The sequence below is a fragment of the Rhipicephalus microplus genome, chromosome 5 (genome assembly GCF_043290135.1).
Source record: "Rhipicephalus microplus isolate Deutch F79 chromosome 5, USDA_Rmic, whole genome shotgun sequence".
Classification (NCBI taxonomy): domain Eukaryota; kingdom Metazoa; phylum Arthropoda; class Arachnida; order Ixodida; family Ixodidae; genus Rhipicephalus; species Rhipicephalus microplus.
In genome coordinates this window covers 20,981,544-21,042,613 of record NC_134704.1, presented here as the reverse complement: position 1 = coordinate 21,042,613, position 61,070 = coordinate 20,981,544, and the positions used below count along the sequence as shown (strand labels likewise).

Genomic DNA, 61,070 nt, shown 5'->3' with positions numbered 1-61,070 from the left:
CACAAGGAGGAGAGACAAGGGAGAGAGAAAAATAAAGGAAAAGGCAGGGAGGTTAACTTGGTAATTGGTTTTCTACACTGCACAGATGTGGGGAAATATGGGTCTGTAAGGAGAGAAAATAAAGAGGGTCACTTAGGAAGAAGCCCTCTGGTATCTTATGAATCTGAGTGTGACTAAATCAAATCTATGTGTGACCCTACAAGAAATAAATGTTGAAGAGAACGTACTTTATGAATGTCCATGCATCTTGATTTGCATATTAACGATAATCAGACTAATTAACAAGGAGGCCCCGCCATCTAGGGGCTTTCATCATTTTCATTCCGAAGAGTGCCAAGCCCCCACTTCAAGTTTAGTGTAACTTAGAAGTGAGGCAGCTTGGGCTAGTTGGTATGGCATGACGATAGTTATAGCGCGAGAACAAAACGACGACACAGAGACAAGAAGGACACGAAAGACACGAGCGCTCGTGTCTTTCGTGTCCTTCTTGCGCTCGTGTCTTTCGTGTCCTTCTTGTCTCTGTGTCGTCGTTTTGTTCTCGCGCTATAACTATCGTCATCGTTAGTGTAGCGTTAGATTGCCGTTTCTCTCAGCATTCCTCAGCTATTTCATTGCTGTCCCGATTTCGCGCCTCATCGCCGTTATCATGAGATGCATGCCTAGGCAGAGTACATAAGCTACTTCATTGTGTAGCCACGCCGCAGTGGTCTAGTGGCTAAGGTACACGGCTGCTGACCCGCAGGTCACGGGATCGAATCCCGGCTGCGGCGACTGCATTGCCGGTGGAGGCGAAAATTTTGTAGGCCCGTGTGCTCAGATTTGGGTGCACGTTAAAGAACCCCAGGTGATCGAACTTTCCGGAGCTCTCCTCTACGGTGTCTCTCATAATCATATGCTGGTCTTGGCACGTTAAACCTCACATATCAATAAATCAACTTAATTGTGTTAAAAAGCGGGCGCACGTTTTGATAACGCGCCAAGCGCATTGCCGCACCACTCGACCGCCTTGGCACAATGGATGCCAATGCTATCTCCGAAAGCGAAACTGCTACTTCTGCTGCAAGCAGGGGGCGCCAGCGGTTTCCTGAGAGATATGGAGGAGCCACCAGTGATGGATGATTACGTATGGGTGGGGTGCAACAGGGCAGCGGGAGAAAGGAAGGGTGGAGGCGTGGGCATGTTGATTAGGCGAGGAGGGAATTGGCAGAGGGAAAATCAGGGCTGTAAGGAGCACTTATGGGTTAGTGGAACGGTGGGGGGGAAAAAGACACGGTTGGGAGTGGCCTATCTGTGGTCAGGGAATGACGCCAGAGAACAAAATAAAGAGTGGGTGGACTGCCTCAGGAAGGACATAAAAAAATTTAAAGAATCTGGCGAGGTGATATTAGTAGGAGATTTAAATGCCCACATTGAGGATCTGGATGGATATACTGACTATAACGGTGCAATGGTTATCGATATGTGTGAAGAACAGCAACTGGTAATAGTTAACCGGGAACATAAATGCGACGGGCAGATAACGTGGCAAAGTGGCAGTAGACAGTCCTGTATAGACTACGGCCTGGTCTCAGAACACACGTACGAGCGGTTGAACCAAATGACGATAGATGAAGAAGGAGAAAACAGTCTGGGCAGCGACCACAGGCGTATAATCCTGAAATTTGACAGTGGGGGGGCTAGGAAGAAAACACAGGAGGTTGGGCTCCCGAAAGTAAGCGAAAAGCAGATAGCAGACATCGTCAATAGCATCGAAAGAGAATTAGAAGCACAGCCAACAAAGGTGTGGGAATATGACGAGGTTGTTAGTTGTATACAAAAGGAAATAAACAAAGTAAGGAAAAAAAACCGCTGGAGGGGTAAACGGAAACCACGAAGCTGGTGGGACAAGGAAATTAAACTGGCTATTGAAGAGCGACGACGGGCCTCTAGACTGCACAGAAAAGCAAAGCAAATGGGATATCAGGATGATGAGGTGCAGTTACGGTGGAGCCGGTACCGGGAAAAGAAATTTGAGGTGCAGAAACTAGTACAAGCGAAGATTAAAGCTGCGAGTGAGAAATGGGTATCAGACATACGTAAGAAGGATAAGAGCGCCCCCAGAAAACTCTGGAACCATTTAAAAGCATTGGGAATGACGACTAAAGAGATGCAGACTCAGATACAGGACGGGGACGGCAACGTTCTCCTGGGGGACAGCGCATTAGAATACCTACATGGAGTCATCGGAAAGACTTTCGGCCAAGCACGCGAGAGGTCGGCTAACTGGACCCAGGTGGAAAATAAAAGAGTGGCAGATGAAAAATTTAACATCGAATTTTTGGACTGGAAAAAGGCAGAACACAGTGTTCCCAAAAGTACGGCAACAGGACCGGATGGAATCCCGATAGAGATTATCAACCATTTGGGACCAGCGGGACAGGCGCACTTGTATGGAGCCATCGAGCGCGCTATAAAATCCAAGAGGATTCCTACGCACTGGCGCGAAAGTAGAATGAGTTTGATCTACAAAGGCAAGGGAGAAAGGGACAAGGCGAGCTCTTACAGGCCGATTACAGTCACGTCAGTGCTCTATAGATTAGCTATACAAGCCATCAAAGCCGAGTTGTTGAAGTGGGTTGAAAGTAACGGTATTTTAGGGGAACTGCAAAATGGATTTAGGCCGGGTCGACGCTTGGAAGACAATCTTTTCGTCATAACCCAGACCATCGAAATTTCGGCAGCACAGGGCAGACCAACATGGCTACTGTTTCTGGACATAAAGGGTGCCTATGACAACGTGGACAGGGGATTGCTGTGGCATATACTGGAAGAGGAGGGGATTGGGTCGGAATTTGTAGGGCTGCTAAGGGAAATATATGAGGGTAACAAGGCACACATTACATGGGAAGGGCGTACATACACAGAGCCCGTGTACATTCGAAGAGGTTTAAAACAGGGGTGCCCTCTTTCGCCATTGCTGTTCACACTGTACATTAGAGGAATGGAAAGACGACTAGAGGAGAGTGGATTGGGCTTTGATTTGTCACACCGAAGCAATGGAGTGTTAGTGGAGCAACGGATTCCGGGATTGATGTACGCAGACGATATAGTGCTGCTGGCGGATAATGCGGAAGAACTTCAAAAACTGGCTGACATTTGTGGTGATGAGGCAACGTACCTAGGCCTACATTTTAACCCACAGAAATCTGGAGTCATGGTGTTCAACGAGGAAGCTCATGTAGCACCAATAAGGATACAACAGGAAGCCATACCATTAGTAAATAAGTACAAATACTTGGGGATCTGGCTTAATGAAGGAAAAGACTACCTGAATGCTCATGAAGAACACCTCAGACTGAAAGGGAGACGGAATGCAGCAGTAATGAAACATAGAGCACTTTGGGGACACAATAAGTACGAGGTAGTACGAGGCATCTGGAAAGGGGTAATGGTGCCGGCGCTCACGTTCTCTAATGCCGTATTATGCTTAAAGTCAGATATCCTGTCGGGGCTGGAGGTTAACCAAAAGGCAGTCGGCAGGTTAGCTCTGGGAGCTCACAGTAAGACTACAAACGAGGCTGTACAAGGCGATATGGGTTGGGCTTCATTTGAGGCGAGGGAAGCACAAAGTAAAATACGGTTTGAGGAGCGACTTAGACATTTAGATGAGAAGAACTGGGCAGCCAGAGTGCACAGATACCTGTACCTGAAAAGTGTGGACACCAAATGGCGGAAGAGGACGCGAAAGCTGGCGACTAAATATAACTTGACCGCGGCAAATAAGCAAAGGGGGCCAGTTAAAAAGCAAGTGAGGGAAACAGAGACGCTCATGTGGAAAGAGAGGATGGAAAAGAAGGGATCGCTGGGAATCTACAAGGCAAGCAAACAAGAGATCCGGAAAGAGAACTTTTATGACAACAATAAAGGTAGTGCGTTGCTCTTTGAGGCGCGGGCTGGCTGCTTGAGAACTCTAACTTACAGGAGCAAATATTCGTCACAGGATGAGACATGTGTTGGATGTGGCATAAATAAAGAAACAATCGACCACATAGTCATGGAATGTCAAAAGATTCAGCCGGATAGAAATGGGGGGAAGGTCACACTTCCTGAGGCGCTGGGCTTCGCGGTTGATGGAAGCATTAACTGGTCAGCAGTAGGTATTACTAAGCAGCGGCTGGAGTATTGGTGGAGGAAAAGCAGAGAAGTCGATAAAATAACATCCCAGCCAAGAGTAGCGGCTGGGCTAAATTAAAAAGACATCCGAGTTGAGGGACAGAATTTAAACTCGAACTATTAAGGTAGGCTAGATGGCGCATGCCGTCACCCCGATTCAAAGGGGAGGCCTTTAATCATCATCATCATCATCATCATCATCATCGTTTGGTTCGTTTTTGATTCGCTTTCGCGCATTGCGATGATGGCTAGCGAAGATGTAGCCGTAAAGCGGGTAGCGTTCTGTTCAGCTGTGTTTGCTGGCTTTGCATACGTCGGTTATTCCATACTGAAGTCCGCATTTTGCTTCAAAGGCTATGGCCGAGACGACAAAGGTGAGTGGATGCCGCGACACCGTTTATGCCGAGCGATCACCCGCCGCTGGTGATCCAGTCGTTCAATTGCCTTTGCCGAGCACAAATCGCGGTCAAGAAAATCGTTTTCCATTAACGAGTGATGCTTTTGTCAAAGCAAAGCCGACTGCCCGCACTGACACCTGAAACTTAAAAGGCCAAGTTAATTTTGTCAGTTATTCTTCCCGGACTGCGCTTGCATGTCATGCCCAATGCGTGGTGCGTGTCTTCCCGTGTTTTGCAGTGTAAATGCCTTAATTTGACATTTTCTCTAGCTTATTCAGCCTATAAATACGCGAAATATTTTTTCGCGGCAGCTTGTACACAGCGAACTAATGCCCTAGTAAACGAGTGACCTTGCTCACACAGATCGATAAAGCGCGCTAGACGTCAATCTCCTAGCTCTAAATGCTTAAGGTGTTTTTTTCGTGACATTTGTGTTATCAGTTTTGCAGGTGCATTCGCAAAGAGATTCATGTTACGAATTACAAAGCAGGGAAAACCGCGTGAGTTGCCTGTAGCCTTGTTTGCTCACTGCCAACATACTTAATAGTCCGTCCATCGATCTGTATACGTGTATTCAATCGAATTCATGCCTTAGAACTCGCAGTGTGGCAGCTTGGGCTAGTTGGTATGGCATGACGATAGTTATAGCGCGAGAACACAAGCTTGTTTTGTCGTGATTCTGTGGAATTATTTGTTTTAAACGTTAGACACTGTTCGAGCCATTGACATTATTTGTATACTGGCCTGCAGGATCCCGAAAATTGGTCAAGTTGAAGAAAAAAAGAAAACTCAAAGAACCAGGTTTGTTGTGGATCTTTCTTTCCATCTTCTCCACTGTTGGCTTCCTCTCATTATCGCAGGATGAACGTTTTGTTTGTTGTTCAGCGCCTTTAGTGAGTGGATGTCTTTGTCAATCTACTCCTGATACAACTAATTCTTTTAGAAATACCTTCAGATTGAGGAAAATGATAGCCTAAATTATACAGTCATGAACTGAAATGCTCATGGGATGTAATTAGCCCATTTTAGGCAATAACAAGGTCGCATATATTCATGATATACACATACACCTGCCTATTTCAGCAGATCTCATAACATACGAAGGTAGTAGAATTGATGGTCATAAAAACCTTTTTTTGCAGTTTAAGGCATGTGTAACACATCTGAAAGATAACAAGCATGTCATGGCCATGAACTCTTTTAAAACAGACATGCAAGCTATTCTCAGTCATCCGATAAGGCAACACACTTCTTGTGCGCATTTGTCTACTGTGCATGCTTGGGTAAAAACATACAACTACCTCTCAGATGTGTTATTTACATTAGAAAACAAATGCTTGCAATCTCTCATTTATTTATCCTGCATGTCCAGCTATTGCAAACACTAATCTACAAGAAACGCACCCCATGCGACTGCGATTTCTCCAAATAAGTTCAACCGCAGGGGCATCTTAATACATGATGTAATGCTAGAGTATTGTTATGTGAGCACATGTCTCTTCTGTCTAATTGGAAGGTGATCAGCAGTATGTGCGCACATGCATACCCTCTCCTTCTCTCTTTTTCGTACATTCATAAAAGCAGTCATGCAGGCTGACAGGCCGCCCTTTAGCAAAGGAACACCCTAACGTACCCTTCTGTTACGCTGAAAAAAACAAAAAAAAAAAGAAAATTGCACAAAGTTTACCGAAAAAAAAAACATTTTGCTGAATTTGTAGATTATTTTTTTTTTCTGATAAAATGGTGTCATTCTTTCAATTGATTGGGGTGTCATTCTTTTACTAATTGCATAAAAAAAGAATAACTTAAAGGTAGCATTACTGCATGGCAATACAATGAAAGATGTAAATAACAATGGCACAACATGGACAAGTGTGGCCATCTAATGCCAAGAAACACAACTCTAATAAGTTTAGTCGCCATTGGTTCCATGTGAGACAAATTTTGTTGATAAGTACAGTCATCAGTCTCTGGTACAAAATCTCATGATGACTATACTTGTCAACGGGAGCGAAAGAGGCATTGGCTACATCTTTCTTGCTTGTGTGACACAGTGTGCCCTTAAATTTGTTATTAACACAACTAATGTTGACCCGCGATGTTCTTTAACCTTGATTTCAGAACGCGATATGAGCCACCGCTCAAGCCAGACAGACCTCAGCGTTCCACCCGAGGAATACATCACGAACTCCCCCGCGGAACTGCACTTCATACCGAAGTCTGTGCGTAACAAAGTGCGCGAACTGAACCTCAAGGCCCGCATGTTTGACGACCAATACTTTGCGCGCATCTTCAAGCCTCGTAGCTTGCAGAACTCACCTTGGGGATCGCCCAAAGCCCTGAGCCCGGTTGCCGACGGCAGCAGTAACAACTGCTACCTGAGCCGCTCGGCCGAAAACGTCCACCTGGGTCCGCCTTCGCCCCTGAAGAGAAGAAACTCTGGGCGCTCGGCAAGGTCGTCCCCTCGTGCATCGCAGCACTGGCAGTGCAATGACTTGAGTGCCAACCACATGTCAGAGAAGTCTCTTTACTGTGCAGTTGTGAAGGAAACCGACGAGCTCCTGCAAGAGGTGCTTCACGGGCTTTACAACAAGGCGAGGGTTATGACCCTGTACGAAGCGAAGTGTCTCGCAACACTGTTGATGTCGGCGAATGAAGACGTCCTTGTAAAGACCCTTACAACTATGTCGAATTGCGCAGCATTCACAATTAATCAGGTTTGTGGTATAGTACCTTACCATTTTCATTTGTCGACGTGGATAGTTGTGATGCCACATTTCCTTTTGTAACTGATAAATCAGTGCAGATCTTTATTAAGCAGACAAGAGGGCTTTGCTACACAATTTGAGTGTATACTTCTGCTGTTTTAGTTAGTGATATGACTGTTCGTACTGAACCCACAACCTTTGAGGGCTGTGCATTCAATCCTCATAGGTGGCAAGTTTGTTTCTTTTCTTTTTTTTCGTCCATTTTTATTTCCCTTTTATCTAATATTACAATGCTGCAATTAAAAAAACACAAGAACCCCTGTGCTTTCTTGGGCTTCATTAGATTCTGCAAACGGTATTTAACGTAATATGTGCTCAGGCATAATACTAGGATTTAACCAAGAAGTGCAGCCCCGCCGCGGTGGTCTAGTGGCTAAGGTACTCGGCTGCTGACCCGCAGGGCGCGGGTTCGAATCCCGGCTGCGGCGGCTGCACTTCCGATGGAGGCGGAAATGTTGTAGGCCCGTGTGCTCAGATTTGGGTGCACGTTAAAGAACCCCAGGTGGTCTAAATTTCCGGAGCCCTCCACTACGGCGTCTCTCATAATCATAGAGTGGTTTTGGGACGTTAAACCCCACATATCAATCAATCAATCAACCAAGAAGTGCAACTGTTATATCACACGATAAACTTAAAGGGGCCCTCTAATGGTTGGAAACATCGGTGCCAACTGCATAACTCGTAGTGGCGCTCGCCAGAACTACCGCGAGCGGAAATGACGCTGGAAGGTTGCCACCATATGATTGGATAAATGTAACGTTAAATGTGATTGGGACATTGCATCATAATAGGGATTACTATTGGATTTATTTTTTCATTAGCCTGATTTTTCACTCAAAGCGACAGAGAATAAAGCTCTCTGACTTTTCCAGCTTGAAAACTGCAAAGCTGGTGAAAGAAGGCGCCGAACGCCATGTGCTCGAGGAAACGCACCGGCGACACTCCGGGCGCTATTATTTGAAGAAACAAAAAGAAAATAATGTGAGAGCATTGATATATATCCATCATTGCAAAAAGAAAGATCAGTGAAGCTACAAAACATAGAAGTGTTCGCGAGCTAGCTCGTTTCACACGTGCCGTTCCCTCTTCAAGTGCCACACTGTTTGTTACCATGGCAACAGCGTCCTGAATACGCTGGACGAAACAGGCAATATGCCATACGAGCTTCCTGTACGGTAGGGCTTTCAATTCATTTCATTAGGCAGCCTTCCAAGGTCAGAGGGCGAGGGAAACACAGTAAGGTGAGGTTGCGAAAATCGAGTTGTGGGTAAGCATCCATTTCATTGTATTTTGATATCTCTACGCTGAATAACTTTGCACTACCTGGCCCTCCCTATCCCTGCTGTTCTTGTGGCACTTATCTCTTAAGCCGTCAGTGTAGGCAACCAGCTAGAAAAACATGTAAATCATAGTAGCCCTAAAAAGTGTTACAGGGCCCCTTTAACTCCTTCCCGTGGTTTCATCTAGTTAAATTAGCAAATTTAGGGGATTTAAATTCAGGGAATTTATTCTCAATATGTATGTCTCACTTTGCAGGACTACCTGTGTGATGTTGGCTGCTTACCACTGCTGAAGGGCCTGTTGGACCATGACTGCATTGCAGTGCAGGTGGCAGCTACACAGGCCATTGCAAATATGGCTGTTAATGAGAGAAACCAAAGGCTCTTGCAGGCAAGCTTCCATTCTCTGCTTTTTGCAACTATACCAGTTAAGGGCACTTCAACTTGATTCCAATATGTCATTCGCGGGTTTAGAGCATCAACATGTTCCATTGGCAGCCTCAGTTGCCGGATCAGGAAACTGAATATTTCCACATTTAGAAACCGATTTCGAGCCTTGATGTGTTGCCTGTCAAGCAGATAGCTTCGTACATCTTTGTTGCATTTTGAGGTGTCACCGTGATAGTGCTGCTATTGCTCTCTCATAATTACCACCATGCCATGTAGTGATCATTACTTGTCATCAGGCCACATATTGGCAGCACTGTAGCACTCTGCATACATGAGCTACAGTGTGCACACACGTCAAAGCTGTAACCTATTGTAGCGCTTACTTAGCATGATAGTACAAAAACTCAAATGAGTGAGGACAGGGGCAAGAAAAAGACGGGACGTGGTATTACATCCCATCTTGTCCTGATCATCTTGTCTGCCCTAGCTACCCTAACTAGTTTTTGCTGGATTGCATTATTCTTGTGTGTTTGTATTAAGTAGCCCTCTACGGCTTCTTAATGTTCATTGAACAAATTACATGAGTGAGAGAATGCCTTGCACCCTCTTGCATAAGCTGATTTCAACAGCAATCCTACCCATTGATGAGGGGGAGAGAACTAGGCATGTGCAAATAGTACATTTTAGGTTTGAAGTGAATAGTGATTTGGTTGAATAATTTTTAATCGAATTCGAATAGTACATATCGCATATTTTACTTGAAAATAAGAGTATTTGTCATGACCCAACTAACCTGCACAATAGTTCTTGAAATTAAAAAAAGGCATATGCAAATGTCATTCTTTTTACAGCGAAAACTGTTATGAGATCACTTTTCGGGTCACGTGCAGTTGTTGTTGTCCGTCGCCGCAGCAGCTGCCGGTGTTTGTAACCACATTGCGCGAAATTGGAAAAAAAAAGACCTTGCACCAATGACACAGTGGGGCTTGAATCTGGGTCCGCTGGGCGCCAGCCCAATATTCTACCATTGAGCTGTGCCGGTGCTTGTAACTTGTCAAACTTGCCTTAGACAGGCATGACCTAGCACCAATGGCACAGTGGGAATCAAACCCGGGTCCTCTGGTTGCCAGCCCAGTATTCTACTACTGAGATACTCCGGTGCATGTGACTTGTTGTCAAACTTGCCTTAGGCAGGCTTGATGTCGGGAAAGCAATCGCGTTAATACGACTTATAAAACGTTTTAAAACGGCAAAAGAACAACCAGTTGTTGCACAATGCGAATAGTGTAATGAGTGGGCCGTCTAATGCTCAAAACAACCACAAAAGCTTATTCTTGTTTCCTTATTAACTGTGGCGCATACTCACTTCAGCCATAATTTCTGATCATCGTAAGCCACTGCATGGACAATTGGCACAAAATTCCTAGCAAGTGTTGAGCAGATACCATGCGTCTCAGAAGACTGGCGAAAAATGGCATAGCGAATGCCGGCTTATTGTTAATGCCCTAGTGGGTACCAAGTAAGTGCGCTTGCAGTAGTTACCCAATGAGTGTTTTGCAAAGGCTCTGAAAGGCCGCTCTTCTATCTTTCGCTGTGACTGTGTTGCGCCTTCTGTGCAGGTCTGGCGTTTTTTGTTTGAAGGGAAGTTGAAGCAACTCTGATTAGTAACAGAGATTATCAAGATTTTATTTTCAGTAGAATGCAATTGATAATCTTTAAAATACGTTACATTTTAAAATGTACTATACGTACAGCTTATGAGCTGGTATGACAAGCTTTGAAATAAAAAAAAAATGAATAGGTAATCGATGTGAGGCGAAAAGTGGACAATGTTCACTTCACCTTGGAGCGGGGCTTTGCAGCAATGCGGATTTCTCTAGGATAAGAGTGTTCGCAGTATATCATCCCTCCACTGCAGTGAAACAACCTTTACAGATGGTTACATGCGATTTTTTTTCAATTCGTTCACTGCAAATACCTTTAAATTCAGAATAATTTAAATTCGTGTGGAAGCTGATTTGAATACTGTAATATTTGCTTGAGTATACAAAGAGCTTCAATATTTGTGCATGCCTAGAGAAAACACATTTACACTCATAAAGCAAATCTTGTAGAGAGCCAGCACTGACACCAGGTTGCTGTTTTAAACTTGAAATACATGTAGTCGTATCATTGTACTTTGACCGATGTGAGAACTGCGTAATTAACATGACATCACTGCTCTAGTGAAGCAGTTCGCCACATTGTATCTCAGTTTTTGACAAAGCAGCTATGAAGGGACACTTAAGAAGCAACGAGGAGCTGATGCAGATGACCCTATGAGAATTAGATGAGACTGGCCCTTTTCAAAGTGCTAGAGCTCTGAAAAGGAGACAAATAAGAACACATTCTAACAGTGCTTTTATTGTGAACTCCTTTGAGAGTCGTCACTGCTTTTTTTTTTTTTTTCACAGCAAGCAAATGCAGGCTAGATGCACATTCGAATGCTCGTGCGTCATTGCTGTCAAAAAAGAACACAGGGCACATGCGGAAACGTACTGGACAGAAGATAGCCTGCCGTGTGTCCTGTGTTCTTCTCGTGCTGCCATGATGCATGGCTACCTATTTTGACATTACAAAAAGTTGTGTGTTTATTTATTTACCAAAGTACCTACAGTGCCTTCATAGGAATTAAAATGGGGGAATTACAAAAACAATCATATGACGCGCGACATGAAATAGAATGCCATATGTTCATGCCTATATGGCACGGAGCGACTGAAGAAACACAGCATTTGAAGCTATATTTGAAATGTCACTTGGTAACCGATTCCCGATTGCATTGTAGAAAAGCTAAACAGATTATAGTACAGTAAAACCTAGTGAATTAGGAGTCCCTGGGACCGCGAGAAAGCTTCGAATTAAGCGGCTTTTTGAATTAACAGAACAATCAAGAAGTGGGATGCAAGGAACTTAGAACTATTCAAAGTAATTCAAAGTAAGTAACAATTCAAAGTAAGTGCTCGTCGTTTGCTGTGCCGGCTAGCTTGCGGCTCCGAAGGTTATGTTTTCCAGCAATACCTAGTCTTTATTTTTCTGCGAACATGGAGGAACGATGGGGCTCGCTGCTGCCACAAAAAAAAAAAAAAAAAAATGCGGTCGTGATTAACTGAAATGTGCGCCTGCAGAAAACAAGACATCTTCACTGCAACACAGTAGTGACATGCGGGCAGCATGTCGCCTGCTCCTCGCTTCGTCAGCACGTCATGATGCGACCATTCGCAGATTCTTTCTATTATAATTATGAATTTAATAATGGCCAGCATAACCAAGCTCACGATGTTTTTTTGCTGAAAAAAAAAAAAGGATCTTTGAAACTTTTGAACTTAGTTTTCGAAGGTGTTGCTGGCAAGAACTCCGCCAGCAGTGCAAAGATGCGACTTGCTGGAGCAACTGGCAATCGGATGTTCGCATACATCGCTATTTGTGCTAAACTGTCCTTTATTAATTTCTTAACAATCCCAGAAAGAATGGGTAAACAAAGACCTGCTGACGTTGTGAGAAACATGCAATAAGCTGCCCGCGTGTCACTGCTGTGCTGCAGTGAAGGATGGCTCGTTTTCCACAGGCGCATGTTTTGGTTGACCTCGAGACCGTTTTTTTTTTCGTTTTTTTAGTGCTGGAAGTAGCCAGGCTGGGGTGTTTCAGCTGTCACTTGTTAGTATCGATACATTGCGTTATAACCGTCGTAATAATCGTCGTTCCGCGGATTCGCTGCGAAATCCAGACCTGGAACTGGCACATGGCACCCAAAGTTTTTTAATTAACTGGACTAGGGCCAGCCGACGCTTCAAATTATCCCCTCAAACTTACATTGCAAAATGCGAGACCGGGGAAATCCTTTGTATTAAGAGGGATTTTGAAATAACCGAGTTCCAATGAACGAGGTTTTGCTGTATCACATAATGTTCCTTTCACTTCAAGTTTGTGATCCACTCTGATAGAAACAAAATCTGGCACATGCAAATACTTTGTGATACAAATATCTGTTCTTGAATGGCAGGTATTATTGAAAAATTCCAGTTTATCTATCAAACTTCATTTTTGTAGAGTGTGCCACCTGTGGTGTCCTTGTTGCCGTGCCAGGGTTCCGCTTGATATCAATCACAAAAGTGAAACAAGTCGCAACTTTTGTTTTTGCAGCCGTGCATTCCTTTGTTGCTGTCAGCTGCCGTGTCGCGGGACGGTGGCTGCTACCTGCAGACAGTGTCGCTGCTCTGCCTGACCAACCTGGCACTTTGCGACGACACACATGAGGCCTTCCGTGGTCGTCTGTATCACCTGTGCATCCTGGTAGAGACGGCAGACGATACTGTCCGGCTCCAGACACTAAAGCTACTGGTCAACTTGTCTTGCAACTCCCGCATGGTGCCCTACTTGCTGGCAGCCAAGGTTGTGAACATGCACTCATTCTTTCTCAGCCTCTTTTGCCCTTGTCTAATTAATACAGTAGAATAATTTTTTTTTACTGAACGTAGTAAATATAGAATCAAATGTTCATTCTTAATGTTGCCTAAATAAGAGCTTCAGGCATGCATAGCTATCCAAGCTAATCCACTGGCTTATCTGATCTGGAATTTCACTGCATTTGCTTATATGATGCAGTTTTTCACAGAACACTTTGTCACGGGTCCCGTTAATTAGGGAGGCGATCGCCGGGCTAATTCCAAGGGCCGAAGTATCGGCCCCCCGAACCGCACCACGAAAGCGTGGACAATTTAGAAGTGGTCCTTTTTGGCGCGCCAGCGGACGCCGGCTGTGGCCCAAAGAACAAGTCAGAGCCGAGAGTTGATAAACCAACAAAATTATATTCTCAATAATGGCAGATCAGAAAAACAATACACAAATATGCTCACTCCACAATAGCTGAGTACAATATGTCACCGATCAAACAACGTACTACACAGTACAATTAGCCACACTTGAACAACGGACACAGACAACAGCACACACTACAATGCAGTCGCATGCATTGAACAACCAAGACACTTAAAGACTAAAGAGATAGAAAACCTATTCAGTCCAAAGTCCTTGGAACAGAAGTCCGAATGGTACTCTTCCGAGAATTGCCCCGCCGCGGTGGTCTAGTGGCTAAGGTACTCGGCTGCTGACCCGCAGGTCGCGGGTTCGATTCCCGGCTGCGGCGGCTGCATTTCCGATGGAGGTGGAAATGTTGTAGGCCCGTGTACTCAGATTTGGGTGCACGTTAAAGAACCCCAGGTGGTCAAAATTTCCGGAGCCCTCCACAACAGCGTCTCTCATAATCAAATGGTGGTTTTGGGACGTTAAACCCCACAAATCAATCAATCAATCAACTCTTCCGAGAATCACTCACTCCCGTTCCGCTGCCCCCGAAGTTTCTCTTCCAGGAAACCTCGCCAAAGTTTCTCTTCCAGGAAACCTCACGTCCTCAATAGGCCACTCTCCAAGCTTCAAACTTTTTCGCCGGAAACACGACGGCTTTACACACGCAGCTGTTACCACGCGTCTTCGCTCGATAGCGGTAAACACACACACTCTTGCCTGTAGCTCGAGTCGTCACCCCTCAGGTGGAAATCCTCTTCTTCTTCTCCTGCTTTGTCGCTACGGACAAAACCTTCGCCGACCACACGGCGGAATCCCTACGCGCTCTGGCGCTAACTTCCGTCTTCTCCTCCGAAGTTTCTCTTCCAGGAAACCTCACTTCTCCTGCTTTGTCCCTACGGACAAAACCTTCGCCGACTACACGGCGGAATCCCTACGCGCTCTGATGCTAACTTCCGTCTTCTCCTGATCTCTCGTCTCGGCTGCTCGGTTAAATACCTTCCGCGCGACATTCCAGAAAGTTCTCGTCATTTTGTCGGCGCGATACGCAGCGAAGGCTGGGGAGAGGCGCGAGACTGTACGGGGGCCGTCCCCGGCAGATGACTCAACCCGGCATACACGCCCCTTTCCTTCTGGAACTTTCTAGGGCTTGCTCGGCCGCCGATGTGGGGTGAGGAGGTTCGTCGGCGAAGCCACGCTTCCGAGGGGAGAGCGCGCGCCCGGGGAGCCTTGGATGTTTTTCTTTTTTTTTTCTTTTGACCTCGCGACGTCTCTCCCGCACGTTATCGCAAGAATTTGGTGGCGCGCCCATTTTTAGCGCTCGTTCTGTGACACACTTGCAAAATACAACCTTTGAGCATTTAAATTTGCGAAAGAGTCCCTTAGAATGTTGCACTTTGCTTGACAGGCACCACAGAACCTGTTTACACTGCTGGAGGACTCAAATCGGGAAGTGACGCTCCGAGTACTGACCTACCTGGCGAACATCGTTACCTATGCAGTCAAGAAGCAGCTCAGTCTATTGGACTTGCCCTCAGAGTACAGGGCAGCTGCCCCCGAAACCTTGTACGCTGCACTGTGGGGTCCCCCATCTAAGGAGCACCTGCAACTGAAGACGCGGACGCTTGTTCTTCGAGCAGACGAAGACATCAGCTTTCAGGCTGGCCGCATCTTTGATGCATTGATGAGGTAACTTATCCGAGATGTGTAGTACGTTGCGCTGAAATGGCTTAGCGTGGTAGCTTGCACTGCATTCCAAGCTGCAGGTACTTCTGTTTGTGTATGCCACGTTCTCTTAGTGTCACAGACTACTGGTATTTGCTTGCTAACATAAGTTTCGTTCTGTTTTCACTGTGGTTGTCATTGCCTTTTATTGTTACCAACTTAAAACACTCACAACAACTGTGATTGCCTAGTCACTTCCGTAGATTGATACGTTTTGTTAGTGTTCAGTAAAGATAATATAGGAGCCCAGGACTATGTATTTTCGGCCTTGTCAAGTTATGTTGAAGCTAGAAAGAATCCACAAGAACGATGCTTCCTTCTTGTGCAAACGATATTGGATTGTTCCTGTTGTCTTCTTTTCCTGTGAAGTTTCAGACTATTTATACTAACAGAACGCCTTGTCAAGTCATATTCAACTATGTCTAACTTTATCCAAAAATCTAGTAAAACCAGTTTGAAGGTAAGGTCACTCGGCATCAGATAAAGGCCATTCAAAATGAATGACAGTTCCTTGTAATTCAATGGCCGTTCTGTTCATGAATGTAAATGAAGAAAGCAACCACTGTCTAGAAGCAGGCTTCTTTTTAACAGCAGCATCTGCATTTATAAAAGACCAATGCTAAATGCTGTGCAGTTACCTAATGTGTGATCATGGTAGCTTTTGTCTAAAATACTCATCACACAGCTATTCTTGTGGTCAAAATATGAAAATTTATTCATGCAAGGTTTGCTGCAGCAGTTCATAAGCATCAGGAACAAAATGCAGGTAGCGATTGGGGCTTCCCTAGAGCAGTGACCACTGTGTGCTTAATTAGAGTTACTAATATTTGTTACAATCATTTTCTCACATATTTCTGAGCTCTTGAAAAGCCCGTCACCTTTATGGTTGCAATGCATTTGCCCATGGTAACTGCTTGCCATTAAAGGAAGCCACTACGGTAAAAGGTAGTTGATTTGGTCCTCGTTTACTTGTAAAACTGGATAATTCAGACATATTCTCTGCTCTTGGCAAGCATATACATTGTTTAGTGGTACTAATCTATTGGTAATTTGATTTCATTTGGCTGTGACCTGGTTTATTCGCATGGGGAAATGAAGAGCATAATTGTTTTCTTGATAATAATCTATAATTTGGCATTCTGTAACCTGTGGCATTTTTTCCAATGTGGAGAAATCTGAATTAACAAGCTTTTGCTGCATGTAAATGGGTCAGCCTGTCCAGACATGTGCTGTGTATCGCGGTTGTCACTGATCGTACACCAGGAGAGCTTCTATATGTGAAGTCGAAATTTCATCCTGTTTCTAGAATTCACTGCACAAAGTGAAAAGAAATGATCAACAGGCAGATCACACAGTATGCAACGCTAGCCTCCATTAAGTTTTGTTAATAGAAATTCGTTGAATAGTATGCAGGTTCGATGTATTCATGTCCAATTGTATATACAAGAGGCTGCTATCTCACCAGCAAACCCTTGTATGTAATGAATTTCTTCATTAATGCATGGGAAACAACTTTGACATTGCAATCGAGAAAGCTGTCCCAGACATCGCCAGAATGTGCTATCTTTTGGCCTCGATAATATTACATGCTAAGAAATCTCCATGTCCAGTTATTGATGCGTTCATTTTACAAAGTCAGGCTAGCGCATATGCTGCTATAAGCTGAGCTGCATGCATGTGCTTCACATCTCAGTACTGATTAGTGATAGAGTGTGACTATGTGGAAACTTGGAAAAGTAGTTAATTAACTAACACAAAAGATATTGGAACTGTAAAGTAATGTACTTGTTGCTTCTGCTTTGTCAAAGAGTGCAATAAAATTTTAAGTCTCTTATGTTGTAGCTCATAACAAAGAATAGTATTAGTGTTGATTCTGCTTGTAAATGAATGTTTGTGTATCCTTGTAAATGTACCTAACTGTAACATTACAAAGTTGAGGTGAGCTTGTACACTTTCAAATTACCAAGAGTATATTTTGTAGCACTTATTTTCTGTGCCACCTGTGTGCTGAAGAGCGGTACATAGATACTTCTGAAGGAGTCCGATTATCCTGGTCATCTCAGAGCTCCAAGAATGTTATGATGCGAAATGGACTGGTGTGTATCTTTTCATGTTGCACTGTAATGGGGTACGCTACTTGTTCTTGCTTTCTTCATTTCGTTATAAGCCATGTTCATTCATGTGAGACGGAGTTCTGATGTGCTTTGTGTAAAGCAGGGAAACACAACTTGTCTTCACTCTTTATGCATTCTAGCATTTCGACGCCGGCCATTAGCACATGGTTTATTAGAAAATGACTAGTGTCCTTTGCTGATGACATGGCAGCTTACAGCGTAATTTATATTTAAGACTTTTGTTTTACATTCTGTGAACTGCTGTCTGTGTCCTATGAACCCTTATTTCCTTTCAAATTTATTTTGCAGTTGAATGGCACATTTATACTGGAGCTCTTGAAATATTTTAGAATGCAAAAGCTGCTAAATATGACTGATTATGCCTGAATGCCTGTATGAAAAGCTGTGATAATTGCAAGTGATATGAATGACTAAAGCGGCCTTGACGGCAATATGCAGATGTGGTCTGAACCATTTAACATTTACCTCTCCCCCTTCTTTGACCCCTTCAAAAAAAAAGTTCAGCATGGAGCTCTTCTTTTTCATAACACATACCTTGCCAGCCCTTGCAAATTTCTTGTGAATTAAAAAAATTCGGCCTAGTTTTAAGATGTCACAAATGTTTTACCCAGTTCTACATTCTACAAAAACTAGTTTTCTGCGAGGAAGTTTCTCTGGTCCATATCAAGACACCCCAGGAATCCTAGTGGTGAAAAGACACACCACAGAGGTACCTGCTTCTGGTAAGTTTAACTGGGCAATTTCTTGAAACGGGCAAAATCAGCAACAGCATATAGCTTCTGAAACAGTTGCATTGTGTGCCCTTTCCAGCTTGTACTGTTCCAACTGCACTGCCCTTTTGTGCAGAGTTTGAGACACAAGTCATCATGAATGTGGTGTGTCATGTCTCGCAGAAATCGTGCAGTCATATAAGTAATGCAATTTTACCACCCACATTTCCTAATTTACACTCTTGTTCAAGGGTGTGGTAGATTAGGCGGTATGGAAAGCGCACAAACAACTCGGCAGAGGTCTGTTGTTTTCTGCTGAGTCACTCTTGTTCTACACAACTGTAAGATAGACTGAACACAAGCACTACTGGAGGCTTGGAAAGGAACCTTGCAGTCTCGTATTGGTAGTGTAGAAACATTGGAACTAGCAACCTCTGTTAAGCATGCGAACCACGATGACCTTTATGGCGTTACACTCGAAATGTAGTTAGATACGAGACTGTTCCAGCGGTAGTTGCTTGCTGTTTGATAAATACAGTGAATGTGTATTTAGTCATGCTGCTCATCTCCTCAGGGCATTTTCGAGAACGTGAAGAACCAACTTGCATTCGAGGTCGGTGGTTCTTTGTAGATTTTTTAGCAAACGGTGTAAATAAAACAACTCCTCTTGCCCTGTTACTTGTGTTGTAATTGTGATGAATCGTGGCAGTAGTGCTGTCTTTTTTTATTTTTTTTAAGTGATAGGGGAAGTCCTTTCTGCGGTTTTGAATATTGGCGTGTGATACGTGTACATTTGCAGTGGTGAACAAAACTGGACAGTGTCATATATGTACAGCTCATGCACTTCACTCATTACTAGTTGCATTTAGTTTTGTGCGATTTATTAACTTTAAGAGCACAATGTATACAGTGTTTGTTTAATGAAACCACTTTGTACAAAGTACTGACTGCACTTTGGAGCAAATTAATTTAAGGAGTGTTTTCATATTCCGATAGGTACAAAGTGAATAAATTCGAGACAGCCATGTGAAACAAAGCAGTTACCTTTTCACTTTTCTTCTCGTCAAGTTAGAGAGGTAAACATTGCAGTGAATTCCGCTTCCCTGTTTGCCAGCAGCTTGTAGGGACGGTGTCATCGTGTGTTTACCTTAGAAAGCTAATAAGATATCTATTGAAGGGTTTTATTAGTCAGGTTACTTTGATTGGGTGCAGCTGAATTTCAATGAACTGTAGCATTGACGAATGAAACCGAAGCTAAATATTATGAAATTAAAAAAAAAAATAACATGACAATGCTGCTGCTATTTTGGCGCAAATATTGATCATAGAGGCTTTTAACTATGCGTGCTATCGGCGTCAAATGAAACTTGAACAGCCGCAAGCCTTTGCGATAGTGTAGTGCGTTCTGTCCAGTTATCACGATTAACAAGCGCGCGCATCCTGTTTGGCAGCTTTGCTCATATATCCGTGCCTGTTTGTAGTGATAAGTGGACGAGAGGAAGATTGTAAAGGACACTACCCAGGTAGGAGGATGTGGAGGCACGCCAGAGATGCGGCTTCATGGTGACCAAAGGCCCCAAACTGCTTCCGAGTTTGACCACATCGACGATTCGTTAATGGAAACTGCCCAGGCACGTGGATTTGAAGGCAGCCGGGAAGAGCATAAGGAGAAAGATTCCTTGGAGGTCCAGACCCAGGGGGCCCACCCTCCAGCCCCAGCTCCTGGAGTTTTGGAGACGGCGGTCGCGCACTCACGTGCCGACCATGCTCCTCAAGGGTCAGTCTGGGATGGAGGAGCGGGCACCTCCGTTGCGCCAGCTCCCCCTATGCGGAACGCGGCGGTAGTGTGCGGGCCTGCCAGCGGCAACAGAGGGGTGTCAGTCTGGCGTAGTACGGGGGCACGGCCCAAGGACCGGCGGCCTTTCCCGCCTGGTCTTCTATCTGACTCTGATTCTGATAATGAGGAGGTGGTACCTGCGTCCTGCGGGGAGGCCACAGGGGATAATCCCCGGAAAGCACCAAACGCAGTTAGTCGTTCTTGTTATAACACCTCAGTTGGAAGAAGCAGTGCTGGCACACAGTCAAATGGGTCTTCTTCTCAAGCGATGCCAACTCACCATGTGTGCACTGAATGTAGCAGAGCATTTGGCACTCTGATTGGGCTAAGCCAGCACAGAAGGCGTGCACATGTGGAAAAGTACAACGCTGATATTGATGTACAGCGAGTAAAACCAAGATGGCACAGTGAGGGGGAATATCTGATGGCTGTGTATGAAGTACAGCTGCGGCAAGAAAAGGTATATAACCTCAACCAACGACTACACCAAAAATTTCCGTCCCGAACGTTTGACGCAATCAAGTCTCACCGCAGAGATGCAAACTACCGGAAACTTGTGGAGGATCTTCTCAGGAACCAAAACCGAGACTCAGCAGAAGGAGGCAATGAGAATCAAGACGAGCAGTCTGGCAACGTGGATGTGCAAGATGCCAATCCTGCGAACAAGAGGGCGGAGACATGTGAGGAAATCAGGAAGCTTACGTTCAAACCTCCACCGAAGTCGTACCAGGCGTGTCGTCTATGGGAAACAGCGAAACGCTTCTTAACCGGTGAGAATGTTGCTGTGGAACTCAATGCATATCTACGCAAATGCTTCTCTTCAGACGAAGTCCGCCAGAGTATTCGTACTCCGAATAACTCTGGTGAAGAAAGTAGAAGAAGGAAAAAGAAGAAAGAATATGCAAGGGTTCATAACTGGTATAAGAAGGACCGATCACGCTGTATACGCCAGATACTAGATGACACTGGTGTATCACAAGTTGAAGACTCAGACAGCTTCTTGAAGGAGTGGAGGGCTGCAATGGAGGCACCCGTGCAGAGAACGAATTTGTCCATGGAACTCAGACCTCACGGTTTCAAGCCTTTTGATCCACGCAGTGTTGTCACTGCCGCAGATATCAAGTATGCTTTACCAGCTTGTAATAGTGCTTCCGGTCCCGATGGTTTTTCGGCAAAGTGGCTCCATACAGTTCCAATGGTGGTCCTGAGGGTACTCATAAATCTCATCATGCTGCAATGCCCTTTGCCCTTGGTTCTATGCAATGACAGAACCATTTTTATCCCTAAAGTACCCGGAGCATCGACAGCAAACCTACATAGGCCTATCACGGTCTCTCATGTCCTCACCCGAGTGTTGCATAAAATTTATACGAGGCGCCTGATGACCGAGGTCCAGCTGGATCTTCGCCAAAGAGCATTTATTCCAGCAGATGGTTGTGCGGAAAATGTTCCGCTTCTACAAACAATTATGGATGAGGCAAGGCACAGCCTGGTGCCACTCGCAATGGCGTCTGTTGACGTCGCCAAAGCCTTCGACAAGGAGACGCACCAAGCCATTGTCCATGGCCTTAGATGTAAAGGTGTGGCAGAGGAGTTTTGTGACTATATCGGCGACTATTATTCGAGGGCAACAACAGTTCTCGGAATGAATGGAAAGACGCTTTTGGTGCATCCTACAAGAGGAGTGAGACAGGGTGACCCATTGTCATCCTTGCTCTTCAACCTGGTTTTAGACAAGTTTCTTCAAAACCAGAACCAAGCGATTTCCTTTCGCAGCGGAGGAGTTTATTCGTCGGCCATGGCCTTCGCCGACGATATAATTCTAACAGCAGCAACCCCAGGTGGACTGCAAGCCCAATTAGAAAATCTCCATCGATACCTGGAAGAGCGGGGGCTTGATGTTAACGCAAGCAAATGTCGATCGTTAACCATCATCCCCAGCGGCAAAGATAAAAAGGCGAAAATTGTCAGCGATCATAGTTACACCATCGGGGGACATCCCATAGAAGCTACCTCATGCACAACTACCTGGAAATACCTAGGCATTCAATTCGGAGGCACGGAAGCATCGAATGACTCGGTGCGCAAAGATTTGGCGACTCTGCTCAATCGCCTTGCGAAAGCTCCGCTGAAGCCGCAGCAAAGGCTTGTGGCTCTTAGATTCTATCTGATACCGAGACTAGTACACAGGCTTGTTCTAGATCCTGTTTCGGCAAAGATGTTGCTCAAGCTGGATAGGTCGATTCGAGCCGCGGTAAGGCACTGGCTTAACCTTCCGCATGATGTGCCATTGGGCTTTCTATATGCCCCGGTCCCAGTGGGAGGTCTTGGCATTCTTTGTTTGCGCACCACAATTCCAGGAATGCGCATAAAGCGACTCAACGGCCTGCTACATTCGTCGCACTATCCCTGTGCAGCAGCTGCAACAACAGAAACAATGATTAAGGCGTCACGGCAGGCAGAGAGCCTTGCCCATTTCCGAGGCGAGGTGTTGCAAAGTTCGAAGGCATCGGCAAAATATTGGACGAAACAGCTACATCGGAGTTTCGACGGCATGCCCCTTCGGCATTGTACAAACGCCGTCGGCTCAACGGCATGGCTGGGGGAAGGTACGTCATTTCTATCGGGAAGAGAATTTATCAAGCTCGTCAAGTTTCACGTCTCGGCAATGCCATCCTTAACAAGACTGAAGCGAGGCCAGAACGTTCCCGTAACGTGCCGGGCAGGGTGTGATGCCAGAGAATCCTTGGGTCACATCTTGCAGCAGTGTCATAGAACGCACCACCAAAGGATAGAGAGGCAGGACGGGATAGTTCGTTACCTGGCCTCTCGACTCAAGGAAAAGGGATGGAGGGTGCTTCAAGAACCCCACTACAGGACATCACAGGGAACAAAGATACCAGATTTGGTCATCCATAGGGACCAACAAAGTGTGGTGCTAGATGTTCAAGTGGTGGGAACTCGGGTCGCTCTCTCGGATGCATACGAGATGAAACGAAATAAATACCTCTTCTCGGAGCTTACCAAGCAAGTTAACCCCCACTCTTCTCCGATTGTGGCTGCTGTGACGATGTCTTACCGCGGCACATCGGCCAGAGAATCTGTTAACATTCTGACAGATGTTGGTCTTGGCCGCAACGACTTGAAAATGCTGTCCATAAGATGCATGCAGGGTGGCCTGAGGGCCTTCAGCGTACACCAAAAATCGACGGCGGTACGACCCCATCGACAGTAGAGTTACAAACGGTCTGGTCCTTATCACTAGCTGCGATACCCATCGGTCGGTAAATAACGATCGGCAGATATGGGTTCCTCAGCCCTCAGACGATACTCCAGGTTCCTCAGATGATACTATCGAGAAGGCTTGTTGCTGTTGGGGTTTCATTTGACGCTGATAGTACAATATGAACTTGTAATGATCTCATGTGTAAGCCTTCAGAATGGAAATTAAATCGTTGAATCCAGCTCTGTCAAAATCGAAAAGAATATCAATAATTCAAAAACAAAATATCTGAATACCAAAACCCCCCGAGTGTCAGACAGTCATTTGAGATCCTGGAACTCGCCCCGCCACGGTGGTCTAGTGGCAAAGGTACTCGGCTGCTGACCCGCAGGTCGCGGGATCAAATCCTGGCTGTGGCGGCTGCATTTCTGGTGCAGGCAGAAATGTTGCAGGCCCGTGTACTCAGATTTAGGTGCATTTGAAAGAACCCCAGATGGTCGAAATTTTCAGAGCCCTCTACTATGGCATCTCTCATAATGATATGGTGGTTTTGGGACGTTAAACACCACAGATCAATCAATTGAGATCGTGGAACTCAAAAGCTTACCAGTCATTAGCTCTGAAGTCACGCTGGTTACGTAAAAGCTATGTGCACTTTCTTTGCTACAGTGACTCTCTCAGAGCTCTTCATTAAACAAATTTTATTGTATAACAATCTTATTTTTTCATTTGTGTGATCTCATCATAACGAGGGCTTACTGTAGTTGCAAATTATGTTAGCTTTCGTTGCTACATTTTTTTTTCTGCCACCCATGCAAGCGCATGATCGCTATGCACGCTTGCAAGCATGTGCAAGGATGCGGTATACTGCAGATAGGCCATGCTCAACTCGCATTGTAAAATGTATGTACAGCAAAAGTGTTCAATACGCTTTCTGCATAGCAAAGCTGCACGGAGCTCATTCCCTTTGAAATCCACAGTGTGCATGAATGCAAGTACAAACTGAATGATAGCAATACATATTCAGCTTGGAGTTTCAAGAGAATAGAAAAAAAAAGTATTTTGCTTGCTAAGTTTTCAGTGTTGTCTCCTAAAGACTGTATATGCTGCATTTTTTCACTTGCCTAATACTTTGTGTTCTATCCCACGAAAGTGTCCATCTTCTGTCAAAGTTTTCAGCCCATGTTTTGCAGGGGTATATATTTTCGGGCTAGTTGGTTCATTGCAGTAATTGAGGTCGCAGCCCTGAAATTATGAAGATGAGAAATAGCACACATCCCATCATCTTTCTCATCCATTTCCTTTTGATGCTGCAATACCAATTAGCACATTAATGCATCTGCACTCTCAGCATCAGAGTAGTGCATTTCTTTCTGCTTTTTTAGAATAAAAAGAAGGTTGCCTATTCAAACTGCTTTGTCACTCGTACGAGCATCAGAACGATTGTAGAACTGTGTTATCTAGACAATATGCAATAGCATGCTATAAATTGCTGCTCAATTCTTCACTGCAAGTAACAATTAGGGTCTTGTTGAGAGCAGGCCAGGCATTGTCATACAATGTAGTACTAACCTGCAGAGTAGATGTTAACTGAGTGTGCAAGATTTAACAATCTGTGTTGGAGCTATTCTAGGAATATACTTTCAATTGTAAATTATGTTGTAGGGCTGTTGCATGTTTTTTTTTTATTTATTGCTGTGTGTAAATACAATTTGATGTGTATGTATACATTCCTTCACTGTTGTGTATTTTATTCTATTTGTCATCTTGTTGTTGGACTGCACACATTACCTTCGAAGCTGCGAGAATGCGAAAGAAATAGAATATGTGCAGGGGAATTGGGTGTACAGAACAAACAAGGAAAGGAGCATTTGCCTTGCTGATGGTCTGAAGTAACGCCACCTCGACTTTAGGAGGTGGCTGAAGTGTGTTGTGATCCAATGTCGGTAGTTGCAATTCCGTGCATTGCACTTATCACGGCAATGGTATGCGAACTTACGTGAAAGTGTTACATTCTCTTAGCTGTATAATTACGTTCGCTCATGCTGGATCATTCAAACAGAATATGTTGATGGGAAAGCTGAGCACTGATAGTGGATTGCTTTAGTAGCACCCGTTGTTAACAACAACATATTTCCGTTAAACCATTCTGGCATTTACTCTTTGCTGTACAGTTACATTTTCTTAGTGCATCCAAACATATTATGTGGTTGAAAAGTTAAGCATTCATATTGGACGGCCTGCGAAAATACAACTGTATTGTGTCCCGTCGCTGTAAATGCACTGTTGACAATAAACATTGTTCCGTTACACCATTTCGGAATTTACTGTTCTTCCTTCGCGCACGTTCCACCGTTTCATGCAGACCAACACACGCTACAGGCTCGTTCACGCTTTGCCGCTTTGCTTTAACTGCTTGGTTAATTCCTTTTGCTTCTCGAGAACGGTGAGATTTTCGATCTGCCGCATCCTCTGTCTTTCCAAGTCCTTGATGACGCCCTCGTGGAGTTGCAAGCGGTCCACTTCTTGTCGGTAATGCACGTAGAATACGATACCCAAGCTCGCCGCCACAGATGCGGCGAGACACAGCTTCGCCATCGTCGACATGATACTTTCTGGACACAGGTAGGTTCCCGACACGGTGAATTCACGCGTCAACGCGCGTGACCGTCGGGCGGCAGCACGTTCACTTCACACGGTCATGAAATAAAGCTCCAGAACGCCGACCACACGTGCTTACGCGCAGCGTTCGGCGACGAATTATTCGAGGCTTGATTGGCGGAGGGCCGCTAAACAAACCACCAGGGGGATGAAACGCTGGACGATCAATGGCGGAAGCATCATTTCCGAAACGAACGGCTCGGGTTAAACGTTTTAACCGACAGAAATCGTCCTTTTCGGCGTTTTCGGCATGGCTGCGCCGTCGTCGTTGCTGCTTGCCTTCAAAGCAAAGGTAAGAAAGGCGGAGATTCGAGGTGATCGGTAGCAATGTTCAGCTAGGTGGCCGCTGCCATCAATCAGCTGCTCGCGATGCGCGTCGCGTGAGATCTAAAGTTTAGCGCTGCTTTATTGACCCGAATGTGACGTGCGGGACTCGCAAACGCGATTCCTAAATCGTGAATCGAGCTTTGCATCCTTTACGGCCGATATATATATATATACAGAACTGTGCACTCGCACCGATAGGCGCCTAGCCCTTTTACTCGCGATATGGAGCAGTCGCTCCTGGTCGCCCTGCACGATCAACAGATCAGTGTTTGTCGTATCACTTGTATCGCACGTACTAATCGTCCGTGCATTCGCGACACTTTTTACTGTGCTCGCTGAGGCGTTTCTCTTCTCTCCGCAAATATGAAGTGCGGCATAGGTGCTTTCCTACGCTGGTGCCTGACCTTCCATCGCACGCAGTAGACGCATCTGGCCCTTCCGGCGGCAAAATTTAAATTCTACATTGTACCTCTGCGAAAGCGGCTACGCAGAACGATTATTTTGCTGTATTTATGCTCCTTAACATGGTAGCGGAATATTTATCGCATAAACTAAAGAATCTTGAATATATTTTGGTGGCTCGGAGTGGTTGCGTGGCGCGTCGGCGTGAACATGTTGCGCATTATTATTTCAGATTGAAGAGTCGGTAGCACTGGTTCCTGACATGGGGGCCGAAGAAAAGCTGAAAGCTGTTCAGTTCTGGAACGTGGTTTCAGAGAGGCTACAACAGATTGTGAATGACAGTGCCGCTGACATCAACGCGTTGGCACTCAACATGCACGGCGAGGACATCAATGTGGTACGGAGTTGCTTGTAACCGCCTCGCACATCTAAAGAGCATTAAAATGAAATAAAGTTAACACTACCTGTTGGGGTGGCCTTTGGCATGCAACATAAAAGTTTCTTAGACTCTCGCCACAAATCAAGGGCGCATTTAAAATATTTTTAGAGTTTCCAAGATCTGGTTGTGGCTAATAGCACTATTTCGGACCTTCAGCCGGACAACCTAGGGTGTTGAACGTCATACTTATATCAGAAATAGAAATGCGTAATTAAGTAAATTTCACTAGGCTTTCTGAACCATTTCATTTGGGCGTTTACTGCAAAATTTATTGTCTCGTATAAAAGCTTGTGCTATATCCTCGGGTACGTCTGGCAAGCTCACCAGCAGCATATCACTAAGTTGCATAAAGTTCATTGGCGTAACTATGTTAATTTGTTAATTATGCTGTCTGTTTTATCACAGTCTTAATACTTGTCCCTTTGAGCAATCCAAGTCAAGAAGATATTCCTTAGGAGAATTAAAATAATGCAACTCCTTATTTCCATTATGGCTAGGTTCAATATGCTCCTGTTAGCATGTGCTCAGTCTTTTTAGCTTAGCAGAAAGAGAGCAATAAATAAAGTAGCATTTGTTGATTGCATACACAAATAAAGCAGAATTTCTGAGAAAAAGTACTATCATGTACATTTGCAAGAAGGCTTGAAAACATGATACGAGTAATTTAGCAAAGTTGCAATAATAAAACTTCTTATATTTAGTCTTTTAAAGCAACGCAGCAACGAGATGCATTATCTACTGTTATTGCTGTGTGCAAGTGAGTTTTATGTATAAAATGTGTTTTTTTGTTTGTATAATTTGACGGCAATACGACTGACTAAGCTTTAGTTATGTTGTGCTAGTAGTAGCCAGCTTAGTGATGCTCATTTTAACATTGTGCTGTTTCTTTTGGTTGAAGGCTTCACTTCACGATGAGCAACAATCACATGCAAAAATGGCACAGCCTTACATTGAAGCACATGGATACAGATCTGAAAACCTTTATGCAGGTGAGAAAAGTTTGGCCTTCTGTTAAGGCTTACGTTTAAACCCCTTCATAAGAGGCATGCTCTGGGCAGCCATTCTTGTCTTTTATACGAGATGTCTCTTATAAGCAGGGCACCTCATATTTACAGTAGGCACTTGGTGGCATTTACAGTAGGCACACTGGTGTATCTTATACCCATTTGTCTCTCATAAAGAGTTCGACTGTATTGCAAAGAAACGAGAAATTAGAGTACTGTCGAGACACTTTTTGAAAAAGTGCAGTGTCCATTTTCTGTGTGTGAAGTGCTGTATCACTGTGCAGTGTTCGTGTTATCATAATGGGAAGGCAAAATGAATTGGGAAATATTGGTGTAGGTAAACAAAAGTTGATAAACTTATAAACTCAAAATAAGAGTAACAAAAAAAGACTAACTAATTGACATTTTATGCTCCTTTGAAGTCAAAATGCAGCTTTCTTTCAGTGATGCATCCTTTCCGTAGCAGCTTTCCCATTTCCTTCAACAACCCCTTAGCCATGCTTCTTGATGGGATCTTGTTGCTTTAAGCACTGGCAGTGACAGCTCGTGATGGTTTCCTCAACAACTGCACTTAGTAAACCAAACAACAGCCCTTAATAAACAATTATGATAGAAGTCTCAAACTCGCTTCACCCAGTAGGCCACAGTCACGCAGTTTAATCCCGCATAGGCAGCTTTAGTGCAGAACGTAAAAGATAGGGGAGAGGGGGAATGTTCATATGCACAAATCATCAGAAAATGTTGCTGGAAGGGAAACCTTTCCCATAACTCATATACAGATTGTTTCTGAGAAGGACATATGAGGCAAGGGTTTTACCAGAATGTTGATGCCACTCTCCAAAATGACTATCTGAATACTGATTTATAATGGTTTGAAATACCAACTTGCCCAGTCGAGCATTTTGACCGGCTTATATAGTTTTTGTTTCGTGGTTATGTTTAAGCACATAGTGATCACATGGAGTTCACACCTCGCGATAGACTAATAATGCCTGTGTAGCTCACAAACACAAAGCAGGCCATGGGCCGCATGCGGCCGCCCACGAGCTGCTTGTTTGAGACTCCCGAATTATGGTGTACTATCATTTTTGCAGCTGAAATTTTTTTTAATTAATATAGAGAAAACCAGTGCATGCCAATGATCATTGCTACAGAAATATTTGAACTTGCAAAGAAATAAAACTTGGCTATGTAATTATTAGTTCTGTTCACTGTACATTGATCTCATGCGACAATGTTACCAATGCTCTTGTGTATGCTTGTCTCCAGTTTACCGGTAATCATTTCTAACATATTTTCTGGCTAGTCAAAGCTCTCTAACAAACTTATTTTGTGTCATGTAATTGTAACCCACTTATTTTTCATGCCTTCGTTTAGGCATAATACGGTGCAACGTAAGATATGTCCATTGTGCAATCAAATCAGCCATCTTGCATTTTCGTGGCAATTATTCTAATGTTGACAGCTGTTTTATGAATCTCAACATATAATATTTATTATAAAAAAATTAGACATAGCAAACTCTGCAGGTGATCTGCCTATTCTTTCGTGGTGGTTTGCATCATCTAATTTTCTTGTACTGTGCACAAACTAGCCCAACAACAAGTTTTACCTAAACAGAATATTTGCATTGAGCGAGTGTTGACTCTTAGCTCAAGTTTGCTGGTAGATTGTAATCTTGGTGGCTGTGTTATTGACATAGGTGGTAGGCTAGTAGAAAGGACAGATTGTTGTGGCAGTCACCCTTTGAAACGTCGTGTGGGCTCCTTCACATGTGCTTGCCAAGGCTTGGAAATGTGACCACTATGCCCACCTTTCTTCTGATTGTCCCATCAATAGTCCATGGTCCTTGCAGTTCGCACATACACACGGTTACATTTCTCTATGCAGCCAGCACATAAAAGAGGCAGTTGAATCGTATGGGGTGCTATAAGTATTGCATGCACAATTCAAAGATTGTAGGTTAGGTCCCCGCTAGCTACAAGTTCTTTAGACCGCCTTCATTCCTGTGTTTCATAATTACTGAACTTCCATAACTGCGGAACTTCTTTAAAACTAGAAATAACACCGTTTATATGTTCCCTGACTTGGTTGTCGGTTGGCTGTCTATGGCATGTCTAAAGAGACAGACTATCCCGAACAGTTCCTCTTCTTTTGTATATGCATGTATTGGTTATTACAAAGAAGAAATTTCAATGTAGTGGCACTCTAAATTCCTGTTGTTTGCAGAAGCTGCCGAGGAGTTCGATGTCACGGCCACGTCAGAAGGCCACCAGCAAGAGCTCCTGGCATTGTCCGCTGAGCTTGAACAAGTTGGTTCGTCGCAGCCATCTACGCAAAACAACTTCAACGGCATCTCTCTCGAACAGGAAAGCCTTGACGTGTCAGAAGGGCCGCTTTCCAAGGATTCGACGGTGCTCCTCATTTCAACCCAGGCGGAGGACTGCCCAACAGATGCCACATTTGATGTCGCGCATCAGCACAGTCACGATCCCGAGGTTTTATCGCAGCATGAGTACGGCCATAACAGCAGCCTGGTTCTTCAGGTGAGGGAATGCGTACTTGAGCAAAAGCATTGCATAAATTCTCTGGTGGTATTCACATCTCAAACTTTTGTATTTTTCTATTTTTGACCATTAGCTGTTGGCTGGATGGCTCTGGTGCAGCCAACAGAATTCTAATAGGGAAAGAAGAGAAAAAGTTTAAAGAGCCTTTTTTTTGTAGTCCACGTTTTTATAAAAAATTCAGAACCCTTGCATAATTTATCAACATAAACTGCAATCCTCATGTCATTTCTCGCACAATTGTGAGACCACGTGGCTTTTTCATTCAACATGTGCAGTTTATTGCGCTCTCTCAATAGGAACACAGAGATAATGAGTGAGATTACTTACATAGTGTTAAATTCTTGTGTCTAGCTGCAGTATTACAATGTTTGATGGCAAATGGTCACAGGACCAGTTTCTCCAGTCTTGCTCGGCTATAGTGGATCCACACGACACATTAAATCAGTCCGTTTCCACAATGGACGGCACATCACGTAACTACGTTTCATGGATTTATGCTGCTCATACTGGTTCTCTGCAGATGCCGGCAAAGTCGTCGAACTTGGGACCGAACAAGGACAACTCAGAGCAGTGGCAGTCTTGTTCAGAATACGCTGCCAAGCCAAAGTTTCAGAGAAAACGACGTCCTTCAACGAGAAAAATGAACACTAAAAACTCTGCTAAAAAGGCTACAGGTGGCAAGAAAGCTACGGGAGTGCCAGCTGCCACCGATCAGACGTCTTCTAGCACAGCATCAGATATTCAGCTTGAAAGCACTCAGGTAAGCTTCACCAAACTTCTTGCTAGTCGCAGTGACACACCTGCAACTGGCATGGTTGTGCAACCAAGTTAGTCGCAAAGTGACTGGTGAAAGATTGTCGCTGTAGTCACAAAGCGACTGACTGCTTTGGCCTACTCGCACAATGCTAAATTTCTTATTCCTGTGACTGCAGTCACAAACCTCTAAGCCAATAAACCAGGAGTCTCAAAAGGAGGCCCCACGCGGCCCACCGACCTTTTGCGAGTGGCTCGCGGCTTCACAAGGAATAAAGTGCTTTGCTGAATAGTACTCTAATTATTTTCTTGCCTGTTGCAATCAATAGGGCTTTGTTCGGATAAAGTACAAGGACAGAACTGGTTTCAAGCTTTTTTTTTTTCATGGGACTCCCGATGCAGTCACTAGGAGTTGAAACATCACTGTGGAACAAAAACTCTATTTCAGAATCAGCGTTCTAATTTTAGTCATTGTGGAAATCAGTATCGACATGTGTATTGTAAAATTGACGCCAAATATGCCCTTCAGAAGTGACCCATATGTGGAATATGGGGAAGGCGTTCTATGCCACCCATTTGTAAAAGGTCGTGTTTCCAGTCAAGGCCATTAGAGGGTTTTTCACCACAACCCTCAGCGTCCCAAAAGTACCAAAGTTTCCAATTGCAACAGTAGGTCACATTTTGTTCAAACGCTTCCCCGTCCACCATCTGCCCACTCCTACCATCGTCACTGGCCCTGCCCTTCCTGGAGTAAATTTAGTGGCTATGGCCCACTAGACGAGGTGAATCTCGAACCCTTGCGCAGTGAACAGGATGTCAGCTTATTCCACTGTGCAATAGCTGTGAGAGCAGACGTGAAGTGTGTCAATGGGTGTAAGTTGCACTCAGGTGTGATCACCGTTTGCATTGAGCCGCTTTTTAGTCCCCATAATTATGAGGGCTCACAGACAACACTGACAAAAAAGTATGGGGGGTATTATTAGAAGTAATTGTAATGTAAATGTGAAGAAATAAAAGTTGGCAAAAAGATAACTTGCCATGGGCAGGGATCGAACATGCGACCTTTGAATAACGCATCCGATGCTCTACCAACCGAGCTACCACGACGGCTACCCCCCGTGTTCTTTATGGGTATATATTTGCATTTAAACGTGATAGCGTCAGCCAGTGCTGCCAGTAGCCATGACACCAAGTGTGGAACACACTTTTTGTGCCTGTTGGCGTCTCGTAGCATGTGGTATTATTACAGGCTGGCAGCTGACCAATAATCTCTCACATACTACCTAAAAGCGTGAATTATGCCAGAATGAGGCCCTCGCTATGAATGAACGGAAGTGGAAGTTTTAAGAACTTAATTTTTTGTTTGTTAGACAAAATATTAATGAGTACTAACAAACAACACTGTCAAGGAAAGTATTAAAAGAATAAAAAAAAATAAAAGAGGTTTGCACTGTTTTTTTTTTTCCTGAGTAAAACTTTTTTTTTCCAATACTAAATATAGCTGTTAGGTTTTGTCATGTACTGTCTTAAAAATGTGCAGCAAATGATACTTCGTTCGAAGGTATGCCAATCTGACATTAAAATGAACATTGCCAGCTTAAGCAAAATGAGTTCCATTTAGCTTTTTCCTGTAGTTGCTGTAGCAGCATCAGTGATGGGTTGTTTCGATTTTAGGGCATTGAAACAACCGAAGTGATTGTGATCCAGACTCGGAAAAAGACCAAGAAATCCAAAGAAGAAAAGGACAGGCAGTGCAAAGTCTGTCTAAAAGAGCTGCCCAACAATTCTTCATTGACAAGTAAGAGTTCATTTATTTGTTTGTTAGTATTATTGTTATCAGCAGTAGTAGTACTGTATTTACTCTAACCTAATGCAAGCTTTTTTTGTCAAGATTTTCACAATGAAGTCTATCCTTGCTTATCAGATGAATACCGAATATCAAGGTGTCTAAAAAGTAGAGCTGTGCAAATAGCAAAATTTTGGATGCAAAATAATTCGTAAATTGAAGTGTCAGTGTGAATCGAATATTTTTCGAATATTTCTGGAATATTTTTTTGGTTGAAAGTGAAATTACAGAAAATAAAGTTGGAGAGGATTCCTTGGTATATTTTTAGGAGATAGCAACATGAAAGAAATTCTTTACAGTAGGTTGATGAAGCACTGGCGGGGTGGTGTTTCATAGGTGTCTTATCAGGAATGAAGCAATGCAGAGGCAGAATTGTGTTAGTACATGATTTGATGCAACCAAAGTGTTGCCGAGAACACATTACACATGAAAGGCAAAGATTCTGTTTCATCAGCTTCTCCTCTTCTTTCAACTTCTGTGGAAGACCAACTGATGTTGCAGACAAGATTACGCTTCCTTCTAGCTAGGCATCCCAGATTTGTACCGTAGATATCAACATTCCGGAACATTTGAAATTTTGGAAGCTAAAAGTTTTTGGCGTCCGGTTTTTTGAACTTCCTGCTTGAATTTCAGGTCCAGAACGACATTTATTTGGCCCCCATCTCCGCTACCTCTCTCATCTTCGTAATAGAGCCATCGTTTTCTTGAGTTAATAGTAGGCTTGTGCGAATAGTGAATTTCAGGTTCGAAGAGAATACGAAGTGAATAGTGATTTTAGTTGAATAATTTTGAATCGAATTCGAATAACATATATGACATATAAAGAAAAATGGGCATATTTATCATGACCTAACTAACCCTCACAATATTTTTTAAAAATTGAAATAGGGCGTCTAAGTAAATGCCATTTTTTTCTTTCAAAGGAATTCGAAAGAACTTCTAATAGTAGTAGGATTTGACTTTCAGCAGGATGCAAGTCATAACCCTTAAAATACATAGCATTTTAAAATTTATTATACTTAGAGCATATAAGCCATCATAACTATGTTTTAAGCTTAATAAAAGAGTAATAATTTCATTTAAAGGGGCCGTGCGACACTTTTTCAAGCAACCATGGAATGGATTCACTAAAGAAGCTTATTGATTGCCTTATAAATTCACCGCCGCAAATATTTTCAGAATCTGTCCAGTACGCGCGGAGTTGCAAAGATTTCTCGCACGCTGCAAGTGCATTCTCTCTTCTCGTCTTGACAAAAGTGCTGGAACTTTAGCAGGGAGGGATGGCACGGGGAAAGAAAATACGTCACTTGTGCCTTCTGAGCTTGTGGAGTCATCCGCCGAGAAAAGAGAGCAATTTTTAGCAGACTTTAAGAATTTATTGCGAATCGCATGCCACGTGCTGCGTTATAATATTTGCTAGCGTGTCCTCAGTAGTCTCGACTACCAATCGGCAGCGTCTTCTGACAATACTCAAGAAGTGTTGCAGGGCCCCTTTAAATTTGAAGAGAGGCTTCACGGCAAAGCGGATTTTTTTTGGATAGGTGCTTTCACGGTTCAGTACTCTCACACTGTAGTGAAACCATCTTTACAAGCGGAATATTCTGCCTAATATGCACTTCTTTGTTCTTTGCGAATACTTCAAAATTTTCAATAATTTAAATTCGGATATCCCACTATTCGTTTGAATATTCGAAGCATTAGAATATTCTCACAAGCCTAGTTAATATGTCTGCGACTGTAGTGGAGCTTGAAAAATAGCTTTGCTGCAATATGCGATTGTGAGGTGAAACAATTGAAAATTTGAAGGGGTGATTTTCAATTGGTCGTTGAGTTGCATTTGTCTTTGGGAAATTTGAACAGTAAAAATTGCAGTGCTATTGAATCGAACTGAATTTAAATCACTAATAAAAAATGTTTGGTATTTTGAATATTCACACACTCTATTAAATGCCACACACAATTCTTTGGTTTATCATTATCTTTTCTTCTGGAAAGTCAACCCTTGGGTTACACTCATGGTGGCATTACATTCGAGTAAATGAGGTATTATTATTTCATTTACATCAGTCTTGATTTCGCTGTACTAAAGCCCAGGAAAGATGAGGAATCAGCTGGGCACGTGACGATCATCCCTGGCAGTGTCAATTTTCACTTCAAGGTAGCATAACACCAAGTATGTGACCGTTTGGCGATTAAAAAAGGTGTCTACAGGTGGTGTTCATATCCCATGATGGTCACTGTAAAGCCATATACAGCACCATGCTGCCATACCTATTGAAGAGCAAAATCACCTGGTCGAGCATTTTTCAAGAGGCACCTCAAGTGTTGTCCTTAATCAACTTATAAGTGTTTCTCTCTCTCTCTCTCTCTTCATAGAAAAAAAAACATGCCCTTCTAGATTGATTCTCAAGACCTTAACACTGCCATAACTGGAATTTGCAATTCCAATGCCACTCCATCATCTTATTCATGTTAGCCAACACATATGGGGATGGAGGTTAAATGCCAGAAATCCGCATACTGTGCAATGACAGTGCACGTTAAAGAACGCCCGATGGTCAAAGTTCACTGAGCCCTCCACTACGGCATGCCTCATGGTCACATCCTGGTTTTGGGACGTAAAACCTTGTATACTATTGTTATATTACATCTGGCAGCTAATTCGTTTATTTATTTCAATGTTTCAATGATGGCTTAGATTTGATAGTTGCAAGATCCGACTACAATGACTGCCTACACAGAGATTATTTGTTCTACTTGATTGCTCTCGCTAGCTAAGCAGTACAAACCAGCCAATCGGGAGATGAGTTTAAAGAATCCATGACACTGTCACCCAACAATTTGGCGTTTTCAGCAAGAACTATAAGTAGAGGGTCTACTATGCCTACTGTAAGAGAAACAAGAGACGGCACTCTTGCTGCGCGCAGTCTGTTCTCACACTGACCTCTACCTCCTTTTTGTTGTGCTAGGTGAGCTCGCTGCAGTGCTTGAGTGCCGCGCTTGCTTCCTTAACTTCGGCAACACTGCAAGTATGTCATTTTGTATGCAATGTCTTGTCTGTAGCCGTCATCAACACTGCATCATCACCTGTAGCTATCGTCCCTGGTAGTCTGCATTGGTTGTTCCTTGGTGGTCGGTCTTTCCAGCTCTGTAGTCTGTCTGGATGTTCTTGCAAAGAGATTGTGGAGGGTGAAAATCGGGTGACCGGCATTATCTGGGTCACGAAGAAAATGGGGCACGTGGCATACCATGAGGAGGAAACCGGAGCAGCATTCGAGTAGCCAACCGAGTTGCCATGTTTCCTCGGTGCACGTTTCCCACCCGTTCCTTGCGGCTGTGAGGCTGCTTCTTGCTGTCCTTGAGGTCAAGTTTTCTGGTTTTCGTTACCTTCATGCTGAGGAGACAGAGGTGTGTCCTGGCAGCTTTCCGATGGGTGCCTGTTGTCGACATGTCCTTTCCTTTTTTTCTTGTATCCAGTACCGCAAGGTGTTAGAGGAAATACTGAGTAGGTGACTGCTATAGAAGCTGAGAAAGCAGCTCTAGCGGGTCTGCGAGCGCAACAATAGAAGCGAGGAGTCCTTCCAATGCCCGTACTGGGGGCATGCCCAGCAAGACAACAGTCGGCATCTGCATGTGTCCCTGTTACGGAAATTTGGGGCCCGCTCTTCCAACTGGGCTGCATGAGTAGTGGTCTCGGTCTTCCATGTTATGGTGTTGGATGCGGACGCAGAAACAGAGACGAGCAGCGAAGAGCAGCCACAGAGGCTATCTGTTGTGTGGCTCGAGGGCGCTGACGGGCATTCAAGGGGGTGCACCACAAGAACTCGATGTCTTACGGCGGGCAGATTCGTGGATACCCGAGCTGCACCATTGAAGCTGTGTTCCTTGCAGCTCTCATGAGTGTTACAGTCTTGCTCAGGAGGGAAGTAGTCGCAAGCATCGGAAAGTGGGCAGAAAATACTTGTCAATCTCGCACACCACTCTGTCCAGGATCGTTGCTTGACCTCTTCGTAGGCATGCCCCGCATTGGCGACATTTCAAAGGCGGTCGATGGCCAACCCTTTCTGATTTTCGGGCCAGGCATGGAGGGTTCCCAGCGAGCTTATGGTTGAAATTCACTTGAAGACGTCATGAAAGCCGCAAAGCACCGGAATTGCCCAAACAGCGAACGATGGTGAAGCAGCGCGTGAGAACCCAGAGTTCTAGGATGACAGGTGGTCGAGATGACAGAATAGTGCCGTTAGGACACGTAACATTACAGTGCCGTTGGCAAATGAGGCACTCGCTGAACCATGGGCATAGTTCGTTGAGTACATGGTGGTCTAGGTGCTCACGGTGGTGAGATTCATGGCTAAGGATGCATGAACAGGTGCGGGTGCAGTGGTGTGGAGCCACTGAGGAGGCCTAGACGCCGTCCCCGAACGGTGGTGGCAGCGGCAGCAGGTGAGCAGGTGCTGAGGGGGCCTGGCCGCCATTCTCAAGCTGCACTTACCGTGGCTGCATGTTAGCGGGTGCCATGGACGAGGAAGCCAGGATGTAAGACTTTGTCTTTGTCAACTGCACCATAGTAACAGAAACGAGAGAGAGCACCCTTGCTGCAGGCCGGCTGTCCTCGTTCTGACCTCAACTTCCTTTTCATCCGCTAGCTGAGCTCGTGCCAATGCCCGAGCACCGTTCCTGCCTCCTTACACTACATAGATCTAAAGGGTTGGCTAGAAGAGAATATTCCAGCACAAGAAAACGCCTAGACGTCGCCAGCTGTAAATCACACCCACTGCCGGCGACCGCCAATTTGTTAAGCCATTGTTTTGACATTGTGCAACAAAAAGTGGAGCCATCACTTTTTACCAAAGTTTCGGCCTTTTCAGACTTAAATTTCAGTGCCAACTGAAGAAAGCGAAATTTTCTCGATTTCACAGTGTGCTAGCTATGGAACAATATCATTTGCCAGAATACAGACGCTCACATAACTAGCTGCTTATTACGTAGCGGCTCGTGAGTATGCCAGTGTTGCTTGACTCTCAGGCAGCTCGTGTGTTTGAAAAACTATTTAATTATAAATGAAGTATTTCACCAAACGGGATAAAATTTCGCCAGCTTATTTGTAGATCCACAAGAGTTGACCCCTGTAACTCGGATTATGATCAGAAATTGAGTGTAATGGCCTCTTTAGATTATACCTTTCACCTCTTTCTCCTATATAACATATGATTGGTTTCCATTATCTAGTTGCACTCATCTCGCCTCGTCAGCCTGTTTTGAAATGAAATGACATGTGGCATGCTGCTTTACAAGCTAAATTATCTCAAACTGTATTCAGGGAGTGCTTGTTTGCAGCAAAGATTTTTAGCAGTATTTTTGTGTTGATGTCCTCATGCTCCAAGGCTGACCTGAAGTGAATTGTGTTAGTGACAAGCCATGATTCACAGTACTTTGGGATATATACCACTCTGTGATGAAACTGACTGAAGGGAGGCATGCACTTGCTTACGAAGACATAAAAAATGTGTGCGCTGTAAATCATGTTCACCAAAAAAGGAATTATTTGTGACATTTTATCCTATTTATGTTGCCCCTCGCATACTTGTAGACATAAGAAACTGAACAATTGCTTTGCTAATTGTATTCTGTCTGAGTTACAAACGCTTAAGACGGTATGTGAGTATTGGTCTACCTTGCTCGTGATCGTAAAGGGTGTTAATTCCTTGTACTCCACCTTGCAGCCCACATGTGGACCCATGAACGACCGTTTGCCTGTGCTGAATGCAACGCTCGTTTCTCCACAAAAAACAACTTAGTGGGTACGTGCCTCCACTTTGTTGGTTTCTAGCTAGGCTGCAGCTTAGGTAATGCCTTGATTAAGTTAGACATGTCAAGTTACTTTCACTGCTTTTGCCTTTGTACGGACATGTGTAATCGGTTAAAGGCCAACTCCGGTGATTTTTTGGAGTCAGTGTATCTCAATAAAATTCACTGGGTATGTTCCTTTGCACATTTTCATCAATTATGCTAAGCTACATGCTTGAGAGATACGCTGATTGTTTGCAAATAAATTTTAACGATTTCCTTGAAACGCTTATCTGGCTTGCCAGAATTATTGGCAACACTGTCTGTGTGACATCTTGTTCGGCATGGCAATGGAAGTGACGCAGCCAATGGCATCGCTAACTTTAGCTGCTACAGCTTTTACCGTGCTGGCCACAAGGCCACGGCGGCAGTGTTTGGCATGAAAAAGCTTCCTTTCTCCCTTTGTGGTGTTTGGCCAGCTTGCCTTGGCGTGCTTTCCTCTGCTCCGAGTGGCCGCTCGTTTTGGCTTTCACAGTTTTCATACTGCGCGCCAGCGGGACCAGTATACGACTTCCGGTTCTTACAAAATAGTTTGTCATACGTAGGCAGTGAGCTCGGTTGGGTTTCCTTTTTGGTATTGTGTCTTTTTGCTTACAAAAAATTATTGTCAACTTGCCGCGCATTTCAGCTATCGGTCTCGTGACAAGAGTGTCAGGAACATGCATCATTGCCCTCACATAGTCAAAAATAGCCGGAGTCGATCTTTAACGAGCTTATCAACGAAAACAATTTACACGTGGTGGGTTGCTGTTTAAATTTGGTTTGATTTTGGTTTCGTGGCATTTAGTTAATCTGAAAAGTTCCTCTCAGGCGCGTACGCAGTCCACAGTTATGCATGTCAATGACGCAGCAGAAGGAGATGGGCTTATGAGCACTACATGTTTGTGCATAAATTAGACAGTTGAGAGAAGAAAACACATTCAGACTGCCCAAGTAATAAATGTATCTATGCATATATACTATATATAAGTGCACAATGTAGTGGAAAATGCTTGTGATGGTTGCCAAGGAGGAACATCGGTGAGACAGGGAGCCGAAACCACCACCACTCCGTTATGGCTATCACTTCGAGTGCCAAATGGTTCCAAGCAGTGCATAATGCAGTCAACAACAGCAAAATTTGATGGTGTTAGTAAGAAATTAGGAAAGTTCAGTAATTAACTTTGTTGGCAGCTAACTGGAGGTCACAGAGAGAGGCCCTCGTCCATCGGTCACCTAAAATAGCTCGCTGATGGTAATTACATGTGTACATGTCATCCAGTAGGTTGACTATCTTTCAATCATCCTTAGTTGAGCCCTTGGTGCTGATAACCCACATAGAGCCTGTTGTACATTTCTCATGCCCACTTACTCTTGTAGTCATTGTCATTCGAGTTAAACTTGGTAATTACCATTCAAAATGCAAATCCTTACTGCATGCCATTGATTGTTCTGTGCATGCGTTGCAGTTCACCAGAGGACTCACTCGGGTGAAAAGCCGTATGCCTGCGACGAATGCAATGCCTGCTTCTCAACACGAGGCAACCTCAAACGGCACGTCAAGACGCACACAGGTGTCAAGCCCTGGAAGTGCAGCCACTGTGAGCAGTGCTTTACAGAGAAGAAGACCTTGGTCGCCCACATGCGGCGGCACACTGGCGAGAAGCCTTACGAGTGAGTGTGTTTCAGTGTAGCATTTTGGATGTGTACTTTCACTCTGTCAGCATTCGCTGGGTTTCAATTCATTCGTTCAGCTCGTGTCACAAATGAAGTGTCCCTTATGCTTTTGAAATACATTCCAAAAGGAACCTGTTAGTATTTCTCTAGCTGTGGGAGTGTAGACCAAGTGGCACATTTACACAGGTTGTAGCTTTGAGCATGTTGACCAATTAGCCATCTTGTCAGCACTAACAAGCATGTTCTGTGAGAATGGGACATGAGATGGTAAACTTGTATTCTGAACTGATCATGTTTTATGCATAGAACCTTCATGGCTAGAAGTGATTGATTCCCAAACTATGGCCAAGTTTTTCTAGAAAAAAATTCCACATCATGTAGCCAAGCAAAAAGCAGCACCTTTCCAATCTTATCATATTTTCAATTGGGTTATAATCCTCAGTTTCTTATATATAAGACCCTGATGCGCCAAGACACTACCATCATTGTGTCATAATATAGTAGTAAAATATGATGGAAGCCACAGCAGCATCCGAGCCATCACCTACAGATATGATGAAGTGTGCATAATATGCGAGCTGTTATGTGGTCTTTTCTTAAATGGTCTTTCTCGGGCTTTTCATTGTACTCATTTTTATTATCGGTGTCGTCATTTTTCGGCAGGCTGCTGTGCGGTTTTGGGTTGCGCTCAAGGCAGTTAGGTTCTATCAGGGGCCTCTACAACTTTTTTACTCAATTTTGTTTTCATTTCGAAATTGCTTACGGGTTCCACAGGGAGAAATAAGTAAGGGAAGCATCGTTGAATGAACAACGAAAAATCACCACCCAGGCATCACGTACAGATGGCTAACCAGCGAAGCTGAAATAGGTAGCCACAGGTGGTCGCAGATGTCGCAGGAAGCCACTCGAGAAACTGTCGCCAAAAGTGGGTGTCGGCCCCGGCAAATGCGTTACCACCATTGCCACGTTGACCCTGCTCCGCCTGCAACACCACTTCATCGGCTCGTCGTTCATGCTATTTGTGGCTCTGAAGGCTGCCGGATCCTCGGTGTGCAGTTGCTGCTTGCGCTTCGCCACCTGTGCTCAGACTGCTGCATCGGTTTGGCGAACATGAATTCTCTTACGAAGCAGCTGGTGATGTCGTTCTTGGAAAGTTCTGTTGTGTGGGCATTCATACGATCCATGCCCTCCTTATGTGGAAGTTGTAAGTTAAAACTGCTGCAGGCAGGCTCAGCAACATGGCTGTGAAAGGATGAACGACGTCGCTGATGGCGCTCCCGATGGTGCATGTGCTTGGGTGCGATGTAGAGAATGGCGTAACTAATGGAGTAACCATTGGAGAATGTTATCGTTTCTCGTGGTGAACGGATATTCATGTTGCCCAGTTATATGCAGCTTTTGCTGCAAAAGCTTTCACATGAGAGGTACGGAAGATTACAAAAACATGCTGCTAAAAGACTGCAACAAACAACGAAGATAGACAAGAAATACTAAGAATACATAGAACAAGAAAATACAGTTAGTAGTATGTAGCACTTGAAATAGTGCATTGACTGCATGTAAAAAAAATAAATGGTACGAAGTATTGAATCTTAACAGTCTTAGCAATTGTGATCTGATTGTGCACGTTTAAAAGTGTGCCATGCCATCAGCTTGAACCAAAGAGGACGATGAATATGACGCTCGGTTGCGGCACGTGTGGGCGGGAACATTTTAAGCCAATAAGGTGCCTCCTTGGAGACTTAGGAGAGCCACGGGAGAAGAACAGCGAAGCGAGGCAGACGCGGCTGAGTCGAGACCGAGTGAAGAAGGTGGCCAGGGCGCGAGAATGGCGGCCAGCAGAGCTCCTGCATCAAGGTTTCAGCGGGATTCCACCTAAACTCAGAGCTTCTTCTCGTCGCCTGACGTGGGCCAGGCTTGTTCTGGTCTTCTGGCGTTGGCTAAGAAACGCCTCCGGCTTCGTGTGCGAGCTGCGGCTGCTGAACGCCGAAAGGTCACTGACCTCGACCAGCTTGGCGCTTGCTTCCGTGCCAGTCAACGACGTGAGCGCCTAAACCCATTTGCCAGCCTTTCCCCGCTACACGAGTGCCTCTTCACCGTTACTTCGTCGCATCAGTTGCAAGCCCCGCAACAACGCTGTTACCATTTGCGTGAGTGCGTCCATGCCTTAATACCAGGGCCTCCACTGCAAGCACCGCGTCCCGCTATGTTGTGATAAAAGTTATTTTTCACTGAACATTTATTTCCGCGCACTGTTCATGTCTTTAGCCATTCATTATTCCTGTGAACCTCTTTCTAGTTTTGCATGCTGTGTTCTTTTTCTGTTGTTTATCTTTTAGGGGCTTTTAAATATATTGAGCGTTAGGGAATTGGTGGAAGCAAATGGTCTCGTGGACTCACTTCTCGATGACGGTTATGTCAGCGGTGGTTTTGCTCTACATGAACCTACACGAGAGCTTGCTCATTAAATAGCGTCGTGACAGCAATGGTGCTACTTTGTTAAAAATATGTGCTGGTGTAACATTCAGCTGTAAATCAACTGGGTCTCATTTTCAGGTGTTTTTTTTTGTCATAATGTTGTAGCAATGTGTACTTGCGCTCTCCTCCCAGGTGTGAGGTGTGCCAGCGGCGATTCGCCCAGTCAGGTGTCCTGCGCATGCACATGGCCGTGCACTTGGGCCAAAAGTCACACCTGTGTGAGCACTGCGGCAAGGCGTTTCGGCAGCGCTCACAGCTGCACCTGCACATGCAGCGGCACCAGGGGCTGCGCCGCTACTCCTGCGACTCTTGCCCCTCGAAGTTTCTCACCAAGGGTACGTCACGAGAAAGAGCGGACAGGCAATGCTGTTCTTGCTGCTTGGACGTGGCCCACCAGAGTGGGAGGTCATGGGCGTACGCATAGTGCATCATTAGGCGAGGCTAAGTTTCACCACTACGCCCCCTCCCCTCACCCTCTTATTGGTAAAGGCCTAATAAAACAAGCCTCGCAGCAGATGCAACAGTGAAAATCATGCTGTGACTTGCTTCTCACATGTGGTGCCTGGCTGTCTGTGCATAAAGGTGGGAGGTGAGCAGTTTTTAGAATGTGATATTAACGGTTCTCAGTCTCAATTATTGTCAGTAGCTTTCATAGTCATAACCCTTCACTTTAAAAATGGTAGAACAGGTCTGTCTGATAAAAAATGTAAACCAGGATTGACACCCTCCTTCGATACTAAGATAGGGGGGGGGCTGTCTCACTTGTGTGCATGCAGATAGAGGAAATTCTAGTAACACAAAGGATAAAAAGAAACAGGAAACTTGCCTCACCTTTTACAGCGTCCGAGCACAGCCTTCCCAGTGTTTCCAGTAATGCTGTGTGTTGGAGTGTTACTTGAAAGTGCGAGAGCTAATTGTGAGTTTTACTTGACAGTATGAATGAATGAAAGAAGAAAATTCAAAGTTCCGTTTCTGATGTAGCATGTGGCCTTTCATTTTAATGAACAGGCAGCTGACCAAAAAGCCCTCGCATACTTCTTGAAGGCGTCAATAATGCCAGACGTGGTGCCTTCAGGTAGCATACAAGGGCTTATTGGTCAACTGCCAGTTTGTCTAACAAAAAAGAAAGTGAGAGAGAAAGAGAAAAAAAAAGATGAAATTCTACGTTTTACCAGATGGCAAAATATGTGTGCTCCACACTCACATTCATGGCTATGAGCGGCGTTGACTAACACTCCCAAGTTTGCATGCACCAAAATAACCAATAAAGTGGACGAGCAGATGAAGGCCGTCATGGCTTAATTGAAAGAGAATTGGGTGCATTATCCGCAGGTTGCAGATTCAGCCCTTGCCAGCAGCGAGTACTCTTTTCGTCCACTTTAATTTCTTCACATTTGTTTGATAATTACTACATTTCAGGTTAAAGGCTACAAATAATGCCTCCTATACCTTGCTTAGCTTTGTTGTTTGTTGGTTTTCATTATGGTTTACAGTTTGAAGATGTCATGCACAGCAGAGGCCGTAGAATAACTTGTCTGGCACATTCCAGCTGACATGATGCGTCACGAACGGACACACACGGGGGAACGCCCTTTTGCGTGCAGCATCTGTGGAAAGAAATTCACCCGGCAACAGTCGCTCAATGAGCACACCAACCGTCACTACGGCATCAAGCCTTACGAGTGCAAGTACTGTGACAAGACATTTGCAGAGATGTCAGCATGTTATAAGGTGGGTCTGCTGGCATGATAAAAGGGGGAACCTTGAAAACTTTTTCTTTTTTTTATCAGCAGCACAATTCGACAAAGCTAAATACTTTATTTTCAACATATAAGTTGGAGGTCCTTCAGGCAAAATTTATTGATAGCTTAGGGGAACCTCTCCTCAAGGAATTCTCCTTTATAAGGAATTTCTCCTTTATAATTGTATTGAATACACTTAATACAGAAATTTGGATTATTTATTACTTTCTGTGTCCCAATTGCTTAGAGTACACTATTTGTGTCCTTTTGTTGTTGTTGTTGTTTTTTTTGTTGTTCAAGGTGCTTAGGAATGTATGTGTCTCCTGATGCTTTCCTTACCTCACCTATTGTATATATTGCGATGTTTTTTTAAGTATTTCATTACTATTTACTGTCCTGTTCTTTCTTTATATTTGTGATGGTTACATGTGTGATCAGAATTTGCAAATTGTATCTGTATATAATGATGTTCTCTAATTACGGCTAAGTTGTGTATGACATGTTATTTTTAGTTTTTATTTTATTTTGCCAGACTGTATTTCGGAGCAAAAGCCTCCGTCAGGCTATGTAGCCTTTTGCTTTTGCTTCGTTTTTTCTGTTGCACATACAGAAAAATAAATCTCAAATCTCAATCTCAATCTCAAGTGCTGGTTGGAGCCAGCCACTCCAACCTGAAAAGTTGAGGGAGGTCACGAGGTGGGTTAAACTCCCCTTTTCTAATATCCCCCTTTCACCAGTGCCTTCAAGTTCTTTTTAAGGGGTCACAGGCAAATCTAGGGTACCTAAAAAATTTTCCTTAAAGTGCCTTTAAGAAATTTCTATTTAAGTTGTGCTTTTCTTCATGTGATTCATTTACTGTACCTCATTTACAGTATTGCTTTGCTGTCTACTTTCATCTTGGACTTTCACTTTGTTCTCATAGAAAGAAGCTTGTGTACATATCGTGCAAAAGAATGGCAGGACAATCGAGCATTTCCAGGTGAAGTGCTACTGTTTCTGTCGATACAGGAACAGATTATTCCTGTGCAAGAAGTCTGCAGATGAGGGTGCCTTAGTCTGAAATCTTATGCACAATCTTAGGTCGTGTGCTACTTGATCATGTAAGAGGTTCTGCACATAGCAGATAATTGCTTCTTGTACTCAGTCATGAAAATAATGCAAGATTGTAATACTGCATCTCTCCACTTAGATCTACAGCTCTCTGGTGATATTTTTGTGCGGTCTATGTTGTTAACCTCCTCGCTCTCTGTGTACCCAATTGGGTACTGTTGTTTTAAAGGCCACAGATCATCACGATTCGATATCTGAGGGTCCAAATTTGTCTTGGCTATATAAAAATGGAAAGCGTGCCAACTGTTGTCTTATAGAGTAATGTTGTCTCTATCATTATTGTCTTGTTTGTCTTGTTTGCCTCTTGCAGCATATCAAGCTTCACTCCAAAACTGAGAATGGGGAGAATAATGAGAGTGCTGAGGACACCGTAAAAATGGTACGTTGCTGTTTTAAATTTTTGTAAAGTTGAGGATTGAAAGCGCAAAATTGTAGGGTGGTTTCCACTGTGCCATGCTAAATGGTCTAGCAGGTGATGTGCCAAGTCATTTATCATCCGTTCCAGTCACCATGTGCATGTGTTGTTCACTTGGGTTCTACTTAATAACTGCTAATAATAAAAAAAATTGACAATACCATTCCATCAGCTTTGCCAAGACAGCTCTACATATACATACATACACATTACAACTTAAAGGAAGTGAAATTTTAGGTGAAATCTTTTGTAGATCAATGTGTAAAGATTGGAGGCGAGGCCATGGATGACAGAGTGTTAGGTGTAGTGAAGAAATTATGAAATTTGAAAAGGTAGGTATATGATGATTGTGAAGTAGAAAAAAAAAGAAGAGATAGACAGAAGGGCTGGCAGGTTGACAGGTGGGACTTTTGTTTCCTGTCTTTTATTTCTTCTGATAACCATTCGTGCCTCAAACATTGAAAGCCAGGCAGCAGCTATCTGAACGCCCTACAATGTTAAATAACAATGACTGAGGTGCATGTTGAAAGAACTCCTGGTTGTCCAAATCCAAATAAACCTGCAATATAAACGTTTCAACAGCAATATTTCACGGCTGTATCAATTTCCTTTTTGCAGGGGGAGAGCCACATTCCATCACTCCCCGAGACTGCTTTGCAGATTGCAGGAAGTATGCGGTCAGCAACTTCAACTGATGAATCTGGCAGGATAGAGCCGATAGTAACGTCCGAGGCTGTAAACAGGCACGTAGTACCAGGTGTCACTGAAACCGTGGTTTCACACGAGGCCGCCATGTCTGGAACGGCACATGCAACTTGTGTGGGTCGCTCGCCCGAGTTCTCTGCCATGGATTTACTAGCTACCGCTTCAGGCTTTTAGGGCTGCCATTTGAAGCGAGTGGAGTGTGACTGCTTTGGTGTGTATATGTGTGTGTGTGCGTACGCTTGCGACCTTCAAGAACATTTGATTTTATTTACAAGACACTCGGTGTGTTGAAAGCTACAGACACAAGTAAGTACTAATTGGCAGAGCCAACATGGCGTATTGGTATTGTATATATGTGTTAATGACTTCGTAATATAGCATGGTGGCCTGCTTGTGATATCTGTTTTCTCCATGCTCAGAAACATACGAGTTGCTTTATATAGGTTCAGCTTACAGTAGTTTATATCAGTTGAATCAATGCAATGAGCATGCAAGTGATTAAAGAAAACACAAAGAACATGGGTAGAATCTCATTTGTGTTTGGTCATGGTTCGGTTTTTCTGTGTTTTCCTTCTGTTCACGTGATAAACCAGAAGCTGCATTTTTGATGACAACAGCTGCCTCGTGGCAAAACAGAGCAATACTAACTTTGATTATATTACAAGGACGATGAGACCGGCAAGAGTGAAGTTGTTCAGTTCAATCGGTGAATATGCTTCCTTGTCCACGTTTTGTACATAAGTTGTAAATTAAGCATTTTTTTTCTTCTGGCTGCTTTTGCCTTACCACTGCCTGGATGCTCCCTGCCCAGTTCATTGGGCCTCGCGTCACTCTACCCAAGAGACCCTGGGGCTTCTCGTAACAATTGTTGCGGCCAACGTCGTGCTGCCAAAAAAAGAACACTGGTGGCGGTCACTCGACAGCTGAGAAGTCCACACACCTGTCCACTGATTGCAGCAAATAACTTTAGTCTTGCCAGTCTTGTCGTCCTTGTGTTATAGTCAAAGTTAGTATTGCTCTGTTATTTATGTAATATGTGTGATCATTTTTGCATCCTCACTTGATGTCTAGTCAGCTGCGTTTATGTAGTAGCACTAGTTTGTTTGAGCATTCCATGTCATACATGCTTTTATTGTGCTAGCCGTGTTGGTACCTGGGCATTTTAATCTTGATCTAACAATGCTGGTGGGAGCCACAAAGTTCTTCAGTCATAATTTAAACAAAATTGACAGATCCCACGTACAGTGGGAATCGATGATATCCAAAACAGGAATGAAGAAGGTTGATATGTCACTTTAAAATCACCACAACGTTACGAGGTGCATGGATGTACTATGCAGTAAACACAAGTGGAAATGTTATGCGCACTCAGGTATCTGGAGAAGATGCAAGTATGTTGTTTATAGTCGCGTAATGACGGCACCATTAACGTTTGCAATACCAGGCCCAGCAGTGGTAGGCATGTAAATTATGCAGTACATGACTTCTATGTCATGATTATCATGTTTGCACCGTTCACGTCACGTAATACCAAGTTTTCTATTCGTCAAGCTAGTGAAGCGACCGCGAGTGCACCATGAGCTTATGTTGTGTAGTCATGACTTACAAGACATGCAGGTCATGATTTCCATGTCAGAACCTGCCACTTATGTTTTCCATGCTGTCATGTCATACCATACCAGTTTTGCGATATGTCATGTGAACGAAATCACTGCAAGAGCAGCAAGACCATGACATGTAAATCACGACATTTGTGACACACATGTCATGATTTTCATATTATGACTAGCCAATTATGCCCGCCATACAGTCATGTTATGCCACAAAAATGTTGGTATAACTCCCATCATCGAAACAGCCCGGAGAGCTAAAAGTCGTAGGCGGCTAGATAGATAGATAGATAGACAGATACACTCAAAGCCACCGAAGTTCGCTAAGAAATGCTTTATATTTAAAACCTTCATGATAGGGCCAAACCTTCATAAATGTTATAGTTGTTTGTTTCACATAAACTGAATTCCAACATGTTCATATATTTTTTTAAATATCTCGTTGCAATTCAGTGTAACCATCAAATTCACATTGTAGTTCCGAGGCTTTTTATGCTTAATGTGGACAAAATCTGTATAAGTATCTTACAGACAGTAATTGCAAAAACAAGTATTTTATTTGTTGCCCGCGAAATGGTCGCGGGCGCGCCTCAGATCCCCACAGTCTATAATTTAGATACTACTTTCTTGCAGTTCTACATTAACTTACCAACTCACTAAAGTATTACATACCCAGTATGAATCCTTCAGAGAACAAGAAAGACACCATCAAGTTGAAATTTCCGTAATTTCAGATTTTGTTAACACTAGGTTTCACTGTATGTAGCGAATTCTGCTTTGCTGTAAGCTAGAAGCAACTGTGACCAGACCTACATCATTTTTTTTTTTGGACACCATATTTTTATATGGTACATTGGTACAATGGTACATTGAACTGGTTACTTTCATGTGCACCTTCAGTGTGTGGTTTGTATTGAAAGTGCTGAAGCAGCCGACCAAACATATCACAAGAATCATCCAGTGCATTTTATTGACACACTGTAGGGCTAACTGATGTTTAACTATTGTAACATAGTTTGGAGCCTTTCATCTGTGATAACGTCTGGTGTACATAGATCATGGTGCATTTTCATTGTATCGATATATATTTTTATTTTAACTGAAATTTTAATAAAACATTCTTTATTTTGTGAAATACTATTTACTCATTCTAAGTCAACACAGTAGTATAGGGGCAGTAGCATTTATGCTGGTGAGCATGAGGACATCAGCTAGATTGCTAGCATTAAGGGTAACATTATTTCGATGGCACCCTGTGAGTCTACTGATAAATGAATCCATGGGTGAATATGTGAACAGAATGGACAAGGAAAAGTGAAAAAAGACTTTGGTTGTGGCCATATTTCTGATCTAGTAGCACATTTAAGGTTTGTATATTGAAAAACTTGCCACTTTTCAACACTCCCAGCTATTGTGAATGATGGAACAAATCAATGCGCAAGGGAAGTCGCCAGTACGAAGTGCATTGTGGAGGGAAATTGTGGTGGTGTGTGCTCATTGATCAATAAGATGCAAGGTCAATTCCCCCCCCCCCACACACACACACAATCATTTTTATCATGTTTATGTGTGTTCTTGTTAGCTGACAAAGGTCCCCTCATCAAAATGTCGGCTAGCAATAGTTTTTGTTGCACGACTTTTTCATCACTGGATGTTCTTGTGCATCTTCAGCTACTGACTTTATTGTGAGAGGTGGATACAGGGTGTCTGAGCTAAATATTATTGTTCCAGTTTTTATTTTGTTTCACAGACGCAAGTTTCGTTTCTGTTGATGAACGAAAAAAAAAAGTTCCGTAACAGTTTACTAATAATAAAAACTAACAAAATACTTGATACTAAAAGTACTTGACAATAAAAAATAAACTAACAAACAATAATAAGTGTTGGGATTTTATGTCCGAAAGCCATGATATGATTATGAGGGAAGCCGCAAAAAATTTTGAATCAAGGCTACAACAAAAACTTGATGTTTATTTTTCCACAAGTTCTAATCACGAATTTTCGTGAAGGGTGTGCACACGATTTCAGAAGCAGCAGGTCATCGAGTGTACTTGCCGATAAGCGATACCCCTGCTCTGATGAAACAAACTTCAATGCCCAAAATGCCTTCTCCACGCTGAATTTTGTGGCTGGCACACCAAGGGCCACTTGTGCTAACATTTATAGCTCAGGTTGCTGCTCTTTGCACTCGTCCCAAAATGTCAACACATCCGTGCTCCTTGGAATGCACGGCTCCTTGTCCAGCATTTTCAGTAAGCGTGCGATGTCTGCTGATCCTGGCTCACTTGTCAAACGCGATTCTCGCTCAGCATTTCGGGTCAGGCGCCAGAAAAAGTGGATAACGGTGGTCCATGTACAGTGCAGCACAAAAGATATCTGTACTGCAAAGATTTCGCTCTCATTTCTTGATCGTCATAAAGAGGGCCTGTTCCAGCGGCGATGATATTGTTGCTGTCTTCATGTAACACGTCAACCATGCACCGTAGAAATTTCTGATTGTTGTCAGTTGTTCTGCCTGAAGCATTTTCGTGGTTTCTCGTACTGGCTGAAGGGATTCTGTGATCATTTCTACTCTTGTTCTCATGCTTTCAGTCCAACTGGCAGTGTCGTCAAGGGGGAGAAAGTCTAGCAGTCCTTCAATTCAATCAACCTTGTCAAGATGACCAACATTGACATCTCACATGTCGGCAATCAATAATAGGCATCCTTAGCTCTATAGCTTCCTTATCAAAACCATTGCACCTTGTGGGCGGAGTTTCTTCACAAGTGCACGAAATTGTGCAATGAGGGTGTTGATACCTGAGTGCTTTACAGCGTCACTAATAGCCAGTTACAGAGTGTGCGCAGCACACCTTACACCCCACTTGAAATCTGCCCCGTCAAGACCGAAGCGCTCCGCATCCAGTAGAGAGCCATAATGTTCAAATTCTGGGTAGCCACTATCAACCTCCTCGTCTGAACTAGAAGCGCCGATTTCAAGTTCTGTTTCACCGAAAATACGAGCAGCCTTTAGCATGTTTGCACCATTGTCAGTTGTGATACAGTACACTTGGGTGACCCGGAGGTCGTAGCGTGATAAGAGTGCCTTTCATCTGGGATGTCAGATGCTCAGTAGTGTGTCTAGTGAAAAGTTCCTTCATGGCCAGTGGTTGAAGAATTAGCTTTTCTTTTTCGGCATAGTGTACGATGATGCCAAGCAGAGCCCTGTCAAGTCGCGACGCGCAACCAAATTTCAAAGAAAAAGAGTCTGCGAAATTTCTTTTCTCTTGACTTTGGCTTGTTCCTGGACCCTGTCCTTAACATTCTCGGCTGTGATGACTCGCTTAGCACTGTGTGCATTTAGGACAGGATCAATTATTTTGCGAGTCGTCAATTAGCCGAAACGACCGACCATTTCTTGCGAATGCAATTCTCATAATGCTGTCCTCTGTTACTTCTAGCGAAACACACTTCGACGATGTGGGTTGAAACATGCTCTGTATATTCACTAGCGTGAGCTCCATGACCACAGGACAGCCTTCCACCTCGTCCGACACAACACGCTTTGTTGTCGGCCGGAATTTTTGTCGTACACTCCCTTGTGGCACCACTGCAGATGACGCTCCAGGTTTCCACCATGGTCGCCCGATGCAACGTGCTGGCAGTTCTCAACCTGACCAGTCGATTTGTCTGAGACGCTGGCATACTTGAAATGCCGTCGAGCGTGGTTTGTTCTGGCGCGTCCCATCAGAACTAGCTGAAAACCTCGGTGAAGAAGCGTTGCACTAGCAGAAAACTAAACGATAGGCGCTGCGCAAAGCGCCGCCGACGCCACCTGCCGCTGCGGCTCAAAACCGTAAGGACACTCGCGTGAGCACTGTTCCCTTTAGCGTCTATAGGCGACTGCTATACTTCCTGTGATACTTGCATTTTTGTATCGCAATTTTACCATTGTGACAGCTTTCAGCGGCGCCGAGAAACAACTGGCGTATTTGGATGCGCGAACACGACTCAAAACTCGCCAGGAATACACTTCTACAAGCTTTCGGTGCTGCGTCACGATCAAAAGTGATGGCGGCCATGGATTCCCGCTTTTCGATGCAGAAGGTATGCAATCGCGCTTTGTTTACAACAGTGGTAGGACGAATACGGTGTTTACATTTGTCCATCTTTGTTAACGCGCCTTTTGTAAACAAACTTACGCTACCACGTTCTACAGTGCCATGAGAAGTACCTCTGTTTGAAAAAGCGAATGATGCGAAGGTTCACATTTTGCTGCAAAGCCGTGAATATTTAATTCCTATTCGATGAGAAAAGAACTGCATTGTAGATTTGCGGACGTTTGAAAGCAGATGCAGGATCTGCTTTTCTGCGAAGACATGCCTTGTGTGTCAGGGGCAGGGTGCCGTGTCCACGACCTATACTCTACTCCAGTAGGTCTTGTCAGCAACCTTCGAGTCGGCAACCGAGAACCAAAAGCCCGGGCGTGACGAGCGAAAAACATTCTTATGAAGCGCGTGGGTAACTGCACCATGAATTCGTAATTAAATAACGCAAACCAGGGCTTTTCTAAGTTATAGTGGTTGCTTTTCTGAAGAGCGAATTTGAAATTTGTAGAGCAGACTCAATGCTTTGTGAGTATGATCTCGGAAGGAGCCCGTCATCTGATATGCGCGACCGCTGTTCTGATCAAAGGTACTAGGCATATCAAAGCTAGGCATAGCAGTTAGACGGGGTGGCTCTTACGGGTAAACAGGGAAAAAAAAAATAAAATGATGCTGTCCAGCGTTCGTAGTACAAAAGCAGCAGAAATGTGAGATAGTTGTCATTTGATTGAAAATTGAAGAAGAACCAGTTTTAGTGTGCTCCCAGAAGAGAAAAAAAAAACTGAACTTTTGTGCAAAGATGATTATGTGTAGGTGCTTGAAAAAAAAAAAAAGTATACGTTCTGGACACTACTGGAGGTGCGAGAGGCTAGGCAGGTGTAATGCTGGAATTATTACTGACCTTCGTGAATAAGATACTTGCAAAGTGGTCCAGAAGAAAAGAGGTCCACGCTAGCCATGCTCCGAATATCTCTAGAGCGACAGTTCTTCGCACTCATGAGCAAATCAAAGTTCTGGCGGTGGCCTTGGGCGAAGCGCCCGTGAAGCTTGTGCAGCAAGCCACGGCATATGTATCAGCGTCTTCAGGGCAACACCTTCAGAGTGATGAAGCCTTGCGCCAGACTGGGAGGAGGAAAAGGAAAGCGGACTGCCCACATCAGCTATGCAGGAGCTCGAGGGCGAATCCTGAACAACCATAGATGGCCGTGAGTTTCGAACGGCTGAACCATATGAGCAAAGAACATGGCTATTGGAAACGAGGGCGAAAGCGCACGCATGTCCTACAAAACCGGTGGAACCTTTATTGCCTTAATCTTGCTATTATACACCATCTTCGTCATGTCGGCATTTTGATGTTTCGGCGTCTTGACGCTTCGGTGTTTAGATTTTTTTTTACCATTTTAAGTTTTCGACGTTTTATATTTCTGGTGTTTTCATTTTTCGGCATTTTAAATTTCGGCATTTCGATAGTACGGCCTTTTGATTTTCGACGTTTTGAATGCCACCCGGATTACGTTGGTGAAGTTAGTCTTAAGTGTGGCTCATAAATGCACTCCGTCAAAATTATAGTTATAATATATCAGTGATTATACACGATCACGTGAAAATGCTTGCGTGTTTTTGTTATAATGTGCAAAGTTTCATCTTTTTAGTGCTCCGTTTTCCTATGTGTGTACGTGTTAGAAACAGTTCGGCCCCTGATAAGTTGGTGGTACGACATATTAGATTCCTGGTGATTTTAAAAAAAATAATAATATAATTGTAGTTCAGCTATTAGATTTATACTCCAGAATTAATGACTTGAAACAAACCATTGACATATATAAATAATGGTAGAAGACCAGTAATTCTTCATTTATCATGCAGTTTAAATGCAGTTTAAAGCCAAGCATAATAAGCATTTGCAGCATGCCAGGAATGACCCATAACATTTCAGAATGTTTCTGCTTACAGTGCTTTTTAAAACGCAAAACAGCTTTTACATTTGTACTTTGTTTCTGCTCTTTGGAAGAGCTCAGGATTTCAAGAGTTGGCGCTAGTGGGATTGCACAGTTTTTAATTGACAAGTAGTTCGACGCGAGGATTTTTCTACTGGGGAGGGGAGGGGGGACACCTACGACAAGCGAGTTCTTCCAGGGGGTAGGACAGTGGGCAACTCGTGCAAGAGGTGTAGTGGAGGATTGGGGGGGGGGGTTAACTCCCCCTCCCACGAGATTTTTTATTTCGCTTGCGTATATATACACGCACACATACAAACGCATGCACGACCATAAGTAAAGCATGCCCCCCCCCCCCCCCTTCTGAAGAAAATTAAACGCGCCTGCCTCATGCATATCTATACAACGTTTGCTTTTGGGTGTGTGTGGGGAGGGGGGGGGGTAAAGGCATAAATTTCTGCAGGGCTCCAGCTTCCCTGTGCGCCCCGCTAGCGCCACCGCCCCTGCTGACAAGCAATTCTAATATGATGCTCGAAATCTAGTTCTCAAGGGAAGACACTTGCTAGAGGCGTAATGGAGGCCAAGAACCTTTCTTTGCGCACACTATTGAAAAATTGAGTGTATTGTCTAGTTCAACTTGACTGTTGCCTTTAGAATATTTCTTGAATCTGCTGAATGAATGTATTGGATCGTACTTTATTTCCTAAAGCCGTATTCTTTTTTTTTCCCTCTGTCTCTTTACCTTAATTGTGATGTTACTCTGCTATTTTATTTGTCTGTGTAAACCCGCTCCTGCAATAACCCAAACGGGCTGCAGTATGCAAAATGAAATACATACCCCCCCCCCCCCCACCCTTATTACTTCCACCACTGTTTGTAACGTTGAGCTGTGATCTGCGCCTCAATTGTGTGTGGTCGCTTCGCCGTTTCTTTGGGGCCCTATACTCTAGGTCCCTTTAAATGTTGTGTCACAGCATGCGTATTCTTTCGCCAGTGCGAACATTTCCAAGTGCACATACGTGCTTCGTCGAATGCAACGCGGTGTCCGGACTTGCCGAGGTCGGCACGGCCGGAAGAAGCGTTGCGACCTTCGTGGCCCTTTTGCAAAACAAAACCGGATCTCGCGCGAAGCCAGCGCACAGCCCGAAGCGGCCGTCCATGTCAGCCGGGCTGCGTGCGACAGAATACCAATGGCCTCGCTGGCCATGTAACCTGACCGGTCACGCGCGCGTTCGCGTACTACCCAGAAACGCCGGCGGTTATAACCAGCGCACGCGGATTTATAGAAAGGTCGACGCTGGCCCGCGGCCGCTACGTCTCTAATTACGCGCTACGAGAGGCATGCGCGCCGTCGTACGAGAGGCCGTGTTTTAACCTTTTAACGTCCATGTCATCATCATCATAATCATCATCATCATCAGTCTGACTACGTCCACTGCAGGACAAAGGCCTCTCCCATGTTCCGCCAGTTAACCCGGTCCTGCGCTTGCTGCTGCCAATTTATACCCGCAAACTTCTTAATCTCATCTGCCCACCTAACCTTCTGTCTCCCCCTAATCCGCTTGCCTTCTCTGGGAATCCAGTTAGTTACCCTTAACGACCAGCGGTTATCCTGTCTACGTGCTACATGCCCGGCCCATGTCCATTTCTTCTTCTTGATTTCAGCTATGATATCCTTAACCCCCGTTTGTTCCCTGATCCACTATGCTCTCTTCTTGTCTCTTAAGGTTACATGTGGGATCCGCTAAAGCAGTGACGTATAGCCAGGGGGCCGGGGCTGCTATTCTGGACACTGTCTAATTCCGCCATATTGTCAAATTTCGTAATGGCGGCTATTGAAGCCAATCAGAGAGGTCGTAGCAGATCGCTTGGCTAATTAGCATTGATCAATGGCGGAATTAGACAACATGGCGGAATTCGACAATGTTCAGAATAGCACCCCGGGTGAATTACCCTCCTCCCCCGTAATGTTTACATTTTGTACGCGATATATGCGCGCACATAACAAACAAGCACGAACATCAAAGGGTCCAAGCCCACTACCCAAACATTTTTGCCTGCCAGCTAGAAAGCTTTTCGGGGGTTCAGCCCACGAATCGAAAATTTAGGGCGCACACTTTCGCTTCCAACGTGTTCAGCTCTGGTCATATCGGCGTAATTTTGGCTCGAACGTGTAGATCAGAGCCAACATTATCTTTACAGACCAGGTGATTCATATGACGTCTCGAGCAATTGTGCTTAAAAGTCATTATAATAATTTTTTTATGTGTGTGTGTGTGTGTGTGTGTGTGTGTGTGTGTGTGTGTGTGTGTGTGTGTGTGTGTGTGTGTGTGTGTGTGTGTGTGTGTGTGCGCGCGCGCGCGCGCGCGTGTTAAGAGGTGCTTTGGGTGACCAAGTTCTCGGGTGGTACAGCCGAGCAACGAGGAGTGACCTATGAACTACACCGAAACGAAGCTTTTGGTGATAATGATGATGATGATGATGCCTCAACTATGGCTCATACCCACTCAGGGGGATCGGTCGAGAAACTTTTATGACAAAACCGGCGCTACCCATTGCTTCCAGTTCAAATGCAAATTTGAAAGATTTAAAAGGGGAGGGGGGTAACCACACCCCTTGATTGCGTCAGCGATCCTGTGTCTAGCAAGCCCCCCATGACTACATATGACAGTAGCGAAAAATAAGCCGTACAGGCTAGGGGTGCTCCCGCCACTTTTTTTTCTTTCTTCCTTTCTTTCTTTCAATTTAAACATTCTCAAAAGCTTCCACGGCGCAAACAAACGTTGGAGGCACAGTATGAGCGAACTAGATAGAGATGCGCTTTCGCAATGAACTCGTTTCCCTGCTGCAATGGGGTTGAGAGCCGAGGAAGAGCGCATGTGATATCGAGTCACCACTCCTCCATTCTAGGAAGCGTGACATGTGCTGCGAATGGAGAAACGGGTTTCGTGTGCGCTGACTTATATTTCAGGCTTCGTGGAAGGGAAGGTCTCATACACAATGCATGTGTCCGGTACATAAATATGATTTTAAAAGTACTCATGATGAACTTCACCATAACAAAATTCTGAATATAACGAAGTATTTCTAATAATGTCTACGTGTTGGCAAGTTGGTGGCACATGCTGAATCGGTCAGCAGCGTGGTAAAAAAAAACGTAGATGAAGCAGAAAAGAACACACTGCACGAAGCGCTATCCTACTTGGGAGAAACACTTATGTAAACACATAAGCACGTAGGAACAGCCTAGTTTCTCTTACGTATGGATTTATCAGGCCCGGGCCTCCTTCCGAAATTTCAATAGAAGGGGGGAAGGGAGCTACCGGAGATAAATAATGAAAATGAGTGTTTTTTTTTTTCTAAGACAAAGCGACAAAGCCTCCCCTCTCTGCCGAAAACAATTCCTGGATTCGAAGTCTCACTGCTATCGCAGGGGAATCCGACACCATAAACTCAAACTCGCGAGACACAACTTTGCCCCCGTCATTCGTGTTGTCGCCTTGTTCTCGTACGATAAAGACAACATCTAATTTGTCCGGCGTGCCATTGTACTCGATGTTTGCGCGTTCATGGGAGTGAGTGCAGAGCAAGTGACTCGGTTTGATGAACGTCACTGGCATGAGCACCTCCTGATATGCCTAAAGTTTGCTTACATGCATAAAGTGTGGTTGAACGCCACCGAAAAAAAAAAATCTGTCTATGCCAATGATGAACGTGATAGCCTCGGCGTTGGTCCTGACTGCGACCGAACACAGCATTACGACGGACCATGCAATAAACATGAGTCACCCCCCCCCCCCTATTTTTTTGAAGCATAACGTGAAGAGGATTTTCACCGATGCAGCATCAAATCGTTGTCACCGGTTCAAGAACAGTATGTTTTTTTTGCGTTACTTAAATCGGCTTTTTTTTTTCTTTTTTACGTATTCCCGCATTATTCAAACACTCCTGCGACGTTTTTCACGTCAAAGTCAGCGACTAAAGTCAGCATGAAATGACGCATTTAAATGTAACAACGTTTGTGTATAACGAAGTAAATCGCAGCTTTAACCGACTTCGTTATATCAAGGTTTAACAGCAGTACACGTCATCACCAGCTATCGGACACCTGGAATGAAATGGCCGCTCACCTCTGGGTATTACAGCTTAACCTGCCGAATGAAATTTATTCGTCGATTTCCTCAATAAATGCCCGTTCATTATTTTTCGTTTTAAAATGTGCTGCGATGCATTCTGGCACGTGCTGATGCTCCTTGTAACTGAGATGTAAAAAAAATTACGATAAATTCATTAGCATAAAGTTAGGTTTTGATCTAGGTTATTATCTATTACTAATACAAAAATTTTATATTAGTTACAGCTCGGTGATCATCAAAATTTCGTTCTAAAGTTTGTAACGTTTTCATTTTATAAGTTTTTAACCCTAAAGTTGAATAATATTTTATAAGACCACTCGATTATTGGCCAATCCCCCACAGTGGGTATAAGCCATGAGTGAAGGCCAACAAGAACAAGAGGAACAAGCATAAATGTGTTGTAGAGAGCGTGAATAAATCAGTGAAACGAATGATTGTGCCAACCTTGATAGTTGCGTAACGAGTGAGTAGGTTTTTGGTTCACGTTTATTCTGCTATATGTGCAAGAGACAGGAGCTGGTACAAAATATCTAACCACTGCGTTGCCTCAAAGGTGGACGGGCGAAGCGCGCTAAAACTAAAACCCCAATGTACTCAAAAGATATAGTATAAAAACATACACCTGCGCAGCTGCTCTTTGAATTTCGCGCGCGAAACGCGCTGCACTGGTGGTTATAAAGATGAGAATTTCAGCGTATTTTCGCCAGCATTCACGCGCAGAAAAAAAACTTCAGCTGTTTTTGAGTGCATTATCGCACATCGAGAACTGAAGATTATGCACAGCAGGGAACAGTCCCTGACAGTGCGGTGTATTACTGACAGGACAACGTCAACTGAAAACGAAAGAATAAGTGGTTCATCGGCGCACCGTGTGGGGAAATGTTCCTAATTACTGGTATAACAAACAACCCAATGCTTTGCTTGTGCAATCTTAGTGCCCATCTTTGATCCTCAGCTGTTTTGAGTGGTATTCTTGTGCTATCATAAGTCATGAAAGACAGCACCGGGATTACATAGGCCTGGTTGGAGTGTACGCTCAAGTTGAGCTTAACATATCCTAGCGAAGCTTCTAATCCAACGCTACTCAATGCACACGTAAATGTTAAACAAACTATGGAGAAATGTAAAATGTATTGCTTGAATATTTAGCGCCGCAATCGACGTTCCGCAGTCGTGGCCGAGTGGTTAAGGCGATGGACTCGAAATCCATTGGGGTTTCCCCGCACAGGTTCGAATCCTGTCGGCTGCGATACATTTTTTTTTTTTCAATTCTAAACTTTTTTTCTTCCTTATAGCTGTTTCAGCAGTTTCATAGTGGCGTCTGTTTGAGGAAGACAAGCAAGACTCACGAGCTGTTGGTTTCACGAATGCCGTTAAACGTGCTATATTGTCATGGTTCTCAATGTCGCAGCACTTCAAGCGAATGCTTTCACACCACCGCGGCTTTAATATTTGCGTGTTTTCTTTCAATGATTTGTAGGAAACGTGTAATCCACGCTTAACTCACTGTTAGAGAGCGCCAACAAAAGCGAACGATACATCTTGCCCAAGCAAGCGTTGTTTTTGCTTTGAATCGTGCTTTGTAAGCGTAGTTTTGCATATGCATCGCGACTTGAACGGCAGTGTGATAAGAAAAACACCCTTTACGGCTTCCCCAACACAAAACTTTTGTCGCATTTATTCAGTATAACACACGGTTAGGAACGCCATTTGTAACTTCAACGCTCAGCTTGCAGTCGTGGCCGAGTGGTTAAGGCGATGGACTAGAAATCCATTGGGGTCTCCCCGCACAGGTTCGAATCCTGTCGACTGCGTAACTTTTTTTCGTTTTTTTTTCTTTTTAAAATATTTACGCATTTGTTCTACATGTCTTGCTATTCAGTCATTATT

The 61,070-nt window shown here is 44.1% G+C and overlaps 2 protein-coding genes, 2 non-coding genes and 1 pseudogene across 4 annotated transcripts; 4 read left to right on the top strand and 1 right to left on the bottom strand.

Moving 5' to 3' along the window:
• The first annotated feature begins 4,367 nt into the window (after nucleotides 1-4,367).
• LOC119174909 (uncharacterized) lies at nucleotides 4,368-25,775 on the top strand. The gene is made up of 6 exons (XM_037426038.2): nucleotides 4,368-4,526; nucleotides 5,301-5,351; nucleotides 6,672-7,267; nucleotides 8,855-8,989; nucleotides 13,171-13,419; nucleotides 15,239-25,775. The coding sequence occupies exons 1-6, from the start codon at nucleotides 4,394-4,396 to the stop codon at nucleotides 15,521-15,523; spliced, it is 1,449 nt and encodes a 482-aa protein (XP_037281935.2). The 5' UTR covers nucleotides 4,368-4,393; the 3' UTR covers nucleotides 15,524-25,775.
• A 65-nt stretch (nucleotides 25,776-25,840) lies between these two features.
• Nucleotides 25,841-50,157, top strand: LOC119174907 (uncharacterized). The gene is made up of 12 exons (XM_037426036.2): nucleotides 25,841-26,413; nucleotides 27,083-27,247; nucleotides 28,188-28,278; nucleotides 30,523-30,839; nucleotides 31,381-31,620; nucleotides 33,288-33,411; nucleotides 39,183-39,260; nucleotides 40,755-40,959; nucleotides 43,573-43,775; nucleotides 44,990-45,171; nucleotides 46,603-46,671; nucleotides 47,326-50,157. Exons 1-12 carry the CDS (start codon nucleotides 26,372-26,374, stop codon nucleotides 47,584-47,586), a joined length of 1,977 nt encoding a protein of 658 aa, XP_037281933.2. The 5' UTR covers nucleotides 25,841-26,371; the 3' UTR covers nucleotides 47,587-50,157.
• An 802-nt stretch (nucleotides 50,158-50,959) lies between these two features.
• On the bottom strand, nucleotides 50,960-52,770 carry LOC119173977 (uncharacterized; annotated as a pseudogene).
• Nucleotides 52,771-60,347: 7,577 nt separating this feature from the next.
• TRNAS-CGA (transfer RNA serine (anticodon CGA)) lies at nucleotides 60,348-60,429 on the top strand. Its single transcript has one exon. It is a non-coding gene; the product is annotated as a tRNA-Ser (tRNA).
• A 483-nt stretch (nucleotides 60,430-60,912) lies between these two features.
• Nucleotides 60,913-60,994, top strand: TRNAS-AGA (transfer RNA serine (anticodon AGA)). The gene has a single exon. It is a non-coding gene; the product is annotated as a tRNA-Ser (tRNA).
• Nucleotides 60,995-61,070: the final 76 nt, after the last annotated feature.

What these genes read in the sequence shown, in the direction of transcription:
- LOC119174909 (XM_037426038.2), top strand. Translation starts at nt 4,394, where the DNA reads ATGATGGCTAGCGAAGATGTAGCCGTAAAGCGGGTAGCGTTCTGTTCA. An exon ending in CAGCATTCACAATTAATCAG is followed by an intron (nt 7,268 to 8,854) that starts GTTTGTGGTATA and finishes CTCACTTTGCAG; the next exon opens with GACTACCTGTGTGATGTTGG. An exon ending in CCTACTTGCTGGCAGCCAAG is followed by an intron (nt 13,420 to 15,238) that starts GTTGTGAACATG and finishes TTTGCTTGACAG; the next exon opens with GCACCACAGAACCTGTTTAC.
- LOC119174907 (XM_037426036.2), top strand. Translation starts at nt 26,372, where the DNA reads ATGGCTGCGCCGTCGTCGTTGCTGCTTGCCTTCAAAGCAAAG. An exon ending in TGCTTGCCTTCAAAGCAAAG is followed by an intron (nt 26,414 to 27,082) that starts GTAAGAAAGGCG and finishes TTATTATTTCAG; the next exon opens with ATTGAAGAGTCGGTAGCACT. An exon ending in CTCGAAGTTTCTCACCAAGG is followed by an intron (nt 43,776 to 44,989) that starts GTACGTCACGAG and finishes GGCACATTCCAG; the next exon opens with CTGACATGATGCGTCACGAA.